The sequence below is a fragment of the Brachionichthys hirsutus genome, chromosome 10, assembly GCF_040956055.1.
Source record: "Brachionichthys hirsutus isolate HB-005 chromosome 10, CSIRO-AGI_Bhir_v1, whole genome shotgun sequence".
Taxonomy (NCBI): domain Eukaryota; kingdom Metazoa; phylum Chordata; class Actinopteri; order Lophiiformes; family Brachionichthyidae; genus Brachionichthys; species Brachionichthys hirsutus.
In genome coordinates this window covers 7,943,507-8,014,038 of record NC_090906.1, presented here as the reverse complement: position 1 = coordinate 8,014,038, position 70,532 = coordinate 7,943,507, and the positions used below count along the sequence as shown (strand labels likewise).

The window sequence follows — 70,532 nt, the reverse complement described above, 5'->3', positions numbered from 1 at the left end:
AGATGTGATAGGGTATTAAACACAGATTCTCTAGGTTAAATTTAATATTGCACTGAAATAAACTGAGTTCTTGCCCAGAAGGTAAAAAAAACAAAACAAAAAACTCGGCCAAAAAACGTATAATATTCTTTGGAAATTGTTCTCGGTTATGAAAGTCTCTGCTATGCATCATACTAAAGTTTTAGTAGCGGTACTTAGCCATAATAGGCCATGCTGTCTTCATCTCTTTATCACCCGAGACACCAACTTCCAAACATCTGATGAACATACAACCGCCTCTCCTTCAGGCTCATTTGATCAGATTTCCCTTCTATCTGCCACTCGTGTTCCCACCCATCATCTCCCTTTCTTCATTACCAGCGTCACCGCCCTCGCCACTGTGTTCCCTTTCTCGCCTGGCAGCTGCCGAACAAAGGAATTCTGTTTTCAGAGAAAAAACAGAGAGAAGTCACCAGAAATAATGGCAGATATTTAACAATACCATAAAGGAGGATGGCTAAATGGCCTTGGACGGCTGCTGGGGACAACATGCACCCGATCGCGGGTCGAATGTTGTAAATATACACATTAAGGGCATTGAGAATCTTCCCACTGTGTGAGAGGAGAGAGGATGGTGTTTGTGTTTGTCAGCGTGTATCACGTGTATACTAGCACACATTTATTGATCAGCAGCCCTGGGTTTCCTGACCCCTTTTAGTACTGTCAGTCAGGTGGCTTATCCTCACAACACCCCCCCAGTGCTGATTGAATTTCAGTGTTGAGGCCGTGCAGCACTTGGGTTCTACTCGACTTGCCAGGACAACATATCTTGGATGTATTTTATAGTTCTCATTTCCCGTGTCATGGACATAAAATCCTGCAACAACGCGTGCAAATGACTGCATAGCTGCAACTTTCAGGCTGACTGACATAGAACAGAGGAGAGTGAAAGCTGCTTGATGAAACAACACATTTCTCATCCGACCCACCTGGACATTTTGACAGGAGGGTCAGACAGGACCCGATATGTTCTATTATTATTTTCTGATGGTAAGGGTCTGCCTTTACTTGTCTGTTGAGGCTACCTGAGAAGGAGCACTTGCCTCTGTTCAATGTTGTGACCTAGTAATTTAGCTGGACTGAGGGATTTGCTCCTCCCTGCTAAGACAGGCTATACAAAAGATCTGACTTGAAAGCGGAGCGGGAACAGAGGGGTAAGGACAGTTTGACTAAGATGAAGGAGTTCAGTTTTCCCAAAATGCCCACTTTGATTAGTCTTTACACTTTCTCTAATTGAGCATGCATGTGTGTGAGTCTTCACTAGCGGGTAGGTTTTGCATCTATGCATGTGTGGGGACGTCCGTTTTCAGTGTTTTATATCAAGGTTTTTTTTTTTTTTTTAACATTATAAAGCTCTCCCGCCCCTCACACCCATTCCTCTCTCAAGACTGAATTTGCTTGTCTTCTCAGCATGAGTGTTTAATCTTTTCAGACCGTTGAATCAGCCCAATGAATGAGTCTCCAGCTCCTTCTCACTAGGAGCCCTGGAGATTATTCTAAAGCACTAATCGTTGAGCAAACACAGCAGTGCTCTCCCATTCCCATTCTACATAGGCCACAGTATAGCACAACTTCTTCTTTCACTTCCCCTCACGTTTTACGCCCTGTGTAGATTTTTTGCTTTTTGGCTTGTGTAGCCGAGATTACTGCTCCTGAGAAACAGACCTTTTGACTCCTCCCTCACAGCCGTGGTGAAAAATGCATTAAGCGGAGACCAGGAGAGTTTTTCTTATTTGTTCTTTTATAGCAAGAGAAGTGACATGTAATTTAAAGAGCATTATTTCCTACATTGTCCCCTGGAACCTTTTATGTTTGTGGGTGTGTTTGTTTTTTAATTAGATTGTCAGTATGGAGAATCTGCCAGGCTTATATGATGGTGTCAATATCTTTGGATTTGGAGCTTCGTCAATATTGTCTGGGCCTGCCGTGACTAACCTGAACAGGCTGCTGGCATTTGGTGTAAAATAAATAGAGTGATTTGTCTGTTTTGTTTTCGACATATCAGTGTCACCCAGAGAAGCTGGCTTCCTTTCATCTTTAGCCAATACACACACACACACACACACACTACACGCTCCTTCATGGAGGTCGCCTCCACCAAAATAAACGACCTCTGTTGTGAGTTCGATGCTGATGAATGTCCTGAGTTACTTATTAAGGGCCTTTTAACAGCCTCATTTCTCGCCGGAGGGTTGAATCCCAATTTCTTTTATTTTTGTTTTACATGCAGCTGTGACTAAAAACCCACAGAGACAACACAGCCCTTGCTAATCGCAGTCCCTGATGGAGGCGGCGGATTGAGGTTGTCAGTGGTTTGTACGTAAACGCTTCATCATGCAAGCAGTGAGTCGCCTCAATGAGGCAGCAGTGATTCAACGTGACTCGTTCTGAGAGAGAGAGAGACGTGTCCAGTACGGGTCCCTCCCCGCTGACCTGGTCGTAAACCTGGCCCTCCAACCGCAGCATAATATCTGAAACTCATCAGAGCCATCGTCTGCTTCGTCCTTCGCCGATGATGCCGAAACGAAAGAATAGTTCACAGAGTTATTACTGGGAACGTCCTCCTCCGCACGTTCTGCACCTCGCATCTCCGCTTCTTCCAGATGATGCTATTACATCAATAGCTGTTTTCGGAGGCAGGCTGTAACCTCGGGAGCGTCACTTGTGAGAGGAACAAAATAAGCTGATTAAAAAGATGTCGCGGTATCTCATCTTTGTCCGTGAAAGCCATTGGTTCTTTAACAACTTCAAATCAATAGAATTCCAAAATGTGATTTTGATTTCATTATGAACGTTCGACAAAACATCACATTTCAAAAAGAATACTTTATTTAAAAAAAAAAAAAAGAAAATCACATAATTATTGAAATTATTGACGCACGTAGAGCCAGACCTCGCTCCTGCGCCTCTTAAACCCGTTTTGCATGGGGGGGGTTGAAGTGCATCATATCATGGCCCATGTTTCTGCACTCTGCCCCCACTCTGGGCTCATCCCTGTCACGATTTCCCCTCCCAGTTTGATAGTGATACTCTTTTCATGTGTCGTCAGTTACATCTTCGGGCCAATTTCTGTCACCCAAATGAGCAAATCTGTCGTGCATCCCAAAATCGCAGATGAAAGATGACTTCCACAAAGCGCTGCATTGGTGGAGTGGGAAGGATTCCACCGGGGCGGCCACAGCAGAAAGGCAAATCACAACGTGGCTGCGAGACACGCAGATGGAGGTTGGAGCATGAGATAAGCTGGCAGGATTTAAATATTGAACTTTACGAAGAAGGAGCCTCTCACCAGCGCAGGCGTTGCATGACAGGAAGTCTCAGCTGGAACGAGACTGAATCCGTGTCCGCGGGGGAAGGATATAGTTATTGTATGACAGCTGGAGGAAACACATGTGCTCATCCACAGAAACGTACACCCATTCCTCTCTTAAATCTTCTCCCGCCATCTGTTCTCTCTGACTGAAACCTATTGTCTGGTTTTATTCCAGTAACGACACACAAGTCTCGCATGTTGAACTTGAAAACATGAACGCCTCACACGTCAGCAGTTTCATCTGATTCGTATCGGTCCGTCGTATGACCGATGATTGTATCCCCGTGTTGAATCATTTTATATCGACAACCTTTGGCAGTGATTGTTCCTTTATAGCTGACTAAACCCCGTAAATAAAGTCATTAGACTTTTTGTCAAAATACAAAGTAAAATCAAATCTTACATTTCTTGAAGCGTCACTGTTTTCCAGCAGACATGGATAATACTTTCTTAACAACCCCCCCCCCCCTAATGGTGCTTCCGAGATAAAACAAGAATTAGGTAATGAGCAGTACCGGTCAGGCATGTCAAACGGGGTGATGGACCTCGTTTCCTCCTCGGTTTCCTGAAGGCCTCCTAATTAACTGGAGACTCTCGCGGGACGGAGTCTTATCTCCCGGCGTGTCCGTCCGTGCTCTGTTTTTCGGCTCACGGCCTCTCTGCTGCGTTATGCATGGCGATGCTCTCTTGCCGCTTCCTTTGCCCCTTGCGCCTCCAGAGCAGGACGACCAGCGAGAGAAGCAGCAGGACGCCCAGCGCCCCCCCGATGAGTCCTGCCTTCAGAGGCAGACTGTTGTCCCTGGGCTGGTACGTCAGACAGGAGCCCTTGCTCTCCCCAAAGTCGTTTGCTGCGACCACGCAAACCTCTGAGGCGTGGCCCACGTGGCCCACGCCGCCGCTCCTTCGGTCCCGCCCAAACTTCTGCCTTTCTTTCCCGCCCGCTGTGGCAATGTAAGACGTGACATACGAATAAGGCGCGCACCATGAAATCACGACCTCTGACCCGTTCCAGGACGCTGATTTTAGTTTGGGAGCCTCTGGAGCCTCGTTATGCAACGTGAAGCCCGGACACAAGCAATTGGTGGCGGCCGCTAGCTTAGCACAAGGGGTCTGAGTCTCGAGGCAGGGATTGTAATCGCATTGCTGAAGGGTCCGCTCGCCTGGAGGCCGAGTCGTGGGTGAATCAGTGACGTCTTCGTATAGGGAGTAATCCTCTGTGCTATCGGGAAACTCCGGCGGCCTCGGAGGTCTGACGGTCCCTCCAACTCCCGAGACCGTCGGTGACAACGGGCAACCTCTGAGGAGAAGCAGGCCCAGGATCGCCAGTGGAAAAGGGAGGTGTCCGGTGGCAGGCATCATCTGGAGATCACATTCACAAACAAAAAAATGCATCAGTGGACTGGAGAATCTGGTTTTTTTTTTTTGTAACGGACTGGAAAGTATTAGCCTGTTTGGGTTTACGGCCATCTCTTTGCATTTGGGCTGAAAAGACTCTGGATGAGGACATGAAGCTATTTCCTTCGCTGATGCTTTGCCTGTCAAAGACAACTCGGGGACACAGGGCGGGGCGGTGTCAGGTTATAAAGCCTGAAATGTTTCAGAGCGCCTGTGTGAAACGATAACAGTGTGCTTGATTTAAGGAGATGAAACGTGTCGTTTCTGTGGCAGGCCCCTCGGCGGACTCATAGTCTGGTACACATCCTCCTCATCTGTTGAGGCGTGGAGCTACTTCACACTAACGCAGCATTCCAGGCGGGTATTACACAACCGGCCCGAGCGCTCACACACACACACCCGAGCGACGGCAGCAGCCTCCGCTGGGTCCAGTTCCCACCGAGCTGCCCGAGTGCCTTCCAGAAGGATCCGCACGGTCACACCTGAAATGTGCTCCGTGTCGGACGCTCATGCAGCGATGACGCTCGAATAAGCTCCTCAAATAGGCGTTTAGCTGCAGTGAAAGCAGCTCCCTTTGCTCTGAACTGCTGCGATGAGGGCGAAAGAATCAAATAACTGAGAAATATGAACTTACCTGTCGTTTGCAAAACTTCGAAAGGGTTACCAAGATGCGTGCGACCTCCTCGCTCCCTGTCTTCCCTCCACTTGCTGCCTCTCTTGCACTCGCTCCATTTGTACGCTCCCCTCCCTCCCTCCCTCCCTCCCTCCCCAACCAACAATCATCTCCTTCATTCTGCCCTCCCACAGCCTCCCTTCTTCTTCTCACTCCTTCCTGACTGGCTCCACCTCCCCCCTGAAGGGCTCGGCGATGTGCACGAGTGAGTAACGGTGCACGACCATCAGCCTGCTGGTCGTTACGTCACCGTTACCTAGCTAGCTCCTGCTGGAGCGACCCTCGTGGATTCTTGTTGCATTCTGTCACAGCAGGGCTTCCAGAGCGTGTCGGGCCTGCTGATGAGTTCTTGTTTTCCTTTTCGAGGTTGAGTGATATATAATAGGGATGGAGGATTGTCTGGGTCATGGTTTTGATTTATTTGGTATATGTGCCAATGGCTCCAGACAGCCTGTCCCATCTTCCCCTTCAAACTTGAAATGTTTAGGGGATGACTCCAGCCTCTGCCGCGGGACAGAACGGATGAAAATAAACCTGACTGGACGTGTTCTGGGAATGATTTGTCACGTAATGAAATTGCAAAAGCTGCTATTTGTGTTTTAAATTACTGGCATTAATAGTGAGAAGAAGTTAAAGAGCAAGGACGTGTATACATATATATATACATATATATATATACATGCTGGAGTAACGCTGTACAGGACGTTTTTGTTGGGCTAGGAAACGTATTCATATCTTAGCTGAGGCCTTCCATCCAGCAGCACATGTCAGCCCTGACAGAAACAAACAGTGTTTTCAGTAGATTGCGTTGTTCTGTCAAGCACTAATCTGATTACGCCTCAATTCAAGATGTCCTGATTTATGGAGATATGATACAAATCCTGTTTCTGTCCCATCATTAGTGATTCGTTCCTTACTTTTGCTTTATCGTCGCGGTTTCCTCACCCATCCTTTCTTTTTGTCTGGTTTGTCTGTCCGTGCTTGTGAACATACAGGAAGGAGCGTGGGTGAGTAACTGTGAATATACGGTGTCCCTATGTAGGAATGTGTGTGTGTGTGTGTGTTGTGTTATTGAGGATGCGTTTTTCTATTGTGTGAGTGTGCCAGTGACGTATGCGTGCTTCGGTTTATTTCACACTCTGTTAAATCGTCTGTTCAGCTCGTTAGAGTCTGCGGCTTATTTGTAAAGAGTTTATCTGTCAAAGGAAATAATAAGAACGTTTTAATAAGGTGGCTGGAATATTAATGATGTGACAAGCAATGTGAGCTAGTTAGAAATAGAACTGACACAGATTCAAACAGATGGCTAAAGTTCGTTTATGACGTGACGCCAAAGTTTACTCTTCTTTGCCGTGTGCCACGTCACTTTTTCCCCACAACTGCTGTTGTTTGGTTGGAATGGCTCTGATTGCTTCATCAGAAATGAGAACACAAGGAATGACTTATTTTTATATTTGAAATGGAATCAGCCCAAATGGAAATGGTGTGTTTGATAACAAGGGAAATAACATATCTGTTCTGTCTATCTGTCTGTCTGTCTGTCTGTCTGATAAACGACTTATTTTCCAAACAATACTCCCTCATTTTGTGATTTTTGACTCTTCAGTACTTGTAAAAGTTTCCTCCTCGCTGTTTAATAGCTCCTCGAGTGCAATCACACATTTTCAATAATGATGAAGGCTAATTAATTCTGCAGGGGAACGTTCAGCGGACAAATTATTTTCTTCATCCTAATGACAAAGTGTTTTGAAGAAATGAATTAATTTTAATTAAACGTTTCATTACATTCATGGTTGAGGGGGGAGCCTTCCCGGTGGGTTGCTGTTTATTATCTGACCCGTGTCATTCAGTCATAAAGTGGACTTCACTGCCCCCTCGAGCTCAAAAAAAGGAACACAACTAAACTGCAGCAAGCAATGGACCAAAGTCAACTAGAAGTGTCTGGAAATCATTCTGCTTCCTGATTGATTCATATCGATTCATTGGCCCGCATCAGAAAGTGTCAGAAAGTGTTTTTCGAAGCAAGGGTCCAGCTTTTAGCCTTCACCAGAGGGTTAATTTGGGACAACTCTTCTTATCTTTTCCCCGAATTTGATATCAGTCGCGTGACCTGTGGACTCTTAAATTTGGATGCTTAAAGTTTGATTTTAGATTAATTTATCGGCTACTACTACTGAACTTTGGGCTTGTCCCGTGAGGGGTCGGCCACAGCAAATTGAAAACAATTGAGAAGCACTGGATCAGATAGAATATCAGAAGACACAATTTTGTTTACTGAAACTATTTGTGCTTGCTGCAAAAAAAAAAAAAAATCACGTATCAATAAGTACAGTAGACAAGAATGTATCTTCTGATATGGTAAAAAATAGAAAAAAAGTTGTTTTTAGATTCAAGATTCAATTTTTTTTTAAATAAAATATCTATCGACACAAAACGCCTTTCCGTCCCGAAAATAGATCACAGGAAAGGAAGTGCAGCATTTGATCTGACCCGGAGATGTTAGACTTCCTTTAAGTCTCAAAGCGGAAGTAAACTACGCAGGTTTTTTTATTTATTTATTATGACGTCATTTCTGCGCGACAGGCCTCGGCGACGTTCATTCGGCAGGAATGGGTGAGTCGCTGTTGAGGCCACGGTAGCGTGTCGTTGAGCAACAATTGACGGAGCTCGTTGTAATGAAAGACGATCAACACATGCCCGCTTCATAAGTGCACCGTTTTTCAACAGTAGCTCCGTCTGCAGATCGACCGGGCGCCGGTAAAGGCTAACATGCTAATGTTAACGAGCGGCGCTCGGCCTAGTCGCGTCGCAGACTTGAGGACATTGTTTTTGTCGCTAGTGAACCCGGTAATGTAAATACTTAATTAAATGCTCTGAAATAGCGACATTATTTTTGTTTTTGTTTTTGAAGGTGTATTTTTCTATCTTTTATTGACCTTAGCACACGCAGCAGCTAGCTAACACAATTAAAGCTAGATAACAACATTAGAATGACTTCCAGGAGGGCTGGCTACGCTGCTAGCATGGATCCTTCGCCGTCAAATAGCGGCGGAAACCGCAAACAAAGTATCATCAACGTCCCCGACAGGACCGGGCTGGACTCTTGCTACGACCGGAAAGCGGCCAAGGCTGGATACGGAGCTCCGCAGGGCAGCGTGACGGTCACGTCGCTGAAATCCCGGCTGGCCCCGACCGTTCACTCTGCCGTGTCCGCCGCCGTGGACGCGCTCCTCGGGGAAGTGGTGCTTGTGCTCAACGAGACTCAACGAGAGCTGCTGCACAAGGAGCAGGAGAACGAGAGGCTCAAAGCTCGCCTCGAGGCGTCCGACAGGGAGCTGAAGACTCTGCAGGAGTGTCTGTGCAGCGCCCAGAAGCTCATCGACCAGCTCCAGATCTCCTACTCCGGACCGCAGTCCGTCTTTGCCCCCGCGCTGTCTTCCATGGCTTCGTTGGCTTCAGGTCTGGACCGGGATCACCAGAGTTCACGGGATGTGAATGGGGCCGGCGTTGATTTGGGGCTTGGAGGCTCTGTGGACGATTCGATTCATGGGTTTGAGCCCCGAGACGAGTACAAGATGTGCCAGCTTTCCATCCAGCCGGACGGATCCGTGACCAGCCACGCCCTGGACTTCGGATCCAGCCCGCCTCACATGTGCTCAGATTCCAGCAGAACAGGTAAACATGAAACGCTGGGATTATTTCATATCGTATCCGCTAGTTGATTTGACTTGTTGTGAAATATTACCCAATTTACAGACGGTCCTCACGTACCGGTACACGGTTATGTGTTTAGTGAGAAACAAAATGCACTGGCAGCGGAGTTGTGAGTGAGTACGTCCATATGTACAGTATATATAGATATATTATATATAGGATAGATTATCTTATTAAATATTTAGTAATCCATCCTATATTTAAATGTTCCTTAATTGTTTTGTTTGTTTTTTGCGATTATCAATATTCCAACAGATATTACATTTTAGTAGTATTATGGGGGTTGGATTTAATACATTTTCTTCCCACTCCTTTTCAAGCATAATATAATGTATTATTTGCTATTTTTGTGTGCATGACCTTTGGTGTTTATTTTGGACATATTTATTGGGTTTTTGGACGAAATACGGTTTCGTGTACACGAAAAGGTATTATTTATTTTAATTTTAACTCAATTTGAAATAAACTAAACTATGTATGCAAATATCACATTTTGTTCTTTTATTCATTCATTTCCACGTCCTCTGTTCGCCGTACGGGTGTTGCTAGCGCCTATCCCAGCTTTTCTATGGGCGGGGTATAAACCGGAAACGTTGCAAGCGCTTTGTGGGGGGGGGGGGGTCCTTTTGGTTTTGTTCAACGATGAAATCATTTGGCGACGGGGTCTTCGGATCCATCCACCGTTCAGTGAGGACCGACTGTACGCAGCTGGGACGAATCGCCTCGTGCGTTGATAGCTGCACGCCAACAATCTCTGTCTCTTTCCGTGTGTCTAGATGAGAGGCAGGCTCAGGGAGCGGGAGGATCCTCCAGGTTTGAGATCAAAGAGGAGCAGGGACAGGTGCCGGGCTCCGGCCAGGCCAACAGGAAGGAGTCTGAGATGTGCAACGACAACAGAGTCGGGGATGGGGAGCAACCGTCCCACGACGTCGGCGACCTCGGCTACGGGCGAGTCGCCGGGGAAGAAGGTTCCCATCGTTCTTTTACCCAGACTCTGCGTCACCAGAGGCTCGGGCGAGACTGCGGCGGCGGCCTGCAGCAGGGCGGGGTCGACGGACAGAAAGCAATGGCGAGGACTTCTTCGGCTGGGAGAGGAGCCGGCGTTTCGCCGGGCGGAGCGGAGGACTCTGCGGGACCTTCCGCTCCCGACGCGGCGGCGGATCCCGCTGCGGATCGTCCGCACCACTGCCTGGAGTGCGGCAAGACCTTCCGTCTGATCTCCAGCTTGAAGAAACACATCCGCATCCACACCGGAGAGAAGCCCTACCCGTGCGGCGTCTGCGGCCGCCGCTTCCGCGAGTCGGGCGCGCTCAAAACCCACCTGCGAATACACACCGGCGAGAAGCCGTACTCTTGCTCCGAGTGCGGAAACTGCTTCCGCCACTTGGACGGTTTGCGCAAACACAGGCGCACGCACACCGGGGAGAAGCCCTACGTGTGCGCCATCTGCGGGAAGCGCCTCAGCCGCCTGCAGCACCTCAAACACCACCAGCTCATCCACACCGGGGAGAGGCCGTGCTGCTGCCCGCTCTGCAACCGCAGCTTTAAGGAGCCGGCCGCGCTGCGGAAACACATCCGCACGCACCGGGAGGAAGGGGGTCACATGGGGCTCGGCGTGGCCGACGACCCGGACCCGGATGACGTTAATAGCCTCCACCCGGCGGCGCCGTCCCCTCAGATGAGGTTTGGGGAGTGGGTGGCAGAGGAGGACGACGGCGCGGCTGTGGACTGCGTGTAGCGGATGGTTGAAGGAATAACTCTGTTGATGAAGATGAAGGTTATCTCTGTTCTATAATTATGAAGTGTAAGAATCTGGCTACATATAACCAGATTTTTATTTGTAACATTTTCATTTTATACACTGGTAGTAAAGTATCTGCTGTACATTCTTAGACATTTCCCCCGAACATTCCTGACGCGGCTGCAGCAACAGGCCGGTTCTTCATGGCACAGGGATTGGCTGCTTCACCAGTTTGTCCGGCATTCATTTGCAGAAGCTGCTTCCCCACATTCACTGGAGCATCATCACCGTCTCTGCCGCTCTTCACGATGCTTTCCGTGTGGAATTTCTGTTTTTTTTCTTTCTCAACAAACTCAATTCTGGTCACGAATTTCCGATAGTTTCACATATTAGTTGTAGATTTAATGATGGTTTCACTAACGTACTGAACGAGGCTGGGCTGAATGAGTTTACAGCGTGTACTTTATACCGTTGGGTGTTCAGTACTTTTGACTGTTTTTAAACCTTTGACGGAGTGGTGGTGCTTTAATACATTTATTTTTTATTTTAATTTGATCTCAAATACATGTGATTCCAGTCCCAACAACAACATGAACAGTAATTTCCCTTTTTAAACATTCAGTTTATATTTGAATACATCCTTAAAACGCAGGAATAAAACATTGACTCGATGCTAAAATGTAAATTCCAGCTGTGCTCGGCTTTTCTTGATTTCTGAAAACCCGTTGAGGTGCTACCTAAAAGCTGATCCTGGTGTTTAATATTCTTGCTTTACAGTCTTAATTCTAAAGTTTGCACCCCAGTCATGCCGTGAAGCAGGAACTTATTGTCTTCTCTGGTCTGCAGAGCCCTCATCAGTTACACAACAAATGTCGTGTTTTCAGTCTCGGGACGGACTCCGCCCGGATACGTCCAGACTTTTCCTAAGCAGACAGTTGTTGCTGCTTGCATGTGCATGTCTGTTCGTTTTTAAAGACTCCTCCCGGCCGCTTCTGTACATACGAGGTAGTTTTAGCATCGCATCCGGTTAAAGAGCATTGGTGGAAGAGTCCGTGGGCAGCGATGACTTTTAAAAGGATATAATGTGCGTTGAAATGCCACGATTGTTACCTTTCAGTGTGAATATGAAGGCGTCTAATGAGGTTCTGCCCTGATTTGATGAGCATTAACCGCCTCAGCCATTGAAGCTCGACTGTCTGAGTCTGGTGTTATTTACCATGTATGAAACTGTAGTGACGGCCATGTATCTAATCTATCTACAGTTTAGAAGGCATTCAAATACTTAAATATCTGTTCCTGTATACTCAGAATACAAATAGGCGTGGTAATCTTCAGCCCAGGTGGTCCTGTTAGATTTGCTATTACGTACAGGGGGAGGCCTTCGCATGTAGGTTTTAGCTGAAATAGAATTCAGCTTTACAAAGTTGATATTAAATGTGACTTGAATTACTTTTTTATGATTCTGTGTTTTAAATATATTCCCCTACTTCACACTCCACCCTATTAACCTCTGTAAATGGTATTGTATTAAAGGGGCCTTGCTTACACTTCTAATTTTTGTACCTGTTTGTTCTATATGAGAAATTAAGATGAGTGATGTCAGTATTAAACATTTATTCAGGGTTTATCTCTGTTGCCCCGTTCAGACCAGTTTACATGTTCTCCTCGTGTTTCTCTGGGTTCCTCCCAAAACGACAAAATGCTGCTGCACACAATTCTGCAAAGCGGGAAAACGGCTTGAGCAGCGGTTTGGATTATGACCACTGAAAGGTTTTGAATGAGATGAGCAGTGCGGTGCAGCTGAAGCCACAAACATGTCCTAGTTTTAGGCGATGCCTTTTGTTGTTACTGAAGGTTCAGTCGGTTCATTTCGTTACGTCACGGCAGCGAACCCGCACTAACCCCCGGAGGCAGGTTTTCACACCGACGGAAACGTCCCTCCGATAACGCCCTTCTCTCCTCCTGATGATGACACAAACACACTCAACCCGTCGGTTTCAGGCGGCCTTTGGTGCGACCCTCGAAGCTTTTCATGATGTACGTATATTTAACAGGGAAACATGAGCATCTTTGCAGCATTTCATTCACCACACAGACGAGCTTTGAGTCCGGCTGGTATCACTCAAAAGGTCCTTAAGGAGCCTGAAGGCTCCTATTATGATCAGTTTAACTAGGAAAAAAGCGTTTGTGCTTTATTATACTGTATTTACTGAGACATTTGTGTTTCTGGTAGTTCAAGTTACTAAAATAGTATAAATCAATAAAAAAAACATTTATTTATGCAATATGATAATAGCTTGTAATATTTCAATGGATTCCCGAGCTGTTACAGAAATAGATCGAGATGAGCTGTCCCTGTTGACTGATGCGAAGACTGCGGACGTGTCCCAACAAAACAAAAACCCACAAGTGTGAGTTTGGACTCGAGGAAGAAACGAGCTCTGTGGAACGCGCAGCATGTCCCTGAACGCACCGGCAGCAGCAGCTGGTGAACGGACACAGGGAAGCTCTTCTTGCTGGTCGATCAGAGGGTGACGCAGATAAACAAGTGACGTCATCAAGAGAGGAGCGGAAACGTTGCTTTATTTGAAATGCCACAAACGATGTTGTCTGTTTGGGAGCATCACGGGGCTCGGAATGTAATATTAACGCAGGAATGGTTTTTATGTGACCCACATTTATTTTGTTTTCTGTGTGTGTGTGTGTGTGTGTGTGTGTGTGTGATGGGGAGTAGCAGAGAGAAACGTGAGAACAGCCTGTGAACTCTCTGCTGGCCTATGACGTCATTTCCTCAGCGACTGAAGGTAAACACTCACTTTTTTGGAGAGGAAGTGACTCAACTCTCCCTCCTTCTCTTCCTTTCTCTTCCTCTCCTTCCTTCTCTTCCTTTCTCCTTCTCATCTTCCTGCCCACGTAACCCCAGAATGCTGGCTGTTTTTTATTTTAATTTTAATTTTAATTAAGGCCTTACCATGTAAACTAGAGGGTTAACTATAATTACGGTTTATCCTCTGTATATAGAGCTCAAAGTGAGTCAAATTTGACATTTTACAGTATTTTTATTTGAACGTGAATTTTCAACCAACAAAGCAGGTTTAGACTGATTTACGTATTTTATTTTTTATTATTTACGTAGCAGCAATATTATTATTACCACCATTTATAATTGGATGATAATAACGATATAAAGAGGAGAAATAAGAAGAATTCTCATGATTAACCAGAATGAGCATACTGCCTGTTAAAACAGTCGAACCTGCTGCAGCGTCGAACTCACAGCCCTGAAGCCATCGTTTAAATGTATTGATTTATAACAGTCAAACTGATAGATCCAGATGTTTGTTTCAATTTTAGACGCTTATAGAAAGTAGGCAGGTGGATAAATATGGAGAGAAATTTGTGTCAAAAAGATTTGCAACCGCAGAAAAGATTTGCAAGCGAAACTAATATTTGCAACCAAAAATAAAGACGTTGATAGATAATAATAGCATTGTTTGCAAATATTTTCTTAAATTGCAAATCTTTTTGACACAGATTTCTCTCCGTAGATAAAGCAGCCTAAGAGGTCAGTATTTGATATTTCCAGAGCGACACACGCAGCGTGGGCTCTGCGTGGGGGGCAGGAGAGGAGATGGGGGGGGGGGGGGGGGGCTTTCAGCGTTGCTCCTGCGCCGCCTGGCTGGACAGCAGCCAGACTTCTCCAGGGAGAGGGTTGGCTCACCCCTTCTCCTCCTCTCCTCCTTCTCCTCCCTTCCTCCCTCCCTCCCTCCTCTCCATATCCCACATACGCACTCTCTCTCTCTCCAACCCTCCAAAGCAACAGGCGAAAAGAAGGAAGCGGACTAAATCGTGGGCAACTTTTTTGTTTTAAAGAATCAACGAGGGCAGCACAAAAAAAAAAAAAAAAGAAAACTTTTGAAAGATGTCTGAAGCGTCGGTTTGGTCCGATCTCGTGGGTAAACGCGGGGAGATCTTTTCCCCTTAAAGGAAAGGAAAGGAACCGAGTCCTCTTGGAGCGGTGTGAAAGCGCCTTAAAGGAGGAAAGAGGAGGACGCGCAGAGGCTTTTACATTGAAACGAGCCCTGGTCTCAGCGAGGGGATGCCAGGATGCCCCCTCTGATCTCCCGTCTGCTCGTCATCTGGCTGAGCGTGCACGGGCTGGTGAGGTGCGCGGAGCCGCGCGCCTCCACGCCGCGGGAGCGCTTCAAGGTGGTCATCGCGCCGCTCATCTGCAAGCGGATCTGCCTGAAGGGTCGGTGTCGGGATACCTGCGAGCAGGGCAACAACACCACGCTGATCGCGGAGAACGGGCAGGCGGCCGACACGCTGATCGGACAGGGCTTCAGGGTCGGTAGGTGCAGCACTTTATTGTGGGGGGGGGGGGGGTCTGTGTTACCCACAGAATCTCCCTCTGTGGGTAACACTGGGGTAATAAACTACAACAGAGGTGGTAATAAACTAAAACAGAGGTGGTAATAAACTACAACAGATGTGATAATAGACGACAACAGAGGTGGTAATAAACTACAACCGGGGTGGTAATAAACTAAAACAGAGGTGGTAATAAACAACAACCGAGGCGGTAATAAACTACAACCGGGGTGGTAATAAACTAAAACAGAGGTGGTAATAAACTACAACCGAGGTGGTAATAAACTACAACTGAGGTGGAAGGAGATAATATAAAATTTGAGTTTTAAATAATGAAAGCATTGATTTGTTTTTAGGCATTCCTCTGCAGAATGGACAGTGTACAATTATAAGGTTTTACATTAGGATATGTCAGGAATGTTTTAATGTCAGTTGGGAGATTAACGCTTCACTGTGTTCATTTGTTCCAGTGACAAACCTGCAGGACATTTTCTGGTGTCCTGCAACGTGCTTCGTCTTAGTAGCATAACCTTTTCAGCAGTATTGCAGACATCATTCTGGGACAATACCCCACCGAAAGTTCTGCAAGACAATAAATGATGAATAAATGAGTGAGTTATGGGTTAATAAACTCTGCTTTTAGTATTATAACAAAGCAGCAGTGGAAATTGTATTAAGACCCACTGACAAAGTGGAACCTTCTGCTTCATTTCCAAGAAATCCTAACTCCAATAAGAATATTGCTGTAATTAACGGAAAAATGTCTGACATGTAGAGGGGCGGTAATCTTCACAGAGTCTCAGACTTTGATATGGATACTTAAATGAACAATATAATGTTATTCCCTGTTACAGTTACAAAGCTGCCAGCTGGCGGATAAAAACAAGTTAAACTATTTTTAAATGAAAGGACACTAAATATCTTTTGTTTCTTTCCATTTAAAAAGGAAAAGCAGATAGAAATATGAATATGGACTTGTGATTGGCTAATATAAACCAAAGCAATCTGCACAAAACTAATAGAGTCAGAGTTTTATTCTTAAAAGATTCTATCTTTATAATTTAATGAATTATACACAAGATATTCACATCCTCCATGAACTCCTGTTTTTTAGATTTCTTCCAAACTGGAAAATGTTCCCGTGTTACTCTTTAATTCCAGAGACATGGCTCATTAAGCATCTTGTGAATGCACCTTTAAAGTCCACCCTCCCTGCCCTGACTCCCAGTGTCGGGTATGAGTGGAGTCTTTCTGGCCTCTATCGGGTCAGCGGTGGGGAGACGTGGAGCCTTGACGTCAGTCTCTGCTTTAGAACTAGATTTCACCTCCCCTTGTTTCTGTTACTTGGTCAGCGGTGCTAAAAAAAAAAAAAAAGAGAGATATGAGATATTCAGGTGGGAAAAACTGCGTTTCATAATGATAATAAGTTTTAAAAGGTAAGCAGGGTCATTTCTTTCTTTTATCGGCAACTCAAATAATCTTTTAAAAACAATTTCGAGCAACACAGATTATTGTTCATTGTCAATCAAGGTCATGAGAATCTTACATGCGGTGTTGTTACAGCTCTGCCCCCCCCCCCCAACTCCGTCCGGTGCTGTTGATTGAGAGTTGGCTTGTCCCCCCCCCCCCCTCCTGCTCTGATTTTTATTGTGGTGCGTCACTTTTTGGAACTTCTGTGTCAAAATAACTTGAGAGACACTTTTGGAATTCCTGGAATCCCCCCCCCGCCCACGCCCTTTCACATGTGGTCCGGTCAGCGAGGCTGCCCCTCCATCACCTGTCACGCCAGGATTTTAGTGTTCTGAACCTGAACGGATCCTCACAGAGAGGAGGCGTGTGTGGAAATGTCTCTCTCCCGTGTTAAAATGGCCGTGGCGATAGAAGCAGCGATATGAAGACTTCCCCATATTTGTAGCTGCTGTGACATCAGCGGAGCGAAGGCTGAGGCCCCGAACTGAGCAAACTTTTCCTTCAACGAAATGTTGCTCTCCAGAATTTGGACAGAACTCTGTGGACAGACGAGTCTGCCAGCTGAGAAGCATTAAGGTTTTAATGGTGATCTGGAGCCGGGACTTCTGCCAACAGCCTGATGTCATTCTCCCTCTCATGCCATTCTCCTTCTCCTCAGCCTTCATTCTGCCAGTTTGCAGGATAAACCGGGTCGATCGGTGCACATTGTCGTTCCACCTTAAAACTGACTGTTTACAGGATTAGAAAATGGTTCTAACCTCAACGTGAAGTTGGCGTCCTCGGGGGGGTTAAAGAGCTGGGGCAGCAAGCATTGGCGGAGGAGCTGTTTTGACATAGTTTACTTGTGAGCGGCTGCTCAGGACGCGGACTGCTTCCGACGCGATCCGTGCACCTTGATATGAAACGGCGCCGAGCGAGCAGAACCCACGCTCTGGACGTTCAGCTGTGCCAGCGGCGTGTCTTTGGAGCACATGTCTGACACTGAAACATGTCAGCAGCTGTTTTTATTCTCGCAGATGTTCATAGTTGCCTCTTAATGACTCCTTGGCCGTTTTGACTGAGATATGTCGGTCTCTGTTGGATGGATGGTCGCCACAGAGACAATCGTGTCACCTCACGATGAACTGCATCGCTGGAAATAGTCAGTCCAAGCCTACATGTGTTTCAGAGGTTTCCCACCCATCGGCCTCCCCGACAGCTGCTCGCCTCCCAGGGTCCCTCCTGCTTCTCAGCAGCATCTTGTCTTCATCGGGGCTCCAGACATCCAGGCTGTTTGAGATTCCCCATCTAATCCAGGAATACCTATAAGCCCCCCACGGGTCCTCGTGTTGCACAGGAAGCAGTCTTATCATATCCAAGCTGGGACTTGTCTCCCCTGAAATGGCCATCATTAAAAGTGGATATGGCTATTTTAGGTTCCCCCGTGTGTGTTTGTATTTATAGCAAAGCGAAACCAGTATCCCTGTGGTTTGTTTGGGTTTTCCCTTCACACGGGTCAGAGGTCCACGCGAGACAGAAAATGCTTTAGATGGAGCCGGTTTCTGTGAGTTTATTTTAACTTTTAAAGCCCTCTGCCCCCCCCCCCCCCTCCTCACTCACTCCTCTTTTTGCCATGCCAAACTTTGGTGAAGGCGGTTTAACACAGGTGACCAGAAACCTGCAACACTCCGGCTCTTCGCCGCAGGTGGGCCTGAACGCCGAGGCCGAGCTGTTGCACAGTAAATGCGCTCGGAAGCCTCGCACACATTCATCGTGCAGCTTATTAATCGTGAAAGCTTCTTACGGTTTGGCTCAACCTGCGTTTCTCCAATGCGCTTTGCAAGCTGACCGTTACCTCCTGTCAAGGTTGTGTGTTTGTATTTCTGGCTGCACATTCTGTCACCTCTCCCCGTCTATTTATGCACGTTGGTCAAATCAAACACGGGGGTTGATTCTGCTGTTCTCATTAACCTTTACCCGCCTATGCCATGTCACTGCGTAGAGCGTTGACAGATTTTCCACAAATGCATAGCGCACAATGGCCGTTGAATAATCGGACTGCCACTTGAGTGCTAAATCTAAATTTTAGCACAAAACGGTTGTTTTGGCCTTGCATTTATAGGAGCCCAAAAAACGAATGTGGGGCTTCCCTCCATTCAGGTATGATGAAGCATATGAATCAGAATTCGAATCAGGTTTAATCAGCCATTTCATTCGTATTTGTATTTTTTCTTGCGCAGTAGTCGCTGAGAGAGAGAGAAAGAAGAAAAACGTATGATCTGAGCAGTCCAGCACGAATCCGACTCCCACGTGTCATCGCGTTCTGAAAAAAGCAGATTCTGCAGGGCAGATGGAGAAAAAACATCACAGTAAAGTCAGTTTGAAAAACAAAGCTTTAATTAGGTGTTGTTTTGAAACCTCACAAGCGAACAGTGTGTGTGTGTGTGTGTGTGTTTTGCTCGAGCAGCTCAAACAAACAGCCTTCTTTTCCATCCTTAACACTCTCCTCCCATTTGCTTAGGGGGGTAGGGGGGGACGGTGCAGTTATTTAAAGCCGCTCAGAGGAATGCGACTGCTATGGGCTGCATCCACACGGCTGGAGGGACCCTCTGTGCCTGTAAGCGATTACTCAGGGTCAACAGAACAGCTCAGACGTTACCTTCCAGGTGCCCCAGAGTCCCACAGGGCAGGTATCTGACATCATCTCAACACGCCGCTGTCAGCAGTCTGCCCGGCCTTCCCTCCAGGTCTTTTAGGCAGTCATTATATGACATCATCCATATCTGTCTGACTCTCTTGGCCGTCTCTCCACAAACAACTCTGTCACAGGGGGGAGCGACAGAGTAACCCTGGACCCAAGCCCACCCTATAGTTTCTGTAGTTATGGATTTGGATGGCGTCTCATTCAGATCAGCTCATAGCTAACTGGCGACGGCTGCTCCGGCGTTCTCAGGAGGCGTCCGCTCATCGCCGCCGGCCGGTTTCTGTAACGCCAATAAGCTGTTGTTTTCGGCAGGAACGGGGGAAGGTAACGAATGTCTAGGGGTGACAGCGGTCGTCTCTGGTAAAAGGGCGGCGCCGTTGTTTGGACAACCGAAGCCGAGGCAGCTCAGAGGTCTTCAGGGGAGGAGGGACGCGTGTGTATGTGTGTGTGTGTGTGTGTGCAGGTTTCTGTTTTCAAAAGGCAGTGATTATGTCATTTACTCCCTGCGCCTGGCTCAGCTGCAGGAGTCTCACCCACTTCATACGTCTGTTCTCGCTCCGTGCGGCGTGCGGCCTCGCCGTGCCAGCTGATGGTGGAGGCGTATTTGGGGCATTGCGGCTTCTTGCTTTGGAGCTGATGGTAAAGAGACCCACGTCATAAGATGATAGCCGGTCCTCTCGTCTCTGTTATTTAAAGAGCGGCCAAAGTGGCAACTGTGTTTACTGTTGATGGGGCCCAGTGTCGTTTAGTCACGCTTCGCCCCTCTGGTCATAAAGATGCCGTCGGAGGAACACTCATGTTTGAGCAACGATTGAATCAGACTTTTCATGATAAGATTCAGTCAGCTGATAGCGTTCTGTAATACGAGCGCCAGTCATACAGCTGGGAGCCCAAAGAGAGGAAGCAGATGGTTTTCCTCGCTTGTCTGAGGTCAGTGAATAGCGACCGGGAGCAGCGGCATCCAGGAGACGTGCTAATAAAAAAAAAGCTGCAAGTCCGATTGTGAGTTCTGCTGGTAAAAAAGCCGTCAAGGGGCAGTCTTTTTTATTTTCTTCATTAATCGCTCAATGTAATAAACTCGCAACTCCAAGGTCTTGAGGTTCCTCCGTTCAAACACGGGGGCTTTTCCAGCGCCATCCCAGACGTCTCGGACGCTCTTCCCAGGAAGAGTCTTTGTCCAGCAGCACGCCGCAATCTGAAAGATAGCGCAAGCAGTGCTACACAAAACACCTGGAATAACATCTGTCTGTCCCTGACCCCAGTCCACAAACCATCCCTCTGCCATCATTTTGTTGCACCGTAAACTGCAGAGTGTGTCACTTTAGGATAGTTTGATTGTGCCGCTTCACCAGTGGAGACACGATTCGTGGTATTTAGGCTGGTCCTGAATCAGAGTGGACGTGATTCACATTTTGGTGTCTGATATTGGGTCGATTTCTATTTGTGATTCCACTAGAATATGAGCTCTCAAAGAAAGGGGCAGCTTTCTCCCCGGTGCGGTGCCTAGCTTTTGAACTGTGGCTTTGTAGAGCTGTAATTTGTTGGGTTTTTTTTGCGCCGGGAGGGCGCGGCTGCAGCCGAACGGGCGCTGCAGAGGGAGGGGGCCGATGATGCGTCAGCTCCAGACAGACAGGAGAGTGAGTGGGTGGGTGGTCACAGGGCACGAGGAGGGCAATCTTTCTTTCTTACAAAGATATACGATTCAATCAGCTTGTCAAAAAGACAGACGAGTTTAATTTCCCCCCAATTCCAGCTATCACCTGTAATTTGCTAAAATAAATATGAAAGACTGTCTTTATGTGTTTTTGTGGGCAGGAATTGTTTTTTTTAAAGTGTGCCCTGTCGATTACGCAAGACTTCAACAGTTAAGGAATGTACAGTATGTTTTTCCTTAAAGGAAAAAAAACAAAAGTTTGTGGGAATCCCAGTCAACCCTGAGAAATTACATTTTATTATTTGGATTTTACATTCCTCTTTTAGCATCTCTGCTTTTATTCTCTGAAACTCACAAAGATGTACAGTTTGTGTAATAACGACAATAGTGAGCGGCTCATCCTGGGAGCGAGGCGTGAACAAAATGATGAAGAGGTCTCACTCTTATGCCACATGAATGGGATGAAGACAAAGACCTTTCTCCCCACTGTCTTCTCGCTGCCTTCTGTTCTGTTAGCCTTTGTAGCCGTAATAGGCGCTGAATGTTCACAATGATACTTGCTGTGCAGTCTGACGTTCACCATTAAATTATGTCTCAAGGCCGTTGCAGCGGAGGATGCAATGAAACGCCCCCCCCCCCCCCCCCTTCTCATTCCTCATATTCATTCAAACCACCAAACAACTCCTATGTGCGTTTGATTTTTAAATGACATACCACCTCTCGTCTCAGGAATGTGTTAGATCTATAAAAGGCGACTGTGTGGCGCAGAACTCGAGGAGAGCCCACGCGTGAGTTTGGATCAGGGGTTTAAGGCGATGGTTTAAATGGAGAGAGTCCACTGGAAAGTAAAACGCTTGTTATGATCTCGGCTTTAAGGCTCTGGCGTCTTCTCCTTGTGTAACGTGGTGGAGCCACCTAAACCACACTGGCGCTCCAGGACGCGTTGCACCCTCAATTTATTAACTCTCGCCAACACACCCATTCACAGGAGATCTGCAGAACACATTATGCATTGCCATGTGTGCCTCCAGCAGTAAATGAGCGAGACAGATGTGGACGATATGAGGCTCTTTATGTATGTTTTATAACCTACAAATGATTCATACCTCCTAAAGCGCCGAAGACAAGCTGGCTAAAGCATTCAAAAACATTTAAAGAGTTTACGTGCTTTATTTTCCCTCTGTATTATGTAGTACGCTGTATTATTATATTTCTCTGCGTACAATTTATGTATGCAGGGCACGGTAAAACCAGTTATAAAAACTAGAGAAGCACTCAGAGAGCGCAGACCTCCGCCAAGCAGCTCATTCCCCTCCTAACTGGATCTACACCGTCCACATGGTGATCTGGATCATCACCAAAAGGTTCTAAAGTGTTCTTGGTATCTTTATACACCAACCATGAAAAGTAAAAGGGAATCAGAGTTGATGTTTATTTTTACCTCAGTTTTGAATCCTTAATGGGGTTTTCAATGTTAAAATTTAATATTTTATTCTGGATCTGATCCAGATGAAATTCGTTGGTGAGATAGAGGCCCCCACCCTACATGACTGTGTCAAATTCCATAAATTTCGGCCAATAATCAACCGAGATGAGAAGAAAAGCTTCACAAGGCCAGCACAACTAAAAATCAGCAAACGTCAAAGTAATACGTTTCTTTTTGCAACCAGTGAAAGGAAATGAAAGAGCTTAAATAAAGTCTGGGAAGGGTTAGGGTACGTTTTAAAAAGGCGATTTCAAAGAAATCACAGATTCAGCCGAGCTGATTTCTGTTCCAGAGCCTGGAGGCGCTGACTGCAAACACTCTGTCCTCTTTCCTCTTCAGCTGGGACAGATAACAGGCGTCCTAACGTAACAGCGGCGTGTGCACGGCACTAAAAGGGTGGGAATACAGCTGAGAGAGAGAGAGGCCTTGAATCTCCATCAGGCTGCTGGGTTCTGCTGCATCACGGCTTGCACTCATGCCCGGGATGACGAGGACTGCGTGTCTTCACCGCCAGCCAGTAGAGGACACCGGTGTCCTTTAGTCCCACAGTCTCTCACAGCTGCGATGTTTCGGGGATCCTGATATCGTGTTGCATGTGAGGGATCCAGCCCACGTTGTTTTAGCAGTATTCATGTTGTACTTTACACCGAACATTGTACAGCATCACACTGGGTTCATTTCACTACTGATCTCATTCAACTACCCCCCCCTGAGTAATCTGAATCCGGATCCCCCCCCCCCCTTGTCCTTTGTGTTCGTTTACCCTGACTGGGCCGGTCTCATACAGACACCTTCCCTGCCAGACGCTGCCTCAGCCCAGACTTTCCCCTTCAGTACGTCGTCTCTGTGGGTTTCGATTGTGTAATCACATTTGGAAAGTGGTTCTTTTCCTAACGTTCTGTGTCTGCAGTTCTAATTTTCAAGACCCGTATCTTTTCCAGTTTCCTGTCATTCTAAATCCAGTCCTGGGATAAAATCTTAACCATGGAAACTGGATCTCTTAGGTCAGACTGTGTCCAATAAAGTTTAATATTCTCTCTTCTACAGTCTGGGCTGCGTTTCTTCTCCTCCTCCTCCTTTGTCTTTGCGGTTTAAGGCGGCTGTGATATTGTGTTATGTGACGGAGGCTGCGTTTGAAGTATCCGTCACGCCTCGTGTTTGTGCATTCTACCTCACTTGCGTGGGGGTTTCGTTTTTCTGTCTTTCACACAGTGAGGATGTCCCTGCTGTGTTTAATGTGATCTCGTCCCCTAATGACGCTGCAGCCCAGACTCCCTAAATCCACTCGAAATGACTTCCATGTGTGGACGCTTTGGCTCGGCGGCAGTAGGAGGCCTGGCATCTCGGCTTAAATCCCATTTTTTGTTATTGAAGAAAAAATATGTTAATATATTCTATTATTTATTATTTATTTAAGGTGGAACAAATAATGGAAAATAATATTATAATACCTCCTTAAGCATCCATTCTTCCATTCACATCCCAACATGTTAGTAGTGAAACTGAAGCTCTCGCTATTACTTTAATAGCTTACACATTACTACTACCAGTAGTGCTGCTAGTACCGTTACTGTGTACTAGTATTGACTGGTGCCCTTATGTTTTTGTTGTTGTTGCTCTTTCCCCTCCTCAGCCCTGCTCGCTCTCCTTTTCTTTCCTTTGATTGTTCTATTTTGGGAATTTCTAAAGCAACTGGGCTTAAAATAAAACACAATGGGAAGCCCAGTCAAGCTGCTGTGAATGCCATGCGGCCGTGAAAAGCAGCCTTCCCACGGATCAGGAGCTCTGTAGCCCACATGTAACGGATCCGTGGGTCTACCTGCTCACACCCGGCTGCCGGCGGGCTGGAGGGGCCCGCTCCGTCAGGCTGATGTGAGAGCTTGTCAGCCTGTTATATTTATGTGATATTACACTTCATCATAAGCCTGTCTCTGAGGTGAATGGATGAAACGCCATCGTGAATATCTATTATTAATGGATTCGACATTTTCCTGAGCAGCTCCTCTCTTTTTGAGGTTGAACTTATTCCCTCACCTTTTTTTGTCTCACGTGTGTAAGCACGTCCTCTCCACCCCTCTCAATGTCGCCCCCCCCCGTGTCTCCCTGCAGTTGTGTGTCCGCTGACGTGTATGAATGGAGGAGTATGCAGCTCGAGGAAGCACTGCCTGTGCCCGCCTGGCTTCACCGGGCGGCTCTGCCAGTTTCCGCTCCAGCAGATGCAGCAAGCGCAGGCGGCGCGGGGCAACAAGCAGCCCATCTACCCCATGTCTTTGAAGCCACACGGGCTGAAGCTCGGGGAGCAGTCGGGCATAGGGCGAGCCCAAATGACCCAGACGCACTCCGTTTTCACCCTGCCCTTAACACAAGTAGGGCATCACTCATCTGAAGGTATCTATCATTCGCTCCAGATAAAAAAAAAACAGAGCATCTCTCACTTGGTTTTGAGTGACAGATAAAATGTTTTTATTTGTTCTTTGGTCTCTTTTCAGTGCAGATTAATTTACGCGTTCACCACACCCCAGACACCTCTGTAGTCATCCAGCCTCTCGACCAATCAGATATGAAGCTTCCTCACAAGGCAGGGCCCCGCCTGATCCCCTCGATATACAAGCCAAAGGGGCGCTGCTTTCAGGAGACCACACCGAAACAGGCTGTGAGTTCACACACACACCCCCCCCCCCCCCCCCATCGGTGGACGCTGCTGAAAATCTTTCTTCTTCTTCTTCTTCTTCATTATCCACTGATGACGTCGCTCTCTGTTTTCCGGATTCAGTGCAACAGCACCCCGCTGCCTGTCCTGACCAATCAGGAGGATTGCTGTGGCAGCGTGGGGAATTCATGGGGACAAAACAAGTGTTATCAGTGCCCCAAACTACCAAGTGAGTTTACACATACATCAGGGACTCTACTGGTGTAAAGGTTCATCAGAGCTCTACCCCCCCTCCCTGATTCAGATTTGCAGATTCCCTCCACCAGTAAATGAATTCAGATGTAAAAGTGCATAGAACTAAACTAATAAATGATTTCTTACTTACTTACTTTACTTTCCTGAATTTTAGACCCCGGTAAGAACAGAGTATGAACAGTTGAGAGAATCAAATAAATGTTGGGAGTCGCACTCAGACGGTGACACAGAGAAAGAGAATGTATAAAATAACCCTTTCCTGAAAGCGTGTTCCTATGGGCCTGCCCAGTGCACCACTCGCATCACATAGCTGAAGATTGAGTTTCAAGGAAATCTTGGCTACCCATATTTTTTCCACTCTGCTATTATTCCATTTCAAAGTTCTGAGTCAGACAATGCAGTCTTTGACAAAACCCGATCCTGTATGTCTGGTTAGTCTTTAGATAGCTGGATTCCTGCCCAGGCTTCTGTCTGTTCTGTTGCATTCATTTCAATTTTTAACCCCCCCCTCCCATTTTTTTAGAATTAGAAATGGTGAACATCTTCTCACGGGTCCCTAATAAAACTACCCGACATGTTTTTACTCTCTCGTGGAAAACAGAACTTTGGTGCTGAAGGCTTACTAATAGCAAAGCTAATGCGCTGCCATAAACCACAGAGGTCTTCAGTCAAGCGGCTATGCTTCATTTAAGGCTATCGTCAGAAAAGAAAAATAAAAGCAACACATGCAGACGGAAAAGAAATATCAGAATAAGCAAGGTAAAATGTTAAAAGTTTAAATTTTGCAAGTCATCTTTTTTTCTTTTTTTCACATTTCAATTTGTAGCAGAAAGTAAATTCTAAACAAGAAAATCCTAATTCTGCTTAGTACAAATACTGGAAACAAGGAAACAGTTTGTCATGCTCGGGTGAAATTAATAAAGGCTTTTACTTCATACTTGAAAAAAGGCTTTTTTTTTTTTTTATAGCTAAATATAAACAAGATAGGACGTATTATTTACAACAGAGCCAAGCTTCCCTGTTGCTAAACTTCGTGCTAAGCTAAGCTAAGCTAATTGGCAGCCAGGTCATAGACTATCTTTACCTCAGCATGGAAGGAGGGATTTTCTTATTGTACCACATTGTACACATGTAAAGCGACTTTGAGTTTTTAGAAAAGCGCTATATAAATAAAATGTATTATTATTATTATTATTATTACAACAGGGCACCCTTTTTTTAGGGCTTTTACAGTTATTATTATTTTATTTTTGCATCATCCACCACTCATGTCCGTTATTTGAACATGTGTTTTCCCTCAGATGCATCAGTCAAGCAAACCATTGTGGAAGACTACGGCTCTACCTGTCCACAAGGCTATAAACGATTTAACAGCACACACTGTCAAGGTGACGTCAGATCTAGAGAACGTCATTTTTGTGCACTCGCTGATATTGTGCTCTGAGTAGATGCCACCTTCCCAATATCAGAGTAAGCTCATTTACACCGCGCTCCACGACGTTGCAGATATCAACGAGTGCTCCATGCAGGGCGTCTGTCAGAACGGGGACTGTCTGAACACACTGGGCAGCTTCAAATGCTCCTGCAAGGCTGGTTTGGTGTTGGACAGAAACCGATGTGTCGGTGAGGCTTTTCTTTTCTTTTTTTTGTTTTGCCTCTTCTATTCTCTTCTCCATTGAAAATGGGATTCTCCAACCTGCTCCTTTTTGTCCTGTCAGTGTCACGGTCTCCAGCTGAGCAGGCTCAGTGCTTCCTGATTGCTTCTGAGTCCAGGGGCTGCGAGCATGCGCTGCCCACCCACCTCACCCAGGAGATGTGCTGCTGCACCGTGGGCAAAGCCTGGGGGCGCAGCTGTGAAAGATGTCCTGAGATGGGCACCGGTGAGAGGAGACCAAAGATGATATCTTCTCATAAATGAAATGCACTTTGGATTTAAAATGTATATTTTACACAATTTGCATCGTGTGTGGTCGGCACTTGCAAATATCAAAAGCTGAATTGCTTTATTTGAACTGGCTGCATGGATTTAGCAAAATATGACAAAAAAAAAAAAAAACGTAGTTCAAAGTAATATCAGCATCCTCTCCTCTCCTGGATCAGTGGCCTTCAGTAAGATCTGCCCTGCTGGGAAAGGCTACTATCTCCAAAACAGAAGAGAGACCGTGACCGTGGCCTTCCCCCCCATCATATTCCCCCGCAAGCCTGAAAAGGAGGGTGAGTCCCAGGATGCCGTCATCAAAGGTTTCTGTGTGTGTCATGTGGATCACTTGAATTCTAATTCTTTTTTCGCCCCTTGCTTTCAGAACCAAAGCGACCGGTGAGGCATTCCCTCTGTTTCTCATGCAGTAATGACAGCTGGTTGTTTTTACTGATGTGAAATCTGATTATTTTGTATTAGGAGAAGCCTCCAGGGGTGACTGCTGCCCAGCGGCCCCCCGCCACCAGCATCGGTCCCCGTGTGCCAGGTAAACTCCCGCCTCACCTCACCTCAGAGGCTAATTATCTTACCTCTCTGTAGGTCTGTCATACTCCCTGTCAAAGTCTCTCCTCTGTCGGACCCACAGTTGTTAAACCCACGCCTCCACCAATCATCAGATTGACCCCAGGCAATGACCCCCTCGAAACACAGACAATTGTCTCTCGTGAGTTCCCTGCAAACCTCAAACATAACTTATTTTATACTTTATATTTATTATTTTGCTTTCTCTGATGCTCTATTCCTCTCAAAACAAATGTGTTGACGTGACTATTTTATTTTCAACCCAAACTCTTTTTCTATGTATACACAGATACATATAGTACTTAATTATGTGTCTCTTTATGTATTTATATATATATATATATATATATATTTAAGGTGACTGTCCTGTCTGTATTCCCTCCTTGAAGCAGAGCCAGATAAATGCGAGTTCAGCAGAAGCATTTGTGGTCATGGAGAGTGTCAGAACAACCTGAACGGTCACATCTGTCACTGTCACCCAGGATACCGCCTCAGCACTCAGAAGAACATCTGTGTGGGTAAGAGGCAGGAAGGGCAGGAAGCAGGCAAATGTGGAGGGACATTTAGCAATGGGGCAACAGGAAAGGTCTGTCATTAGGGATAAGTAAAATGCCCTGAAAGACATTTATGCTCAAACTGCAGAGCGTTTCCTCTGCCAGCTTTACTTTGACTGGTCAGCATCTAAAAATCCAGAAGAGAAAAATGAAATGAGAGTGTTTTATGTCTAAGGCTTGTGTTTTAATGTGTTTCTGGATTTTTAAATTTGACTACAGTCTGTAGACCTGGGAGCAGATATAAAAATATCACACGCATTAACCAACAAAGAAAAAACAAACCCAAAACACTCGTGTCCTCCGAGCTTTACGGCCCCCCGTTTTCTCTCTGTGGCATTAACCACTGTTTTCAACACGCGCTGTCTCTCTTCACGCTTTCCTCCCGCTGTCCAGATAATAACGAGTGCGACTCAGAACCCTGCGGCCACGGCAAAGGACATTGCATCAACGTAGAAGGAGGCTACAAATGCCGCTGTCATCACGGTTACAAGCACATGGTGCAGCATGGGAGACTCAAGTGCATAGGTCATTCATTTTAAGGGAGCCCTTATGCTAAAGTGACCCGATCCTGCATTGACGCCTTCGTTTCTGCTTTGCAGATGTCAACGAGTGTTCCAAGCAGGACATCTGTGGCGTCGGAGGATTGTGTGTCAACCTGCCCGGCTCTTACAAGTGTGACTGTCACAGCGGCTTCAGGAGCAAGTCCCTCCGTCATCTGGCCTGTGAAGGTACAGAGCCGCCGATTGTTAGAGCTTTCAGGACGTTCGCAGGCAAACGGGTATTGTGCGTGCATCGCCCTCGTCGGCGTGAGTGCAATAATCGGTGCGTGAAACTGCTTGCAGACATTAACGAGTGCTGGAACCCCGACACTTGTCCCAATGAGCAGTGTGAGAACACGCCCGGATCCTACGAGTGCGTTCCTTGCCTGCCGGGTCACGAGGCCCGGGCCGGTACCTGCTATGGTGAGTGCAAAATCATTCTCTCGTCAATCTACTTTTATTCTCCCTATCTGTCTTTTCTTAATAATAAGCACCAGCATTTACGCTGAAGTTTTTTCGTTCCAGTTGCGTTTGAGGAATCATATTGAGAATTCTTTGCTCGCTATCCCTTAGAGGGGAAAAAAAAATACAAAAAAGTATATGATAAATATTACTCGTAATTTGTTTCCACACATTTGAAATTGTTGGACTAAAAACATGCATTTCGTGCACTAAATCATTTATTAAAACTGTTTGTACACACATCAATTATACAGCAATGTGATTCTCTTAGTATTTAGTATATATCTGCTTCAGTTTCAACCACTCTTTGAAAATAACGCAGAAAACGATAGAAGAATTTCAATATTTGGAACCTTTTTTTGTAATGATAGGCAATATCATCAGGCCTTGTTTCAAGCCTTCAAAATAAGATGCTGCATTTCAGGTGAACATTGAGCTATCAAACACGTGATTGCATCATTTTGATCTGTTTCACGGTTCGCCAGACATTAATGAGTGTCAGAAGCCTGGCATTTGTCCTCACGGGCGCTGCGAGAACCTCCCCGGCACCTACCGCTGCTTGTGCAACGAAGGCTTCCTCCCGTCATCAGACAGCAAAAGCTGCAGTGGTGAGAAGCGGAGACTCGGTTCTCAAGATGCAACCAGAGTCCCAAAAGCCATTGAAGCGGTTTTCACAAAACCAAATGCTTTTGCGTTTCTCAATCAGACATCAATGAGTGTGAAGACGTCAGGCTGTGTGCTTACGGCCGCTGCATCAACACCGAAGGCTCCTTCCAGTGCCAGTGTTACCCGGGATACCAGCGCACACGGGAAGGCAGCCACTGCGAAGGCAAAGCATTCATTTGATGGCAGAGATGTGGAACGGCACGGCGACACATTTCTAAACTTTCTTTCTGCGCGCATTTTTGCTTCTCCTCAGACATCAACGAGTGCGAGAGGCCGTCAAACTGTCAGCGGGGCCGCTGCATCAACAGTATGGGCTCGTACCAGTGCGAGTGTCAGAAGGGCTACATGCTGGTCGGAGGCCGGCGATGCCAAGGTTAGTGTGTCAGGAAGCGTTTATCTGGTAACTGAACGTCTTCCTGCTCAGGAGCTGTGAGGCTGAATCGCTGTGTGAAGCTAACGCTATTTCACTCCTCACAGTTTCAATCAATATCCGCCATCTTTAATTATTCATCTGTTAACAGTTAGTCGAGACGCTGTACCCTTATCGATCATTACTTAGCGTGCTTTCTGTTATTTTAAAGGAACGGAAACATCGCTGGCTGAACTTTTTGACCATCTAATAATGAAAGCTTCTCAAAACAAAACTCTTAACTCTTTGTCAACTCAGACGGCGTTTGGATTCAAACAAATACTTAGAGCGTCATGTGTGCTCTCCCTTTCCAGATATAGATGAATGCGCCGCAGACAGAAGTCTCTGCAAGCCCTTCGGCTCTTGTGAGAACAGACCGGGCTCATATTTGTGCGTCTGCAATCACGGTTATGTCCTTTCAGAGGATAAACACAGCTGTGAGGGTAAGCCTGCTCTGAATCCTTCTGTTACAGCGCTTTAGCCTGGCGTAAACATCCGAGCCCCGCCTATCCTGACCTCCAAAGACGTCGGTGCAAATGGGAACTGCTCCTGATTTGAATAGTCATGATGAATCCATATTAATCTATATATTCTATAGGCCAGACATTAAAACGTCTTTTTTTTTTCTTCCTGTAATTGTCATGTTTGCTCCTGCAGCAGTCCGAGTGCTGGCGGACGAGAAGAAGGAGTGCTACCTGAACCTCGACGACACCGTGTTCTGTGACAGCGTCCTGGCCACCAACGTCAGCAAGCAGGAGTGCTGCTGCTCCATCGGGGTGGGATGGGGCGATCACTGTGAGATCTACCCCTGTCCCATCTCCCAGTCGGGTACAATGCAGGCCGTCGTTCAGGTGGAGGCGCATTTAACCAAGCCAAGCGCATATCTTGATTAAACTCTTACCTGGTCTTCTCCACCCAGCTGAGTTCCACTACCTGTGTCCAAATGGGCAGGGCCTCTACTATGATGAAGGTCTCCTGTACAGCCTGCCTGCCTACCATGGTAGATATCATCAACAGCCATATTCACATACACGGAGGGCTGCACGGTTTCTGCTGGGCTCCGTTTCGATTTAAAAAAAACAATTGTAATGGTATCACTGGGATGAGGTTTCTCCTTCCTCGCCCGCAGACATTGACGAGTGTTCGCTGTTTGCCGATGAAATCTGCAAGAAGGGCCGCTGTGAGAACACGCTGCCAGGCTACGAGTGCTACTGCCAGCAGGGCTCCTACTATGACAGCAACCTGCTGGAGTGCATCGGTGAGGGCTTCCCTACACACGCCGTAAAAATCCCACAAAATCCTGCCAGAGCTGCGTTTGTGACGGCGTGTTCCTCGTCAGACGTGAACGAATGCCACGACGAGTCGCTGTGCACCAACGGTAAGTGCGTCAACACCGAAGGCTCCTTCTACTGCAACTGCAACCGGCCCTGGACTCCCGACTCCAGCAAGAAGAAGTGTGTGATGGCGACAGTAGCAGGTAAAGTAGAGGTGTCTTCTGGCATTCCTGATGTCGTGCAGGGCTGATCGAGCGACTGGTGGAACTAAGCCCTTTGTTTAACAGATGTAAATGAGTGTGAGGACCCATCCAACTGTAAGAATGGCCACTGTGTGGACACGCCGGGGTCCTACTACTGCATCTGCTCGCCCCCCTGGACGCTGGCCACCGATCGCAACGGTTGTGTGACTCTCGAGGAGCAGGCTGGTGAGTGCAGCGATATGGGACCAAATACGTAGCGGTTGTTGTAAGGGGGGGGGGTTAGCCGCCTGGGCTTTTTCACCACGTGTGAAAAAGGATTTATGTGTCAAGTCGGAGAAAGAAGGTGCAGGAAATGTTGTTGTCACACTTTTTAGAGGGTTCTTTGTTCTCACTTTGAATTTGTAACAGAAATATTTAAGGGCGCACATTGTCAAGAAGCTTCCTAGAAAGGTACACAGTGTGTATTTTTTTCATACAGCAAAGCCCGGATGAAAATGTTCATGAAGCCGTCCTGAGCTGAAATACAGACACCACACAAAGTAAAAATGCAGCGTAAGCGTTTGGATGGAGGAGTGTTGCACATTTTTATGATAAACACTGAAGAGAGGCTGAAAAGAGATAAGAAGTGGAGGTCTGCTCTAGAAAAGAGAGGAATGAAGGTGAGCAGCAGTAAAACAGAGTACGTGTGTGTAAATGAGAAGATCTCAGGGGGAACAGTGAGGTTAAAAGGAATAGACGTGAAGAAGGTAGAGGACTTCAGGTACCTCGGGTCAATGGTGCAGAGTGATGGAGAGAATGTGGAAAGGAAGTGAAGAATCGTGTGCAGGCAGGCTGGAACCGGTGGAGGAAAGTATCAGGTGTGCTCTGTGATAGGAGAGAGTCAGCGAGGATGAAGGGAAAGGTCTACAAGACAGTGGAGGACAGCCATGATGGACGGCTTAGAGACAGTGGCTCTGAGGAAAGGACAGGAGGCGGAGCTAGAAGTGGAGGAGATGAAGATGCTGAGGTTCTCCTTGGGAGCGACCAGGTTGGACAGGATTAGAAATGAGATGTTTTGGAGACAAGGTCAGAGAGACCAGACTTTGATGGTTTGGACATGTCCAGAGGAGAGACAGGGACTATATCGGTAGAAGGATGCTGAGGATGGAGCTGCCAGGGAACAGGGCTAGAGGTCGACCCAGGAGAAGATACATGGACGTAGTGAGGGAGGACATGAGAGTGGCTGGTGTTGAGGAGGAGGACGATGCAAAGGACAGGGTGGAGTGGAGAAGGTTGATTTGCTGTGGCGACCCCTCAGGGGACAAGCCGAAAGAGAAAAAAGGTGCTGAAATGAGATACTGGTGCCAGAACGTTCCAGTTTAGCCTAATGTAACACAAGTGAGTATTTGCTGTCAGAATAGCCGATGCGTCAATCACAAATAACTGAACATAATATTGTGAAGTTTGGAGACCCACTACAGCCATAGTTGTGGAAACGACTGTGCTTTGACTATGTCCATCGTGTGTGTGTGTGGCGGGCTCCAACTGGTGTGTTCTTAAACTCTTAAGTCATATTTCTGGACATGTCTGAGGCAAAGTCAGTGAAGTGTGATCTCTGCTATCCTTAAGAATCATGCCATGAATGCTTTGTGGTGCTGCCGGTGACGAGAGACTGTGGTTAGCTCCCACAAAAGAGTATTACCGAGGCCTGACAACAGAGAAGGAAAGTCGATCAGGAAACTGAGCTCATTCATTTTTTTCTTATCTCTGATATCTGGAGAGGGAAGTCTGAAGTAACAATGCAGACGTCATAGTTGGATTTATTTATAAAGACAGAAATAAACCGCCAACTGCTGATATCCTTCGGGATAGATGAAGTATTTATCTATCTATCCATCAATCGTGCAAACTGACAAAACCAGGATTTCCCTACAGCGTGGCTGGAATTCAGAAAGACCTCGATGCTGAAAGGAGCCACTTACTGGCTCTGTTTAACCGCAAGGCCTCAAATAGAAAAATAAACACAAAAGATCTGTCACACAACTTCTCATCTGGGAACAAACTTTTTTGTCATTACAATTTGACTTCAAATTTTGATTGTTGAAAAGAAATTGCTTGTTGAAAAAGTGTTTTTCAAAAAGAATTGTTGTAACTGAAAAACTAAACTAAACTGAACTAAACTGGACTGAACAAAAAGTTTTCTTTAATCTAATCAATGAGTTTTTTTCATTTGGTTTTAATAGTATGGCTGCGTGTTTACTAGGAATCTCACTGCAGTATTAAAGGTAGGATCACATGAGCAGAACTTTGCATGGAAAATGTATGGCAGAAGCATGAAGGGAAAGGAAGCGGAACACGCAGGTGTGGGGGGGGGGGGGGGGGGGGGGCGCAATAACGGTATCCGCTGTTCATTGTTATCCAAACCTCTATAAGACCTCAGTTGACGCTGCATCGGCGGCTCAAGATTACACTTCGGTTGAGATTCAACTGTCTTGGCCGACTGAATAACGCAGCAAAAATCAGAAAGATTGAACCAAAACAAAAAAAAAATACACTCTTTGTTTCAGATTCAGGAAAATCTGAACGGCGCACATTTGTCCTGAGTTTCATGATGTAGCACACGTTTGTATATTATTGTGTCCACCACCTACAGACCAAGCGCTGGCCCCTAGCAGATGTTCAGACTGTAACCAGTGTCTGTGGTGCCCTTTGCAGATGTGAATGAGTGCCAGGACCCCTCGTACTGTAAGAATGGGAGGTGTGAGAACACGCCCGGCTCCTTTCACTGTTTTTGCGACCCGCCCCTCACCTTCAGTGCAGCGCTGAAACAGTGCGTCTATGACGGTGGGTAAATTCAGCGTCAGTTCACCTGAGCATGACGATCAAAATGAGTTTTGGCGTACGTCCACCATCTTGCCATTCATGTATGTCCCTGTTATTCCTCCAAATTTGTCCCATCTCGCCCTGCGCTGGCTTCATGCAATACCAGTTTCCCTTTTACCCACGTTCTAAATACAGATCTCATACAATAGCACTCAGCGTGGCTGTAGTGACACATATTATATACATACCAGTCAAAAGCCCCCCCCCCCCCCCCCCATACACAACTGTGTCCAAACATTTGACTGGTTATATGCATGTATCCACACGAAAGCAGTATCACAAAGAGTATTCAGAGTGAGAAAAAGTTACTTTTTTTCCTGCGTGTCAATTTGGTTTTCTTTTCTCAATATTATTAAAGCTGATTATTTGTTTTCTGGGAGTCATGGCTGAGTGTAAATACCGTAATGCTAGGTCCGGGTTTGTACTGGATGTGCTGCTCTATAAATATCTGACCTGTGACAGTAAACGTATTGTAAATGTGTAGTAAAATTGCTGTTTGGTCCTCGGGTTTATGAATGAATAAATGACGCAACGACCTTTCTTCAGAGTTGAATCCCAACCTGTCAGGTAGTTTATGTGTTTCTGATTTGGAGTACTCCACTTTGGATCAGGCGTCTCACCTCATCACCATCCTCCTATTCCTTTAATCAACCTGCCGCTCCTCGTGCACTCCGTGTTCCTATAAAATACAATCTGAAGGATGCAGCTGTGGCTTCAGGTGTGATGACACTGATGAATAGGTTTTCATGGCGAACAGTTATTCTTGGTGGCACGTAATCTATTAAAGTCCATTATCCTCCACGCTGCACACACATTATTTCGGATTGAGTTGGGTTTTTATCTTTTGTTTGATCGATTTCTTAAAGAAAGAAAATCCACGGGTACCGTTTAAAGTACAGACACATGCTTGAGTCGACCCCTGACCTATGTGACCTTTTAGGCAGATGCTTTGAGGCTTTTCTAACCTTTGACTATAAGATGTAATGAGATATTTAATATGTGACCTGCATCCTTCATCTCTCAGAGTTACACGTTAGCATCGTATCATTTTTTTTTTAAATGGATGCAGAACTGGCTGAATGTGGCTTTGTGCTCATACATTTGGATCAGGATGGAAATAACGCTGCACATCTGGTAGTGCCAGAATTCTCAACGTCTGCTCGTTTGTTATCGTCCCTCCTTACCCAGATCGCACTGCGGCCCACAAGGACGTCTGCTTCCTGCAGGTCGACGAGGGCTTGATCTGCAGCGAGCCCAGAAACGGGATGGTGGTGACCTACTCAGAGTGCTGCTGTCACTACGGTCGCGGGTGGGGGCCCGAGTGCAACACCTGTCCATCCAGAAACTCAGGTGCGTGAACAGGAGACCTGAAGGCCCCCCCCCCCCCCCCCATCTGCCACGGCTTCTGTTTAGAGCTAAAAGTACATTTATTGCTGTGTTCAGAGATGTTCAGCCGTCTGTGTGAGATGCACCTGGAAACGGAGTCTGACGGAGAGCAGGATTTCCTAGCAGCTTTTGCCAACTACAACCCAGGTAAAAACACACGCTGTCCATGCGCACTCATACACCAGAACATATCCGCAGCCTTAACCAACCCATTTGTATCCCCCCCCCCCCACCTGTTTTTCTGTAAAAGGTGACAGTTCAGAGGAGGATTCAGACGAATGCAGCTGTGCAAACGGTCGCTGTGTCCGCTCCTACCTGGGCACCATGTGTGAATGTAACACGGGCTTCAGGCCGGACCACTCCCACACCCGCTGTATAGGTTGGTACCTTCTTCTTTTTCACAAATGCATCATTATATGAATTATTTACACTGCATATAAAAAAAATAAAACACACACACACACATCTTTTCCACACGTGATAAGTTGCTTGTGTTTGTTTTCGTCAGACATTGACGAGTGTGCGGCGCCAGGAGTTCGTGTCAGTCCGTGCAAGAACGCTCGCTGCGTGAACACCGTCGGCTCGTACAAGTGCTTCTGCAAACACGGCTTCATGCCCACACGCAGGCCGAACATATGTGTCCGTCGCAGGAGCCGATAACCTCATTGTGGTGCAGCGCACATGCTGTGCACGTACACCATGTGTATATAGAGCCCGCAGTACCAACAGGGGACGCAAGAGTTCTCACTGGGAGCCAGGTCATAGCTCAGTGGCTCATAATGTACAAAAACATGTTGTTGTCAGCTCCCCTGTCACTTCCAACCGTTAAAGAAGCAGTCAGCAAAGACAAGGGATGCGTTCGTTTGTTTGTTGAAATGTTTGTAATTAATGTGTTAAATTGTCCATTTTAGTGTTTTTTTTTTTTTTGCATTGATCTTTTATTGATAATACCAATCGGCGGTTCTCAAGCAAACATGTGCTTCATTGAAGAAATTATTTTTCCTCTTATTTAATTCAGCCCATCCAATATTTGACATATTTTGGTATTTCTCTTCACATTCCCATTGACGTTCACATTCTTCTAATGTTTATTTCTAAATTGACAACATCTGGATTTTCTTTTTTTAACATATATTGTTGATTTTGTGTTATTGTACAGTTTCAGTCCCTGTCGTTTCGTCATTGATGTAGAAACCTTACGTTTTGTATGATTTGAAATCTGCACCTGAGTGAATTGTAAGCCAGAAAAACTGCCTTGCACTCACCAGTGGATTTGCTGGGAATATTTAGTGATAATAATAATAATAAATATTGTCTATTCTGGAAAACCATTATTTTTTTTTACCTCTGTTATCATGTCTGTCGGAAACATTTACAAAACCAAAGATGCTATTGCATTAAGATTAAGATCAGAAAAACGACGTCAAACAGTAATAAATGTTTTTTTTCCTGTATGTGGGATTGTTGTTGTTTTTTTAAAAATATATACTGATGACAACACAGTTCACACGCAGTCAGTCAGAAGTATCGAGGATGTACTGTGGGTGGGTCAGGGCTGACATTCAAGCGCACGGCGACGTCTTTAGAAACCAATAGGTTTACCTCTGCACTGTTTTACTTGTTGCTTGTATTTTGACATGTTTATTGCCGTGTTTTTGTTTTTGTTGTTGCTCCTTTGCGTTCATCCTACAGTGAATAACATATTGTTGTAAATCAAATATTCTGGAGGATAAAAGTTTCTCTTTTTTTTTTCTCATTATCACCATAAACAGAGATGTCCATTTGTTAAAGTCCCATGCAGTTGTCATTAACTCTTTAACTCACAGTACAGTGGGTCTACATATACTGTGTTGCATAACATTTTCTTGTCTTTATTTTTTTTTTCTTTGTTTGGTTTGTTTTTTATATGAATTTTTCCTGGATGGAAAGGACAGCCGAAAATATGTGACATACAAAATGAACTATTAATGGTTTACTTGACTACGTTTTCATTTTCTTACTTTCATAGAAGTTCCCTGACATTGAGGAATTTAAGAGTAACTTTGAAGTGTATGATTTACATGTCTTTTACTATACCGGTAGTCTGATTCTGAGACATGACATCGGAAAACAAGATGTCATAAATAGGAATGAAATTAATACCAGTGTCCACAGACATCAGGTAACTGAAGAACAGCGCCTTCTTCTGGCTTCTTGGTGTTTCTGTAAATCCCAACAGAAACGCCACTGAACACTTGGTGATGAAAGGCATAGGAAGGTCATAGGGAAGGTCATAGGGAGCACTGCATTCACTTTCAAATTGTCACTCCAACTTCCTACCTCAGTCCAAAAGCAGGCAATGCAGAATCTGACCATGATTATGAATGTGAGTGTATTTTTATGTGGCTCAGTGTTAGTTGAGATCTGCTCCAGCTGCCAGCAGTCCGGCGCAGGATAAGTGATTCCAGAAAATGGAAGGTCTGGATGGGTCAACTCTATGATTGGTATCAAAAGCGATGACTCAGCAGAGATGGGCATATCAGTTAGACATTCAGACGTCTAACCAAGATGGGGAAAGTATAAGCCCTTCCTTTCGCGGGGGGCTGCTGGTGCAGACGTAGAGGCATGGATATGTTTTCATCAGTCTCTCTGCATGGGTCTTCTCTATCCTCTCATCGAGACTGTGATTTCAGCTCTGGTGGAAACATGGGAGGAGTGTTATTTATGAGGTGTGGGAGATAACTTTCAGGGGAAAAGGTGAATTCCTCTACTCCTGGAATTTAGCAAATGCATCATTTTGACAGAAGACTCGTTTTTGTTTACCTAATTATTATACAGGCTTCATAGATGGCGTATTCATTGCAGGAAAAACAAGAATCCTACATATCTGATAGCTTTCCAACAATGTTTGTCACACTGCTTCTCACACCTGTGGCGTGTCTTCCTCATTATTTTGCACCTGGGAATGTAAAGCAACATAAGAATGACTCCGTTGGGGTTATAATGTGATCCAGAACTGATGCGAAACAGCCTTGTCTGCTGAGCTGCATGCCAAGATATGAGGGCAGTAACTCACGGGCCTCCTGCCTCCCTGTACAGATGTACCTCATCCTGTGAGCATTGTCCTGGTTTCATTTTGTCAAATGATTATATCATTTTAAAGTGGAGCAGCAGGGTGACCTCCAGTAACTAGTTTGGGGAGAAAGACGGGTAAGAAGAGGGATGGGAGAGATAGAAGATGAGCAAGAGCCACCGCAGAAATAGAATAGTTGCCCCTGGGAGAAGACTCGAAAAGTGTTGGGGGGGGGGGGGGGGGGGGGGGTATAAATATCTTTTAGTGGGTCACATTGACCAGACTAACCCAATGCTACTAGTGCCTACTGAAGACATCAAACTGCTGTTGGATACGTTTGGAAGTCAGCCACCATAACATTTCAAATCTGTAAAACAGATTTCTTCTTCTAATTTGCTGCTTTATGACGAGCAATAAGGAATATTCTATTGGTCCCTGAAGGGAAATTGTAGAATTGGAGTCATTCACATGAAAGAATAAGAGGCAGAGAGAAAAGTAAAAAAATAAAATAAAATAAAATAAAAAGCAGAGCAGTGAAAGCGGTCTATGCTTTAGTATGTGCATTGGTGAAGTGGCAGAAATAGAATGATTGCACTACAATAAAGGCAGTATAATCCATTATTGCACATTTATCCTCTAATGTTGCAGCAACGGGCAAATTATTGCACATAGTATTCATGACATATTCTAGAAAGCGTCAGTGTTCTCACAAGAATGAGGGTGTTTCCTTCTTCAAATTCAGATGCAGATTATTTTGACTTTTAAAAACAGTGTTCTTTTAAGAACGCCTGAACTTTGCCGGAGTCTCTCTGGTAGTTGGTGCCTGCGGTTTGCATGGTGAAGATGAAGGGAGAAAGGCCTATCAGCCCCTGTGGGGCCCCGATGCTGCTAACAACCCGCTCCGACGGTGAAGCAGACGCACACATTGAGGACTTCCAGCCGGCTCGCTGACAGTTTAAGACACGAGGAGGACATCAACATGCATCACTGTCAGAATCTCACTCACTGGAGCCTCGTCGATTGTGTCCAAACCCCAAATGTGACGCTCAAACGTTTGGGCAGTCACAAATCGATCAATCAGGCAGTTGATTGGGTCCTCAACTGCAAGTTCTCCTTCATCTTTAGGTCAACAAGCCTGTTCTTTCAGGTTAGTTTAGTCTCTGTAATTGGAATGATTGATTTAAACTCAAAGAAAGTCATAAGGGGGAGTTGCATTCTCAAAGATTGATAGAATTGTCTTGTTTATTTTTCTCCGTCTAACTTTGTGTGTTCTTTGTTGCTGTCGACAGCCTCCTCGGCGGATTCCTCAATGAGCAATGGTAGATTTCTGAAATGTATTTAACTATGACCTGCTGAATACATCAGTAGTAGATCAGGTGCTGAGAGAAATCCTGCCAAGGCTTCGAGCCACGTGACCCAGCTTCAAGGTCAAATATCAGCTGCACATTGTCCTGGGAAGAAGAAAAGACTGATGACCGCGCCTACCCAGTTAGGACACTTCACATTCACACCGACGTTACCAAATACAAGACTCCCAATCCCGCCCTGGTCACTGTATGCACTGACGGCGACCCCACCCACCCGGGTCCCATCTATAGTGAGCAGACAGAGATGGGGGGGGGGGGTTAGCTCAAACTGCTGTAATGTGCAGAAAGTACTGTGTTAGATACACTCTGGCGGCCGTATGTCCTGGCTCAGCTCTTTCCTTTTATCACAGTGGATTGTGGATGAGCTCCATGCTGGGGTGTGGGTCTGTGTGCAGAGGTGCGGAGAGGGGCTGTGGCTGTAAACAGGTTGAATGTGTATGAAGCTGTGTGTGTGTGTGTGTGTGTGTTATCAATATCGAAACCCTTTAGCTATACACATTGTACAGCTTTACTCTTGTGATTTTTCAACAGCATCCCACATAACAGTACATACATGCAGTATTTGCAAATCAAAAGTCTGTACCGACTTACTTTAGTGGTTATTTGCCAAAGTCATTTTCTGTTAAGGCTTAAATCTACACGAAGGCTCAATGTCTACTGCCTGAACGGCAAGCTTTAATGCCTGCTGACCCAAAAGCACAAAAAAAAAAAGTTGTGTCCAGTTCATTCTAAACCAGATAAGCCAAAGGAGACGTCGGATGCTGTTCTGTGGAACGACGAAACAAAACTGTGGCTTCGCAGGCCGATGCATCAGCAGCGTGTCTGGGGGAGGACAAGATGAAGCGTTGCTGAAAATACCACCTACAGTGAAACATGGCGGTGACTCAGTGATGCTCTGTGGCTGCGCTGCTTATACTTTGGCACTGGAAACATGCAGCATGTGGAGTCTAACATGGATTCCATCAGGCGGCAGGCAATCTAAGAAGATTCATGCCTCGAGCAGCTGAAGTGCGGTCATAAATAGATGTTCCAAAAAGGACAATGATCCCAGAGCAGACCCCAAAGACTTGATTTCGGGAGGAGTTCTGGATCGTTTTAAGGTGGCCGTCTGATTTCTATCCCTTAAAAAGTATCTCTGGGGGGGGGTTTTGAAAACAGTGATTTGCAACATGTAAATTCAAGACTTCTACAGAACTGGAAGCCTTTGCCCATGAAGAATGGGCTAAGTGTATTTATTTTGCTTATATTTGTTGGATATTTGTTGCAGTGAACTCTTTATGGCTATACCAGTTGATAAACGGTATACTTTTACCATTTACTATTATTATTTTGCTTCCATTTGTACGTGAACGTGAAGGATTTCAGGTTTAGCACCAGGGACAGCACCAGATCGTGTGTGATCGTTGTGAATTCTGTTTCACGTGTTGACTGTGGGTCAGCAGCAGCCCACCCACGCACGCACACACACACACGCACACACGCACGCACGCACCACCCAGACACCCACGCACGCACGCGTTGACTTTTCCATTCTTTTCCCTGTTGAACGGGAACAGGCGGCGGTAGTGAGAGAAGCTCGGACGGACCTCTTTGATGCCCGGTCGTGCGGGAGGGGGGAGGAGAAGAAGCCGCTGCGGATATCCGTCTCATACCTGCCTCTGAACGGGTTCTCCTTCTCACCGACTATTTTTCCTCCCTGATCGGAAACCTATATTTATATATATATATATATAAAAAGCATAAATTCTTTCGTACGCCGCCGCCGCCGTTGCAGCGCGGAGGGATACATCTTCCTCGAGGATGCGGACGGAACAGAAAGACATTTATTTGTGTGAATAAATAAATCTGGCGTTCATGTTGGTGAAATACCCCACCGAGTGACGCGGGCGGTCCGAATATCGACAGAAGGCAGAACAAAGGGTAAGCGTGGTATTTATATGTATATATATATATATTTGTGTGTGTTTTTTTAGGCTAACCGCTAATAACCAAGCTAATGAAAGAGGGGGCGTCTTGTATCCAGGTGACTGCTGCTAGCTTACCTCTGCTATTAGCACACACACACACACACACACACACAGCAGGAATGTATCCATTTGTAAACTGTATTCTGCTTTATATTCACCGACAGCTCGCCTGTTATCAGCCCGCTTTGAGACGCGGTGTGTACCGCCGTAACCGGGATCTATCTCCGTGTCTTGCCTTTTGTTGGTAAACCACATTTTCTTTTTATCTGCGTGGGTCCGCCACGCAAACCAGCCCGTGGATCTGCCCTGTGCGACTCAACATCTGCTCTAGTGTGAACGCCGTCTGTGTGTGTGTGCTAATGCTATGATCGAACTGAGATTTAATACTGCGTGCGTGCGTGCGTGCGTGCGTGCGTGCCCTGGCCTGGCCTGGGATTGTGAATCATAGCAGGGAGGGATGAAAGTGTGAAATGCAACAAAGCAAAACATATCAGCGAGTGAAAGGGCCAGTGAGGAAACAGGCGGTTGTGTACATTGTGTGTTTGCTTCGAACCTCGTGCACGTCTAAAGCCACGACCTTTTATTATGTTGTTGATGGAGAGCTGGCCACCACGTGGAGAACCGCGTTTCGTGGCCTATGGAGGCAACTGCCCATTGAAAAATATGGAGAGAAAAAAAAATACTTCATCTTGTACGATAATGAAGTAAAACTTCATCCTAGATGAGCTGCTCTAACTGAAGGTAGTTGAAGTTCTATTATAGGGTGGATAGTTTGCATTCAAAGATTTCATGGTAGCTATTTGTCACGATTAGTTTTTAAAATCTATCTTCTGTCATTTTAGATAATGGAACAACGTCACGGGAGACGATGTGCAAAATAAGAATTTGTAGCCGCTTCATCTGATATGTATTGAATCACAACATTCTAGCAAATGCACATTGCAAATAACACTCATTAGCTATAGCATCAAACCACCATAATATATATGGCTAGGTGTTTTTAAAGGGGAATTTACAGGATGGCCGTTTGTGGACATGGAACCTTCCTGTGTAAAGTTAGCATGTTCTTCCTAAGTCTGCGTGCGTGTTCTTTGTTGTTCCTCCCACAGACACAAAACATGCAATACTCTATATTAGAATTGGTGACTCTAATTTGTTCCCAAGTGTAAATGGTTGCTAGTGTTTCTATGCTATGACTTTAGTCGTCTTTAATTTTAAAGTAGATTAAAAAGGCAACGTGATGAATGATTCGTTCATGAAATGATGGAATACATTTACGCCGCGTACCCAGGCTTTGTTTGTTTCACGTTCGACGTCCACCAGCAGAGGGCGACAGGATGGGTTTGCATTTCTGTGGGGATGGCGTTCATGGACCTTTGTCTCCAGGCGGCTTTATGTGTGAGGATGACTCGGGCTGCAAACGGTATTTAATAATTAACAACATCTCTTTGGAGCTGAGGCTGAAATCTAACCGCAGTGCAATGATGTCACTAAATACCATCGTCATCATCACACACACACACACAGAGAGCTGCCATTCAGATACAATTTCATTAACATGAAACATTATCATATCTACATCAGATAAATGTACATTTTTTATTGTATCATACAAGATAAGCACCTATTTAAAGGATGTGGAATCATTTCCCTCTTTTGCTGTCTGTTTGTATAAAATAGTTTGCGATCCATTTAATATTGTAGCAGTGCCTTTGAAGTTAATTCACATTTTCCAAGCTAACTGGATAAAATATGCTGACGTTGTCGTATGTTGTGTGATTGTTCTTAACTAAAAGGCCCTGGTGTGTACTTGTTGAAGTGTTTGGTGGTCACAGGCAGACTGTAAAGCCCTACTGATGAGGCACAGCCTGGATGTGATGACAGATAGACGAATGAGATATTGCTGTTAGCTGTCCCGCTGGATGGCTGGCCCGATGAACAGTTCAACAATGGGATTGGTCTGTGAATGTCCCCCCCCCCCCCCCCCCCTATAGTGCTGATGCTCAAAATCCCTCTGGAACAAGCCTCTTTTCTTTCTTCTTTTTTTGTTCCTGCCTTTCACGCTGTCATTGTGCTGCAGTGAACCGTAGTACCGGTACTAACACACTGCTCACAGATTTACTGTCTTCATTTAACATCTCATTCTCCGTGTACTTCACCACCACAGTACAATGGAAAGTAGCGTCCGTGTTTATTTGCAGTGATGCCAGATTCAACCCATCTGGAAGCACTTCTGGCACGCGCCCCCTTTGTTGTGAGGCCAGACATTGCGTACAGAGACACTCAGCAGCAGTGATGACTCTCATTTCCTGATTGATGAGAAAGATGCAAATGTTAACAGGTTTTGAATTGGATGTCCAAAAAAGTGGCAACATTTGTCACAAAGGTAATATTCTGTATTTTATTTCAACATTGTATTTTTTACTTGATTAAAAAAACTGGTCTAAAAATAAGAGAAGTCGGCCCTTTTATAAATGAAACTTGTATTAAATTAAGTACCGTGTGTCGTGTATAGAAGACTGACAAAGTAAATTCTCTGTCCATGTGTGGAGATTATGCTGACGGATTTAGTGTTTGATGAATGTGATGCTACAGGTCAACAAAGGCCCTTTGCTCTCCCATTCAGCAGGGCATTCAGGCCGGGATCAGCCGCCGGGCCTCTGGCTGCTCGTCCCTGCACACAGGAAAGGCTTGAACGGCTGTCCTCGGCTCTCTGCTGACTCCTACATTGTGTGGGGCCACGCTTTGTGCGATGCATTGTGGGATCTGCCTCCCCACCCTGCAGGCTCGTTTGGATATCCCAAAACTGATTTGGGTCCCATCCACCTCAACCAGCAGCTCCTGGCTGCTTTGAAGCCACAAATATATTTATATTTATCAGTAAAGTACCGGTATTTAAAACGTTCTATATTTTGCATGCCACTGGCATACTGAGGATTTTGATAAGCGCTTTATGGCAGGCCTGCTGCCTTTGTGTGGTGTGATCGCAGCATGGATGGCTAATGTTCACTGGCCTAGAACCCCACACATGCACCTGATTGTGGCTCTATTAATGGGTTCACTGAGAACAAAACCAGCTGCAGAGGGAAGCAGCTCTGGGAGGGATGAATGGATGACAGAGAGCGATGGGGGGTGCTGTCTGTCATGCAGCTGGCTCCGCCCTGCTTTCCTAACCATTGTCAGTCTGATGGGCGTGACAGTCTGGTTTGAGTCTGTCGGGTCAGAAGCTGGCTTTAGCCCTGAGGCCTTCATCTGTGCCCCACTTTCAGGCTCCTCTTTTGAAGCGCTGTTCTTATTCAGGCACACTTCAGTACGTATTCAGCTTTCTCGCTTTGAGTTTAGAGAAACAATGGTGGTGTTATATATGAAAAAACTGGCTTTTGTTTGCCTTGATTGCACTCTCAAGGATACATGACAGACTCTAAATCGTTCATTACATTGATGTGTGTTAGAGGATTAGGCGTTTTGGGCATTTCCTTTCATTGAATCCCTTTGATGTAGCACATCTGTCTGCCCGTCTGCGATGAGCGGTGTTGTCGAGCAGTGCATTACAGACATTTGATCTTCCCAGAAGTTTCTTATGAAAGAAGTTCGTAGGACTCCATTATATTATAATTTTTATCTTTACAGAACGAAGTTACAGTTCATCTCTGGACTCGGCGCGAGGCAGTCACAAATCTGTCTAACATGATTGTGGGTGTTGAGCCGACCCATTTTGTGTCCTGATACACGAGATACACCACCTACTAGCTGCTAGTGGCTAGCAGGTGGATTTGTGTGTGCCGTTTAGACGTTCAGCGGTTCGGTCTTGGTGGGGGTGTAAAAGCTCCATCTGCATGTGTGGGTTTTGTGCTGCACTCGTGTGGTAGGACGAGTGCAGAGTGTTGCATCATAGTGGGTCGGGGGATTGTGTGTCTGATCCACTGAGGAGCGATTAGCTCAGACATTGAGCCTCTCCTTAACCACAACAACACAAGGATTGCCCTCCATTTGCCACAGCCGCACTCCCGTGACCTCACTGCCCCCGCCCCTCTCCAGCCCCACCCTGGTCCACTCCCACAGACGGATTGACTCCATTGCCACCCAGCCAGTCCTGGATAATGTGTGGCTCTTGCTTCCGTACTGTGACGTTTCGGTTATTTTAAGCCGTGAATAAATCTCGCCCTGCAGCTCTTCTTTATCTCGAACGGCACAACCCACACAACAATGAAATGATGATATTTAGGAAGTCATGGAGATGTGAACATTCTTGACTGTTTAATTAATACATTTTAGAGAATGTTCAACCTTCAAATGACAGTGAACACACACGAACACGGTGGGTTTTATAGTGTGGATGTTACACTGCCTTCTTCTCTAATCCCTGCCTTTAAATTGTATTCCCAGCCTCCTTTTAATCTGACACTAATGGGATTTGCCTTTTTTTATTTACAATTTATTTGACTTCTATTACTTAACAATAAGAAGGTATACTTCAGTAGAGGGTCGACTGACAATGCCAAAATCTGAAGCTCTCAATCTCATCCGATGCAGTATTAAGTACACTTCTTATTATAGTAAAAGACAGTTCTTAATGTATATTTTCTGAGTTTTACTTGTGTAACTGTTTTACTGCATAACAGAACACTCGATGGATGAAAAAAATCTTAGCTTCTCTATTTTTTTGGGGTGATTTGTTTTTTAGAGCCACACAGCTGCCAGACATGACAGAAGATAAACTCTATGCATGATTAGGAAACTGACTGCTCAACATTGTCTATTAAGCTGTTCAATGCTCTTAAACAAATGGCCCCAGGCTCAGTTCAGTTGGGGGGGGGGGGGTTTAATCTACATGCGCACCCCCTTTAGACATCAGTGCGTAATGGTAAGGATATGGTGTGTGTGTGTGTGTGTGTGTGTGTGTGTGTCTGAACGCATGTAAGCACACGTGATTCTCTGTCTGCCTGCTGAAAGCTGAACTCGTGGGTTAACCCTCCATGTTAATTAGATATTGATTGTTGCTCTTGCTGAGTGTTTTGCTCTTATAACCTAGTTAGAATTAGCATAAGCAACTAGAATGAGAAATGTGGAAGCTACAAGCATCTGATAAGTGAGAATAACAATGTTATCTGACAAGTTGTGATTTTAATTTCTAGTATGAAATGTACATTAAGAATTGCAGACATAAAATAGACATAATATTACGAGCCATATGCTGGTAAAGATTTCCTGTTATTGTCTGGGAGCTTTGTTGCCTCCGCCGAGGAGGTAACAAAGGATTCTGGATCACTTTGATTCATTGCAGTCAATGGAGCTTCAAAATTTGTTCCTCAATATCTTTGTTGATTATTGACCTATGTTTATGGAATTTGACTGAATTTCATCTGGATCGGATCGAAAATGAGGTCAGGAAAAATACATTTTAAATTGAAAACCATTTATGGATTCAAAAATAAACTCTAGATTAAGTTTTACTTTTCATGGTTGCTCTATAAAGATACCAAGAACAATTTAGATTAGAATCTCATGATGATGATCCAGATCGCCATGTGGACGGTGTAAATCCAATTACGAGGGGAATGAGCTGCATGGCGGAGGTCTGTGCCCTCAGAGTGCTCTCCATTCCAGTTTATAGACAACATTAATTCAGTATTGGTCTTGAGCTTTATGTTCGATTCTCCAGCACCGCCCTGGTCTAATCCAATATGTGGTTTAGTGGTTGCTTGTGTGTATTTATAGATTTTCCCCCTATGCATATTCATCTGCTATCAGTTCCATAAATACTCTGCCTTGTTTTGCAGCAGCAGTTATCCTGAAAGTTACTAACCCAACTACTTCATGACAGTTGCTCCACTTATCTCAAATAGAAGAGGTTGTGTGTGATAAAGGCTACAGTCTACCATCACACAGCGTAACCCAATTTCGCACAAAATATTGGTCACAAACATTTCAAGCATCAGACTCATGGAAATGATGTATTCTACATCGTCTCCGTTCTCTAATGTGTCCGCTGACTTCTTATGCTTTTGTGTGTCCGTGTCTGAACTGTAGGTTGAATGTGTTTTCCTCCAGGCTGGACACCATGAGCACCATCTCCCCTACGGACTTTGACAGCTTGGAGATCCAGCAGCAGTACAATGACATCAACAACCGCTGGGACCTCGCAGCAGAGACGGACTGGGATAATGAGAACAGCTCTGCGCGCCTTTTTGAGCGGTCACGCATCAAGGCTCTCGCAGGTACGCAGCGCGGGCCCCGTAAATGTATGAGCATGCGGGGTGTCGCCGTGTACCTACATACCCGCCCATAGAAAAGCTGGGATGGGCTCCAGGAACAGCCGTGACCCGGAAGGGGGATAAAGCGGACGTGAAAATTATTTGATTAATGAATTCTTTTTTTATATTTGCATACGTATAGGCCATTTATACGGTACATACGTACATACTCACCCAGTTGTCAGCTCATGTTACATTAGGGTTAGTCAATCAGTTAGAAGCTGTGAACTGTAGGTTCATTTTTGAAGTCTATGGTGGTTTTTATCCCTAAAACTTTTGTTATGGTGGATCAGGTTATCTTAACGGCAGGTTTGTAATTGTAATTTGTTACTACCCTAACATGAAATTATATTAAAAAGGGATTTGCCTATAAAATGGTGAAGCTAAGATAATTTTTCACCAATCTTTTTCCCTTGTAAACTGACCAATTTGCTAATGCTATAATTTTTTTTAATGCAACCCAAGGTGTCAAATTGACAGTCATTTGAACAAAGTTAATGGTGGAGACTTGGGAACATACTTTATTCTTCTCTGTCCCAAAAGGCACAATTCTATCTTTATAGGGCAGGACAGAAATACTTTGAAAAGGAGGACAAAGTCAGGTGGCAATTCACCGAAGAGCAATGAGCAGTGATGGAATGAGGTAGTGAGGCTAGACTTTAGGCCGAGAAAAGCTGAAAATACTCTATGAATAAAATTACACTATCCAAAATGTAAAAAAAATAGTTGGTTTCCTCAGCTGGAACAACATGACTGTGCAAAGTCTGTCCAGCTTTAAGCTGTTTCCTGATGACAGTTTTTGTGCTGGAACCATTTAGGTCGGAAATCGTTAAATGGCAAAATCAATCTGATCGTGGCTTTAGTCCCTCCCCATTTCAAATGCAAATCTACGTAACCTACCTGATGTATCCCACTAAACTTACCGTGTCCTGATATCTGAATTTTACCGTTGGCCCCAGAGTGTTCCCAGAGCATTCAAATCTTTGCTCTGAACATTCTTCTTATCGTTGAGGGAACTTGCTCATTTATGCACTGCTGACCTCAGGAATGGCGGCATTGTGATGCCAGCTTGAAGGTTACGTCACTGCTTTCTCATTCTAAAGATTAAAACTCGATCGTTAATCATCAAAACAAGTTGCAGTGTCTCGTAAAACCCAGCAGAGGGGAGCAACAGGCAGCTGGGCACACGTACGCGCACTCACACACACACACACACACACAAACACCCCAAACTGGATGATCTTTGAGCACTGCTGTAGTCAGTCAGATGGCATTTAACTTGGAAATGGAGGCCAGTCCGTGTCCTCCCACCTACAGAAACACATTTCGAGTGTTCCCTGTGTGCGGGTTTGTAATACTTGTATTACAAGATATTTTGCTCTCATGTAATTATGGCGATGCGTGCGGATGTGCTCCCAGTGACGCCGTCATTATTTAACAAGTCATGGCTTGACGTGCGCATTCCTTGACATGCTGCATGCAGCACCTTTATCTTCCCCAGGGGCAGTTCATGGCCACTCGGATTTGACTTTTTACCTCCATTCATTCATTCATTAAGCTGCTGCTCTCCTTTGCTGCTCTCTAACAGAGTTTCTCATTGACTTGTCCTTTGGTTTTCCTGTAATACGATCGCTGCATTTCCTGGTTCAAACTAGGTACACTCCTCTGGTCTGTTGGACTTGTCTCACTCCAGGTGTGAGGCAGCAGAAACACAGACTTCTATTCGACATGTTAAGATCACTGTAATTTGCATAAATAACCACTCGCATATATACTGTGTGTCTCGCGAGGCAAGCTTGGTAAATTACTGCCTTGCTTCTTACTCAAACGGTTACACGTGGTATGTTCGTGGAAGCTGCCACAGTGGGAAAGGCCAACGCTTTTGCACGTTGACATACGGCTTCAAATTATCATTATATTATTCGCCATATCATTGGATATCCTAGATACAAATCGAAACTGGAAAGCACTGATATTCAAGAGAGAGAGGAAAAAGGAGGATGGGGGGGGGGGGAGCAATACCGCCTGAAGGCAAAGAGACTGGAAGCAGTATTTAAAAGTGCCCTTTCCTATCAGAAAAGGTGTTTACACATGAGAGACTGTTTTCCTTTTAATGAGTACCTGGAAAATCAATAATCAAGTATAGGGAGCCAAAGTTTGTATAGATGATATAAAACAGGACGTTGGCATGTCATAAAACATTCTTCATTGTGTTTTGGAAACAAAACAAAAAAACTGGTTCTGACTTCTTGCTGCAAAAGCAAAATGCACTTACAGCCTCCTTCTATACTGCTTGTTCTTGGCAGGGGTTGTGCTTTAGGGTGGATAAGATGCATATGTGCAGCAATACATCGGCCCTTTCTCCCTCTGGCAGTGTGCACCCCCCCCCCCTCGCATGTTCCTCCTTTTCTGAGTTCATTCATCCCACTAGACCGCCATTAATTATCATAACTGCCTCATTGCTCAATGCAGATTTTCCACCCACAGCTCCGCTTCCCTCTGTTTGTGATTTCAACAAATGAAATGGTCATTGCTGAGGTTTACCAGTTCCCCTTAATTTTTCTCTGCATGTGTCCATCACTTTCTCTCTGTTCCGCAAACAGAAGTGTGTTTCCATTTGGATCTCATTAGTTCACAAATACCCAGTCACAGAACACCTGGGGCTTTAGCTCCTCTAATGAGACTTGTCCAGATGCTGCCTGCTTATCATGACACATAGACCGAAACCCCCCCCACAACTACTGATTTGTACCACTGCCCTCTTACAGACCAAAAAGCAAAGGTCCCCTTGAAAATCTCAATAATGTGTGCTTGAAGGCTTTAATGTTCAGTAATGTTCACCTCCCAGCACCCCATTGTCCTCAAATATCTGCAGACACTTAATTTGACATTTAAAAAAATTGACCCAAATTAACAAGGAGTACCAGACATCTCTGTATTTGTCCTTAATGTGTTGCCACCCAGACATCCGCCTGAAGAACAGATGCACAAGTGTGCAAATGTAAGACGTTATTCGTGCCGGAAAGAGTTTTTTTTTTTTTTGCAGAGACTGACACAGTAACTTCCTTCCTGTCTTATCATACAGACCTGTAAACAGAGCGTTGAATGATGTCAGAAATAGGGGCCCACACACCCTGCCAGTGGGATAAGAAGACTTTTGTGCTATACCTTTATGGCTGGCCACGCCTCAGGACTCCATGGAATTAAAGTGGAGTTGAATACAGTAATCCCCCTGAAGCTACAGTGTGTGAGGCACCGTAATGGTTTAGTCCGCTTTGACACCTCCTCCCTCCGTTCATCTTACCACCATATTCTCCCTTTGTGCTCCTCCCTCAAACACACCTTATGCAAATGGTTACATTTTCAGACGGAGCAGCAGGCTTTGTTTACACAGCTTTCTGACTGCAGCCAGTCACCCTGCTCTGTCCTGCTCTGTTCAGCAAAAGCCTTTCTAGAGTTTGGAGGGAAGGAATCACCAGTGTTTCTTTTTTCTTTTCTTTTTTTCTGGACCAACGAGGGAGTGCTACTAATTCTTTTTTTTTTTTTTGACTTTGCTCAGATTCCATATGTGTGGTGAACTCTTCACTAGAGGAGGTGGAATAAGAGAACATGTTGTTCCTCAGTTTAGTTTGAAATGACTCCTTGAAGAAGAAAAAAAGGCCTCCACCCATGCACTCACTACTGTGTTTTCATTGGATAAGGTGGATACAGTAGATGAAGAAAGGAGCACTGCCACATTTTCAAGCTAGTGTTTTACATGACTGGGCACAGCATTGAAGGAGAGAGACGGATAATCCAAGACATTTTGGAGACCTGAAATTATCGTCTTGGGGGAACCCTGCAAAGGATTTCATAGATTTTTAGTGGGAATCTTTGTCTCCCACTGTGCTATGCAGGAGAACTCCCACTCAGTCACAATCTGAGGAATATTTACCAGAAAGATTCAGAAAAATAGCTATGGAGTGGGACCACAGGGACAGAGAGCCTTGCTTGTCCCCAGCAGCGTTTGTTAATCAGGTACAGTACTCCAACATCCTGGAAGGACGGTTTAAACAACTGCAAGGTAAGAGTCGTACTGATACGTTGATTTGATGGAATGGTAATTTTCATTTGGTTTGGGGATGCATTTCTCCAATGGATGCAGAAGAGGTGCACATTTTCACATGAGACATTTTATTTTAATATATAGTTGTCTCGTTGATGTTGAAGACGGAGCGTCAGGTTATTTGAGGTATGTTTGATCATGGATGTAGTTGTTTCTGTAAAATTATCCATTAGACTGTACAAGAGTTTGTTGAAACAGGAAATAATAAGTGGAATTAATCTATTTAGCTCTCCGGCGGTAGCCGTGTAGCAGGTGCCTTCGGTTGTTAAGCATTCCCCAAATAGCTCTGCATTTTATGGTGCAAATGATTACCTGTGAGAGGTTTGAGAGACCCCTTCCATACTTCACCTTTTCTGGGCTTCGGGAGGAGAGAATTGACGGTAGCAATAGTAGATGCATTGTGGGCATTTGCTCAGCAGTCTGGCACCTGATCAGTGGGCCACCTGGCCTTTCTTATCGCATTACAATGCATGACTGTCTCGGGCTAAGGCCTGTGAGATCTGCAAGGTCTTGAAAACAGAAATCAAAGAGGCCAAGGGTTTTGTCATAAGGAAACATTATGTGATAACTCCAGAAACAAAGATGTTTATAACTCCCCAAAGTAGTCCTTTTCTTAACTAGCATCTGTAAATTATATATAAACCTACCAAGCACCGGCGCATTTGTGAGAAATTACTGTTATTTTTTTTTTTTTATGTGTGAAAGTGTTCAATCACCACATTTACCTGTTTGACTTCATGTATCGTGTATGAAACTGGCACATCCCGCAGGGGTGTGTGTAAAGATCAGTTTTTCTAGCTTCCGGTCCCACCCTGGTTCCGTCTGGAAGGAAGAGCTGTCTTAACAGTTACTTCAGGGACTCTACTTACTCTGCATGTTTGGCATTCTTGTAGTTGTCCAGCAATTTTTCACTTCCTATTTAAGCAATATGCTTATTGTTATTGAAGAAGAGGTTGGCTTGCTGAAAAACATGGGCGTCTGTGTGATGCCCGAATGGAAAACATTTCTTTGCCTCCACAGTGACAGCACCGATACTCTTGGCACCGATAAGTACCACAACATAGCGAGTATCTTGTACTTCAAGGAATGTACAAAATGTATTATGTTGTCAGATTCAGCCCTGTAACCTCTCTCACGCACACAGAGGCTGAGGGTGCTTGGCTATATTTATTTTTCAACTTGTCTGACAAGAAAACATTTAACTGGATGAGCAATTTCAGGGTTCAGAGTTCAATCACCAACATTGTGCAGTCAGTTTTTTTCCACCACTTCCCAACAAGAAGAACATTGCAATATAAATTCAACTGAAACTGGTTCTGAATGTTTATTGATGGGTGAAGTAAGATGATTAAACAATGATGTGTCATTTTCAACTCCTCCTATGTTCTTTGTTGCTCAGCTTCGTGCATGGATGAGTTCTCAATGAAAACGTTTTCCGTAAATACACATGGGCATATACCCAGCCGCACAAATACTGCTCTTTAATACCCACCTGTATTTCCAGTTTGACTGCCCTTGAGGCTCATTCCTGGAGTCGCTCCCTCCCTCCTTTGCTTCATCCATTCTTGTTTTGGACCGTGATGTCTGGTGGAAGTAGAAGATGTGCAAGCATTCCTATAATCTTTTTTTGTACATGTACACAAAACACATACCGGTACTATATACAGATATATACGTTTGCATCAGGTTAAAATTTTCTATCGTCTTTGAGTGCTGATTGGGATTACCAACTTTCCTTCTTTAAAAAAAACTAAGCAAACCTTAATTTAACTATAGATTTGGTTTCCATTTGAAAATTCAACTTGAACGCAGATATTCCTGGAGAAATACTTTTTAGGTCTCATACATTTGACCAAGTGGTGAATGATGTCCAACATGTCAAAAATAAACTGAGCAACTATATAACTGCACCCAAAGAAGACAAGTTTAATGAAACACTGGGCCACCTGGATTTAGCACAAAAACCTCCATCTTTGTGGCACTGCATATAAAAATATATATATTTTAGCCCATCTGTGCATCATATTTTCACAAACTCTTCACAGAATATTCATCTTACTTCAAATTATGGCGTTTCCTCCCTGACCTGATGAAGAGCATAGCTGCTTAAACCTATTTATTAAAACCTTTTATGTAAGACACTATGCTTCGGTCATTTTTGACTTGTTAATCATGAAGTCTCTCTTCTTCTTGGCAATCAATCACAGTAGTTTGTGCTTAAACTCTGCCGTCTCATTTGAACTTTTCTGTTATCTGCTGGTGTGAAAGTTCATATTGCATTATATGTCCAGTTACTGATCTTGATAAAAACATTCTAAGTTTGGTTTGATATTCCAGAACATAGCTAATCGGGGTCAAAGTCCAAAGGGTGGCTTTGTTGGCTCCCCACACAGTCAACTACTGTGGACTAGAATTTACATTGTGACTCATCAGGCATGAGCAATACGTGTTAATTCAAGTAGCCGGTATTCTCTTTTCTCTTGCCCTTAAACGGAAACACAAAATGTGAAAGGATGTTGTAATGGAGTCTTCAAATTAGATATTTTAGGAGTAAATTGACTGATTTCACACTGTAGTGTTATGTTTCACCCATCTACCTTCTTTTTTCCTCACATGATTTAGATCTGACATTCTGGTCTTTTAAATCACTTCATGCACGAAGAAGTTGCCAAAGCAAGTTTTTTCTCTGTTCATTCTAAAGACGTCTCTGTTGGGAGCATTTTCCTTCAACTTTATTAAAGCATTTTAAATAATGTTGGAAGAGAGCGATGTCTGCTCAAGTTTCAAGTCTACTGACACACAACGTTGTAACTTAATATTTCTAATACTCTTAGTGAAAGCTCTGACTCCAGTGGCCTCCAGCTGTGACTGAGAGTCACATTACCTTAGTGCGGGTTCACCGAATGAAGAAACACACACACGCAAAATGCCTCTTTGTTTGTACAGTTTTACCAATATTGACACTCTGCTGCATGGAAGGGTAATGGCGAATTGCAGTATTGGGGGCCTTTAGGACTCGTTTAGACAACCCTGTTTTCGGGGGGGGGGGGGCGACTTTATTTTTAAAAACATAAATTCCAAAACTATTCCCATTCAAATGTAATTGGGTATGCTATTGTATGTATGTCAAGGAAAGTCAGCCACCCAAACCCCTAAGTAGCTATAGAAAACTGATGTAGGCCGAGGTGATAGTTGGTGGTCTAACTTTCAACCCAACATTATAGAATAAGATCAGTGGTGATCAGCAAATCTGCGTTGGAAGAGAGTTAATGAATTCAATAGAGTCTTGCAGCACAAACAAACCAAACAGTCCAAAATATTTGTTGCTTTTCTCGCCATAGTAGGCTCTTTGCTGTCCGTGTATGTGAAAAAGACTACAACAGTTGTTTCACCATTGTTTTTAGCAAAAAGTCTCCACTTTGGAGACCGTTTTGAAAAGTCGGTACAGATAAATCTGCCATGGTTGGAGCCTGAAGTTTTTGTCTTGTTGACATTTCAAACCCATTTTATATCAGATGCTGTGTCTAAAAGGCTCCCGTCTTTTTCTTATTTCCCATGGGACTGACCTTGGCCAATTCCCACTTCCCTATCTTCCGCTTAATTTGTCCCAGGTGCAGATGGCACAAAGGTGCATGACCTGAGGGGGTTACAAAATGATTTACTGCTTTAGACAGGCAATGAGGATGATGTTCATGAGAGGTCCTCAAACTATTCACTCTGTTGGTTTTCGTCGCTGTATAAACAAACTTGGTAGGGTTGAAGAAAATAATAATAATTTCCTTTCGTTATTTGTGAGCTCAAACCGTTAAAAGTGTAAAAATAACTGCCACATGTGGCAAGGCAGTGGGTTATACCACAGTCACAAGAAAAGAAGGGGCAGTTCTGCTTTTTCAGGAGTATACATCTCAAAGCACGAGTGTCCATCATGACAGATTTTCACAGTTTTGTACTCGAGTTACGTCAAATTATGGTGATTTTTGTAATTTATACAAAAAATAAAGCTAGAGAGAAATATTATGTAATTCGGGCTTTAGCAATACAAAAGAAAATACATTCACCATGAACTTCTACTGTTTCTTATTATTCTCATTGTTTTCATTGGTTACATGATCTAAAAGTGTTGCGCACTACAGTGTCGGTTGACCTCCATCTTAAACCAGTTCTTGGTATTGAAAGGATGCTGATTATTGATATCACCTCAAGATAAAATTCTCAATTTCACAGCATTCCAGAGTTTACAAACCAGTATTCTGTGGCGCCTTCCTCACATGCCGTACTGCCATACTGGTAAAGACGTATTTACCTAAATTGAGTTGTGGATTAACAGGTTATTATTCTTAAGCAAATAACAGGATGGTGACTCCTGCTTCACCAAACACATGTTGACTGTGTTGGTTTTAATTTATTCTCCCTGCTCGTTGGAGAGACGGGTTATCTGCATTTTAAGTTTACTTTATTGAGTACTTTTGGTGTACTTTGTAATCTCAGAGTACATAGTCAAATGTGGATGGTTGAGAAATAGTTTCTAGTGCTTTTGTTACGGATTCTGAAGAATTCATGCAATTTGTAGAACAACCTTTGATCTGATTGCAGCATTGCAAACAAATGCACATGTGCTTTATATCGGTTCATCTTTAAATTCAAATATATTCTTGATCCGTAATGCTAGATGATACCTGCTTTTTTATTATCCAGTTTTATTTATTGTTTTTTTTTTTTTCAAACAATGTCGATTAAAAAGACGACGATGGTTTCGACATGTCCAGAGGAGAGACAGGAACTACGGTATATCGGTAGAAGGATGCTAAGGATGGAACTGCCAGGGAACAGGGCTAGTGCAAATGTTTCAAAACATATGTCAAACATGGCAGATATCAAGTGATAAAAAGAGCAAACAAGGGCAGAGCTGACTCCCACTGACGAGCTTTCTCTTTACCCTTTGGCACAAAACTATAATCTTGTCTCTATAGGAATGTCCATGAGAGGAGGTCTTTAAGGCAGATTATAGCAGACAGATTGATAGGAGTAGTTTACCCATTCTTTGTGAGGACAGAATGACCAGAGACGCTCCTTGTGCGAGCTCAGACTGCGTGAGGGATATGATGTAGAGACTTCATCTAGTCAAGAGTATTTCAGCCCACCACAAAGGAAACCAGATGGGTAGAAAGGCATGGACTGGGCGGGATATAAAAAGGATTAAATTGTGTGGTAATTTCTAAAGAAAATCCTAACGTATCCTGAACAATTTGTTAAAAATCTTTTTATCTGTATTTTGAGAGTTTCTAATGATACATTTCTTGACTTATCTCACTAAAATGGCAACCCACGTTTTAGAATATCACAATGGGATATGTACACCATGGCAACAAAGATCCATAGTTACTGATAGTGGGTTTATGCCTGCATATTTCATTGCATCATTCATCTCATCAATCCATGACAGTTTTGTGTTTCTCTCTACACGGCCCGAGCCACTATGAGCCACACAGACACGATTAAGTCTGGCGGCATATTTGCTCAGATTGCCCGTAGATAATCATTGTTATCAACAGAGAACGAGTTTGTGTGGGGTGTTACAGGAAAACAGCAGCAAGCTAAATCCCTGTGCCTTCAACATTAGTAAAATAATACTAATAGTAGAGTCACTCTGTTCCCTTGTGACACTTAAAACTTGCAAACGTTTTTAAAGTGATTGCTCAGATCCAAACATGCATTGCAGCCGTCTAATAAAGGCCATATCCAATAATTCTGATCTACCATTAGTAAAAGGTAGCGTGGAAGATTCTAAGATCTGATGCTCACTTCTATGAAGATTAGATTTAGATATCCCAAGGGAATTTTAAGGCATGTTTTTAGAATGTTTGCAGTTTTGGAAAGAATCTCCCAGAACAAGGAAGCAGATTGAATTCACCTTAGACATACTGTCGTCTACAACTGACACAACCATTATCTGTTTTAAGTTGCAGGTATGTCAGCATGCTGTAAAACAGTTTCATCAGATGTTGCAGCCCCTGACTTTGTAAGTCAAGTGATTGTTAGCTATCTTTGGGCTAGCTATCCCAAAGCTTTTATTTGCCCACTCTTTTATCTTGTCCCGGATCGTGTAACAATGTTGACAAGCTCTGCAGGTATTTAGTATGACGTGTGACTTAAAACATCTGCCACCATAGAAGGTTCCTTGTTTCCCGTATGTTTTTTTTTTTTAAACCTTCATTCGGTATTAACTGTTTCAACACTTCAACTTTCTAAGCAAAAAATGAAATATTTACTAAAAGTAAAAAAAAATTAAAACCATTTAAATGGTTAATGGATTCATACATATTGGATCATGCCAAGCGCTAACCTAACTGTCGACAAATGTCACATTCTTAGAAAAAAAACAATGACTAGACTGGTTTTTATCTGCTGCAGCAAACTGATGACAGGTTTGTGTACGCTTGCCGTAATTACCCAACACGTCAGACCGGTATGTGTGTGTGTGTTTTGTGTTCTTGTACTGTAGCCCTGTTATTAGCATCAGCATCATAGCGACATTTCTTCTTTAGGACCACTGCCCCCCTGCCTCCCCCCTCAGTGCTGGGTGCTGTCACAACATGACCAAGTGTGAGAAGGAATGCAGGCTCCTCCGCTGCACCCGACCTGACATACCTCCACTGCCTCGCTTAACGGCTTCAAATCGAACGGTTTCCTTTCTTAATAACAGAATGATCTGTTAATACGGTGGGTGAAAGGGAGTCAGTTCTTGAAAGTGAAAAATGGAATAAAATGACAAAACTCACAAACAACCAGTATGCCCAATTGCAGCAATTGGAGGTGGTAAAGAAAAGGTAAAGAAAAGCAGGGTTATTTCCTGCTACTAGTAATCCGAGTGTGATGCCATGACACTTTTTTGTAATGTCCTTGAGTTTTGGTAAACCAGGGGAAAAGCACACATATCTGGGAAGCAAAAGCAAATAGGGGAGAGAGGGGGAAAATGTCTGCCTCCAGCCCTGGTTGGTAGCTTGTGTCTGGTTCAGCCCCGTCACCAGCTTCGTATTAACACCTTTCTTTGTTCTTACTGAATCAAGCCCTCAAACGGAAACGCATTCATTGCACATCGTGAAAACACTTATCTCGGTTATGCTTTTTTGCATGAGATATTATTGCACACGGAAAATTAGTCTTGTGGGGAAAATCTTAGGCCTTCGTTGGTGCGATGAATATGATGAATATATTTATTCGATAGAATGTTAGAGTACAAGTACAGTCAAACATCCTGTCTAAGAGGAGCATTTCAAAAAAGCCCTTGCGGTCTTGTTTCCGTTGAAAGTCCTTGGTACATAAATCATCGACATTTAACAACACCAATAAAATAAAAATAAATTACTCCACAGATGCAAAATAACAATAAATTAAAAAGACACATATTAATATGTACAACGTAGGTTGACAGTGTCATTTGTTTCAAAAGAAGCTCCCTTTGGTACATTGTAGAAACAGGAAACCCCCTCAGCTCATAGCAGGTCATTCGTTATGTTCTGTGGTTTGTGTAACATGTCAAAATCCGTTTGTTTTTTTTTAGCTGCGAGTTGGTGGTGTAGTTGATTGCGCACCTAAGACATGCCCACAAAAAGATCTATGAAAACATTTAAGTGCTTGTTGGTAAGCCAATGTTAGTACTATCTTTAGTTAGTACTAAAACTTTCTTTTAAATCTGTGAATCTCATGCTGAATCCTGAAATCTGCTTTTCCCTCCATTTTATTTTTTTGAATTTTCATTTTAGATTTTCATGCAGCATCCATAGCACATAAGGTCTAATTTGTATATTTAATAAATGAAAACTATTTTTGTTTTACAACTAATAGATATAAAATCTTCCACACCATTTCACCATAAATAGGCCTCGTTTTGTTTTGTGTTTGTTTTTTACCTTTTTTACCAGTTTTTTGTCTGACCTGTTTTGTGTTTGCTTCGGTGCTTTTCTATTGTGGCTTGTCTTCAGAGCTTTGCGTTACAGTACAACACTAGAATAGGGTTTCCATGGAAGAACTTGTCTCCAGGAAATGAGGTCACCTTGTTAGGTGACAGAGCAGGATTAGCTTCTTATTCCCGTGGTCCATATGTCTAAACTGCTGTTGCAGCTTAATTTATTGTGATTCTTTATTTAGTCCTGCTTCAACACGGAAATGGCAGGCGTCCACAGCAAATGTCATTACCATCACATGCAATTTTGCATTGGGTTTAGCTCTGTTGAACATGAACAGGAGCATATCCAACATCAAACGTTGTGTTGGGTCTGAGTAGTGAAAACCTGACTAAGCTGTCGGGACAGTGGATCGCTCTTAATGGCAGAGCTTATCTGTAAAATTAACTGCTAAGGAGAAGTGCTTAAGTCTCTATCATTTATGTTTACCTGTTTACCTTTGCAGGTGAAAGTTGTTGACCACATTAGTTTATTAGGGAAAATCAGTTAATTAATTTAAAGGTTTATTTCCCTGACATCAAGCCATCGATATTTCAGTGGGCAGATGAATGTGACACGACTCTCCTTGTTGTGTATTTTACAGATGAGCGTGAGGCAGTACAAAAGAAGACCTTCACCAAATGGGTAAACTCTCACTTGGCCCGAGTGACCTGTCGCATTGGTGACCTGTACACCGATCTGCGGGACGGCCATATGCTCATCCGCCTACTGGAAGTGCTTTCAGGAGAACAGCTGGTCAGTATCTTCCACCATCCTTCTCTGTCCCAACTCTGGCCCAGACCCTCAGTATGACCCTTATCATCACAAGTTTGCATCACAAGTTTTCTTCTCCCTTCCTGTGTGGTTTGCTTCCCCTCCTACGACTTCTTGTTTTTCTCTTCTAAAATTCCTGCTCCTGTGTGTTGTAATCACTTTATTAATTTATATTTTTGGTCATGTACTCTTGTTCTGCTGTTGCAGCCAAGGCCCACCAAAGGACGCATGCGTATTCACTGCTTGGAGAATGCTGACAAAGCCCTGCAGTTTCTCAAGGAGCAAAAAGTCCATTTAGAAAACATGGGCTCACATGACATTGTAGACGGGAATCATCGTCTCACCCTGGGTCTCATCTGGACCATAATCCTTCGCTTCCAGGTAACATTTACTGTGGCTTTGTGTATTACCAACAGATACTGGATTACAGTAGTAATATTTCCATTATATCAATTTGGGAAAAGTTATTAAATTTCATCATAACCGAATACAACACAGATCCAGGACATCAGTGTGGAGACGGAGGACAACAAGGAGAAAAAATCAGCGAAAGACGCCCTCTTGCTTTGGTGCCAAATGAAAACTGCTGGGTGAGAAAAACGGGAGGAGATGAGAGCTGATTTAATCACACTGGTTTTACAGAGGCAGTTAGTGATGACTGTTTCTGTTTAAGTTAATGATTCACATCTTGTGATCTGGCCTCTACAGATACCCCAATGTCAACATCCACAACTTCACTACCAGCTGGAGAGATGGTCTAGCGTTCAATGCCATTGTGCACAAACACAGGTCATTGACTTCTTCCTGTACTTGATGATCCCTTCTACACCAGACCTACATATACTTAGTTTGAAGGTTTTTCTGTTGTGAGGACTTGGTTGCTTGCAATGTAAATAGTATATATTTTCACACTGTAATGCTATGTCGTAGTACCATCAACACTTGTCAGTTTTTTTCCTTTTCATATAAGGTGTCTTATTACTCCCGTCTAACAGTCTGCTGCATGGCTGAAAGAATGAAAATAAAAAAGGGGAATAAAATGGCCTCGATCGCAGAAATAATAACCCATTTATTTTCAGTCAAGAGCCACTAAACGACTCACTTACACACCCTGTTGGTAACAGTGCCATCAAAACTTAAACTTAACTGAAGGACAAAGCTGTATAAAACTAATTTTGATTTGATGAACCCTGTTATGTGAAGCCATAAACTGTGTACAAGATCAGGTCCGATACAGAACGAGGAGGAGCCTACACAGCAGATATTTTCAATATGCAAATCATCTGTTTTTTTCTTTTTCACCATAACAATTTCTCCTAAATGCACCCTCCCCCCCAAAATCCAAATATTATTTATTACTTGTTTATACAGGCCTTCCAAAGTGATGCCTAAATAAGCCTTAAATGAAAAAAAATTCAGGCGTAAATAAGCAATAACTGGCAACACAGGCTTGCCTCAAAAACAGATGGAAAGCTTATTAGTGTGCAGATGACAGCACTTGCATCCAATGTGATCCATTATGTGATACACCATGGTCATAAAACAGAAGTTAATTTTAGTGGGTTGTGTTTAAATTTCTTATAAGAAGGTGATGTTGTATGTCAGCATGCATTCCATCATCGTTGTCATTTTAATCCAGAATTCCCCCCTTGTCTCTGCAGACCCGACCTCATTGAGTTTGAAAACCTGAAGAGATCCAATGCTCACTACAATCTCCAGAATGCTTTCAATGTTGCTGAGAAGGAACTGGGCCTCACCAAATTGCTGGACCCAGAAGGTTAGTGGATGAAGTCGAAGACAACCATACATCACATTTAGGCTGCACTGACATAGAAAGATGGCAACGGTTTATCTTTCAGCTCAACCAGGAACATTTGTGCATGCTGAAATTTTTGATCATTAGATTAAAATAAAAGGCAGGTGGTTTCAGTTACAGATCGATAGTGATGCTTGTTTGTTTTTCCAGATGTTAATGTTGACCAGCCTGATGAAAAATCTATTATTACGTATGTGGCAACCTACTACCATTACTTCTCCAAGATGAAGGCGCTGGCAGTAGAGGGCAAACGAATTGGCAAGGTAAGGGAGCTCCGAGGGTGTGGATGGTGTTCATTCAAGTAAGTGAGCTCTATTACAAAGGATTGCCCATCAATTACTTTGATCATCTGTTTTGGATGCAGGTCTTGGACTATGCTATAGAGGCTGACCAGCTGATAGAGAAGTATGAGACCCTGGCCTCAGAGCTTCTTCAGTGGATTGAGCAGACCATAGTGACCCTCAATGATCGGCAGCTAGCTAATTCGCTGAGCGGTGTACAGAACCAGCTTCAGGCTTTCAACTCTTACAGGACTGTGGAGAAACCCCCCAAGTGAGTAACAGAACGATGCCTTCCTGCACCCCAATGAATGAGCCAAAGCCTTTTATCCAATAGCCAAGGTGTGGCGGGTTTAACAGAGCTGATGGCTGTCTCCACAGGTTTACAGAAAAAGGAAACCTAGAGGTTCTGCTCTTTACTATCCAAAGCAAGATGAGGGCAAACAATCAGAAAGTCTACATGCCAAGAGAGGGTAAACTCATCTCTGACATCAACAAGGTATGGGTTGCTCTGGACCAGGATAGAAATGGTTTTCCTAATGAAAGCCTCAAAGTATTATCACCAACTTTATAAAATAAAAAAGAATCGTCTATCTAGTGTTAAGGATATTACCAACTTCCTCTTTTTATTTATTGGTGTGTCAGGCCTGGGAGCGACTGGAAAAGGCTGAGCATGAACGTGAGCTGGCACTGAGGAATGAGTTGATTCGCCAAGAAAAACTAGAGATGCTTGCTGCTCGTTTTGACCGCAAAGCAGCGATGAGAGAGACGTGGCTTAGCGAGAATCAGAGGCTGGTGTCTCAGGTAGTTAAAAAAAATCGAATTCACCAATTTGTTGCTCATAGATATATTCTTATCCCTGCTTTGAGTGAATGGAAGATTCACAGCTATAGCTAATTCCCCTCCGTTAGGACAACTTTGGAACTGACTTGGGGGCAGTGGAAGCTGCCACCCGTAAGCATGAGGCCATTGAGACAGACATCGGGGCATATTGGGAGCGCGTGGCTGCTGTGGAGGCTGTTGCCAAGGAGCTGGAAGCGGAGAGATACCACGATGTGCGACGTATCGTCGCGCGGAGGGATAACGTGCTTCGACTCTGGGAATACCTGAAAGAGCTTCTGGCTGCACGCAGAGAGCGTCTGAACGCCCACCGGGACCTGCAGAGACTGTTTCAGGAGATGCGTTACATCATGGACTGGATGGCAGAAATGAAGGTGCTGATCCACACAATGAATGCCTACTAACTTGTAATCGATTGTACTTGTGTGTAATCAACAAACAATCTGCAATAGTAATTTACAGAAGAACAAGAAAGATGGAAAAACGAATTGTTTCCATTTTTGAAAATCATGTTATTAAATCATATCGCATGCATACAGAGAAATCTTTTACTGCATTTTAGGACTACAATACACTTGGGTTTTAAGGAATCATTTTCTCTATTGTAAAATGAGAACGTAAAAGATCATTTTGAATTCAAACCCAAGAGATATGCATCAATTGTAAATTGTAAATGGCAAGCTGTGCATGCCTGTGTGCAAGTAAATCTTTTCAGACTTCAAAGGAGCCTGTAGTTGAGGTGATGAACGTGTAACGTCGCGCTCAGAACTGAAGCTTTATTTATTGACTAGGCCAGCAGGGTTGGCGAGTCAATGAAGAAGTTCATTCTGTATTATTAACTGTCTATTTGCCGGTCCGTTTCAGGGTCGTCTGCAGTCTCAGGACAGTGGCAAACATCTGCATGACGTGTTGGACCTGCTGCAGAAACACACTCTGGTTGAGGCTGACATTTCAGCTCAGGCAGAGCGAATCAAGGCAGAGCAGGATGCCGCGCAGCGCTTCACTTCCAATGAACAGGGTGAGTCTTCAAAAATGCTTTTGCACATTCTTTATACAAACTATTTTACCATTTTTTTTAAAATATCTAATTGCCATATATCCTTGTCCCTTTTAAATACCAGCATATAAACCTTGTGAACCGGCGCTGGTTAATGACAAGGTTGAGCTACTGGGACAAGCGTATGAGGAGCTTGGGCAACTTGCTGGAGAACGCAGAGAATGCCTGGAAGATTCACGCCGCCTGTGGCAGTTCCTGTGGGATGTTGGCGAGGAGGCAGCCTGGATCAGAGAGCAGGAGCAGATCCTGGCCAGTGGGGACTGTGGCCGCGACCTCACCTCTGCCCTTCACCTGCTAAGCAAACACGAGGCCTTCAGTGATGAAATGGCAGCCCGCTACGGCCCCCTAAGTAACAGCATTGCTGCTGGAGAGACTTTGATTAAGGAGGGACACTTTGGAGCCCCACAAGTCACAGAGAGGATTGACGACATTCGCACCCAGTGGGCACATCTGGAGGAGGTGATCACAGTTCTCTGTGCTTGTGTGCAACATGAACAAAAAATGAATGGCATGAAACAATTTATTTATTCTCGTTTTCCTCCCCCAGACCACTAAGCTCAGAGAGCGGAGTCTTAAAGAAGCAGTGGCCCTGCACCAGTTTCAAACAGATGCCAATGACATGGAGGCATGGTTGACTGACACACTTAGACAGGTGTCCAGTCAGGAGGTTGGACATGACGAGTTCTCCACCCAGACTCTAGCTCGTAAACAGAGGGAGATAGAGGAGGAGATCCAGAGCCACCACCCCCTCATCGACTCCCTGCATGAGCAGGTGCAGGCACTGCCGCAAGATTATTTGCAGTACCCTGAGGTATGTTTGCTATTTTCCACCCTCATACTTTGTCAGCATAACATGTTTGTTGTTGTGCTAAATTGCTGTTTATCACTGACTGAAGGTGGACGGCCGCGTGCCTGCGATTGAGCAGCGCTATGACGAACTGGAGTCTCTGTCGGCAGCTCGACGCCAGGCTCTGGAAGGCGCCCTGGCCCGCTACCGCATGTTTAGTGAAGCTGGTGCCTGCCTGCTCTGGGTGGAGGAAAAGGAGCAGTGGTTGCATGGCATGGAGATCCCTACCAAGCTGGAGGACTTGGAGGTCGTGCAGCAGAGGTTAGTCTGAATGTGAAGGAAAGGAAGGCATTACAGAAAATGGAACATGGAACAAACCTGATGATGGCTGAATTCTCATCCCTCAATCTGCTCACGTTGGAGCCATAAAAAAAAATTAGACATTTATTATTCACATCTGTGAAGTTAAACATTTGTTTATATTATTCCACAAAACTGTAAGATTGTGACAAAATCAAGTCAGCAACATCTGATTGTGGATTGAATCTCTAAATTTCACCACTTTCTTTCGCATAGACTGTCATTGTCTGTGTAAGTATCTTGAATAGGTTAGTGTTAGAATAATTTTGATGGAACTTTTCATAATGAGATAATTGATATTTGTCTGATATTTGTGGCTGCAGATTTGAGACACTTGAACCTGAGATGAACAATGTCGGCGCTCGTGCCGCTGATGTGAAGCAGGTGGCTGAGCAGCTGCTTAGCTCTGACAACTGTAATGAAGACCAAATCAACCAGACAAGAGACCAACTGAACAACAGGTAAAAACCAAAACGTGGCGCCTTGTAAAACCAGAAATCCATTACAACTCAGTGGAGAGCATTGCAGGCATCTTTAGTATAACATGCCATTTGGTCTGGTTCTTAGATGGAAGGAGTTTGACCAACTGGTTGGTCAAAAGAAACAAGATCTCGAGTCAGCCCTAAATATCCAGAACTACCACTTGGAGTGTAATGAGATCCGGACTTGGATGAAGGAAAAGACCAAGGTGATCGAGTCCACACAGAGCCTGGGCAACGACCTGGCTGGCGTCATGGCACTGCAACGCAAACTCACTGGCATGGAGAGAGACTTGGAGGCCATTCAGGTAAGAAGAACTGACGTGCAGTGAAATACGACAGCCGATTATTATTAAAGTCACCCTAAATTTATTTAGGGATAATTTCAAAATCATGTCCTTGTGCTTTTAGGGCAAATTGGATGACTTGAGGAACGAGGCAGAAAAATTGGCAGAAGAACACCCAGATCAGGCCGGAGAGATCCAAGGTCGCCTCGCAGAGATGCAGGAAGTGTGGGAGGAGTTGAACGACACCATGAAGCGACGCGAGGAGTCTCTGGGCGAAGCCAGCAAGCTGCAGGGCTTCCTTCGGGATCTGGATGACTTCCAATCCTGGCTATCCCGCACCCAGACAGCTGTAGCCTCAGAGGACAGCCCCATGTCTTTAGCTGAGGCGGAGAGCTTGCTAGCTCAGCATGAGAGCATTAAGAATGAGGTGGATAACTATAAGGAGGATTATGAGAAGATGCGTGCAGTTGGTGAGGAGGTGACCCAAGGTCAAACAGATGCCCAGTACATGTTCTTGGGCCAGAGGCTCCAGGCACTGGACACTGGCTGGCAGGAGTTGCGTCGCATGTGGGAGAACCGCCACAGTCTTTTGGCCCAAGCCTTTGACTTCCAGACGTTTTTGAGAGACGCGAACCAGGCAGAGTCTTTCCTCAACAGTCAGGTTAGCAACCATGGAATTACTGTCTGCGCCAGAATTATGGCATCTCGAAAACAAGTATTATGGTATTATTATTATAATCCAGTCTGCGGTCCAGCATTCACTGTCAAAATGAATAACTGTAAACCTTAAACACTGTTTATTTTAACTAGCTGTACTGAGAAAACTGAATTAAATCAAATTTCTCATTAGGTAATTTTCCCTTTTACTCTTCCCTTTGCTTTTCTCACATAACTAATATTATGACATTATGCAAGTATGACGACATTTAGACTAATATTAAAACCATTAATAATAGGAATAATAAAAATAACAACCATTCTAATGTAAATCATTTAACATGTAAGAAGATTTATGGAACTTCAGCTTGCTGAACTAAAACTCTGCTCCCACAAAAACGCTCTTGTTTCTGTAATCAGAAATATTTTTTATGATGGTCACGATGGTCATGTTTATGGTTTGTTAACAGAAGATAAGCAATGAGATCATCTTTATTTCTCTCACAGTGGGGGGAATATAAAGGGTTGCAACGGTATGAAAGGGTTATAAATGTATTGAACACTAATCATAGTTTGCAAAACAATATTGCAAAGGTTTTTTCAAATCCGGTAAAAATAAGGTGTGTTAAAAGTGGACCACGGACTTCTATCTTTACGGTGCACACCATAAAGTCTGTTAGTCAACTATCATAAAATCTGCTAATGAAGGGTTCTAAAAGTAAATGAAAAGAAAATTTCATTCACATTTAAGGACTGAAACTACCTGAGGAGTGATTCAAAGGCACATGCAGAAAAGGGACACATGTTTAATGTTGAATATAACAATAACTTGTATCAATTGTTTAAATGAAAGAAAAATGATTGGAATTAGATAATTGCACATAAGAAATGTAAATGGAATCTACAATTCCTTTGCTCTGTGTAGGAGTATGTGCTTTCCCACACTGAGATGCCTACAACTCTTCAAGGAGCAGAGGAGGCCATTAAGAAGCACGAGGATTTCCTCACGACCACAGAAGCCAGTGAGGAGAAGATAACCGGCGTGGTGGAGGCTGGACGGCGCCTCATTAGTGACTGTAATGCAAACTCTGATAAGATCCAAGAAAAAGTTGATTCCATCCAGGAGAGGTTAGAACACAGCTGGGAATAGCTTCCTGTTATGGGAGCTTTTCTATAGATTGACAGTTTCAGAAATGCCTCGTTCATCTCTCTGTTTAATTTTCTCCAGGCATCTTAAGAATAAGAAAGCTGCAAATGAATTGCTGGCTAAGCTTAAGGATAACCGTGAACTTCAACATTTCCTACAAGATGGACAAGAGGTAACATCTTGAATGGAATAAAAGCATAATCAATAAATGTGAATGTGGCTAATTGTTGTTATAAATGTCTTTTTTAACTATATATTTTTAACCGAGGCGATGGATATTTACACCGTGCTTTCATTAGGTTGCGTCCATAAGAGACAGCTAAATGAATGTTCTTCTTTCTAACAATAGAAACAATATGCGTTGGCTAATGATTCTTTTGTCGATAGCTCACACTGTGGATCAATGAGAAGATGTTGACGGCACAGGACATGTCTTACGATGAGGCCAGGAATCTTCACAGCAAGTGGCAGAAACATCAAGCCTTCATGGCGGAGCTGGCCTCCAACAAAGACTGGCTGGACAAAATTGACAAGGTGTGTTTTCATATTGATTGTTGCTGATACGTGTTAAACAAATGTGGCCCTGTCCAACCTAACTGCATTCATATTAATCAAGCTTGTCTTGTTTTTGTGTCCTTGACAGGAGGGTCAGGCTCTGGTGGCGGAGAAGCCTGAGCTGAAAGCCGTCGTTCAGCAGACTTTGGAGGACCTGCAGCGTCAGTGGGAGGAGCTGGAGGGAACCACTCGCACCAAGGCCCAATGCCTGTTTGATGCCAACCGGGCAGAACTCTTCACACAGAGCTGCTCTTCTCTGGATGTCTGGCTGAAAAACCTTGAGGGTCAGCTGCAAAGTGATGACTATGGCAAAGATTTAACCAGCGTCAACATCTTGCTTAAGAAGCACCAGGTAGACCACAATGGGCAAGAAAATCAAGAACTTTGCCATCGAAATGTGTTTAAAAATAAGAATTCTAGTTCAAAAATTAGGATTTAATGTGTGCTTTTAATTGTAAGAAAAGTTTGCTGAACTGGGTTTGTGCTATTGATTTTAGATTAGCAAAAG

The 70,532-nt window shown here is 44.4% G+C and overlaps 3 protein-coding genes across 5 annotated transcripts in view; 2 read left to right on the top strand and 1 right to left on the bottom strand.

The window, feature by feature from the left end:
- Window positions 1–3,043: 3,043 nt before the first annotated feature.
- LOC137900272 (leucine-rich repeat neuronal protein 4) lies at window positions 3,044–4,519 on the bottom strand (the record flags this gene model as incomplete). Its single annotated transcript, XM_068744335.1, has 1 exon — window positions 3,044–4,519. A coding segment is annotated over one exon (519 nt), but the record flags the coding sequence as incomplete, so codon positions are not given.
- A 10,463-nt stretch (window positions 4,520–14,982) lies between these two features.
- Window positions 14,983–37,753, top strand: ltbp3 (latent transforming growth factor beta binding protein 3). Its single transcript, XM_068745065.1, has 29 exons — window positions 14,983–15,226; window positions 24,649–24,927; window positions 25,029–25,192; window positions 25,313–25,418; window positions 26,746–26,832; window positions 26,951–27,067; window positions 27,163–27,324; window positions 27,545–27,658; window positions 27,748–27,761; window positions 27,843–27,909; window positions 28,009–28,086; window positions 28,334–28,462; window positions 28,892–29,023; window positions 29,098–29,226; window positions 29,341–29,460; window positions 29,985–30,107; window positions 30,206–30,328; window positions 30,419–30,538; window positions 30,889–31,017; window positions 31,232–31,402; window positions 31,494–31,574; window positions 31,704–31,832; window positions 31,914–32,051; window positions 32,136–32,276; window positions 34,746–34,874; window positions 36,102–36,263; window positions 36,357–36,446; window positions 36,550–36,678; window positions 36,808–37,753. Exons 1-29 carry the CDS (start codon window positions 14,983–14,985, stop codon window positions 36,957–36,959), a joined length of 3,759 nt encoding a protein of 1,252 aa, XP_068601166.1. The 3' UTR covers window positions 36,960–37,753.
- Window positions 37,754–48,746: 10,993 nt separating this feature from the next.
- Window positions 48,747–70,532, top strand: part of sptbn2 (spectrin, beta, non-erythrocytic 2) — a 28,640-nt gene continuing 6,854 nt past the window's right edge. For 2 of the 3 annotated variants that reach the window (XM_068744875.1, XM_068744874.1), the window contains exons 1-22: window positions 48,747–48,903; window positions 61,592–61,743; window positions 61,969–62,142; window positions 62,260–62,351; window positions 62,470–62,550; window positions 63,423–63,538; window positions 63,728–63,840; window positions 63,942–64,129; window positions 64,237–64,354; window positions 64,501–64,659; window positions 64,767–65,069; window positions 65,560–65,713; window positions 65,817–66,211; window positions 66,300–66,563; window positions 66,649–66,860; window positions 67,223–67,360; window positions 67,467–67,686; window positions 67,790–68,326; window positions 69,248–69,450; window positions 69,551–69,641; window positions 69,857–70,003; window positions 70,113–70,376. In XM_068744875.1, the coding sequence (XP_068600976.1) occupies window positions 48,747–48,903; window positions 61,592–61,743; window positions 61,969–62,142; window positions 62,260–62,351; window positions 62,470–62,550; window positions 63,423–63,538; window positions 63,728–63,840; window positions 63,942–64,129; window positions 64,237–64,354; window positions 64,501–64,659; window positions 64,767–65,069; window positions 65,560–65,713; window positions 65,817–66,211; window positions 66,300–66,563; window positions 66,649–66,860; window positions 67,223–67,360; window positions 67,467–67,686; window positions 67,790–68,326; window positions 69,248–69,450; window positions 69,551–69,641; window positions 69,857–70,003; window positions 70,113–70,376 (4,278 nt within the window). Of the gene's footprint in view, window positions 48,904–52,894; window positions 53,003–61,591; window positions 61,744–61,968; window positions 62,143–62,259; window positions 62,352–62,469; window positions 62,551–63,422; window positions 63,539–63,727; window positions 63,841–63,941; window positions 64,130–64,236; window positions 64,355–64,500; window positions 64,660–64,766; window positions 65,070–65,559; window positions 65,714–65,816; window positions 66,212–66,299; window positions 66,564–66,648; window positions 66,861–67,222; window positions 67,361–67,466; window positions 67,687–67,789; window positions 68,327–69,247; window positions 69,451–69,550; window positions 69,642–69,856; window positions 70,004–70,112; window positions 70,377–70,532 lie in introns of all 3 variants that reach the window. The other variant, XM_068744873.1, reaches the window with a different exon arrangement.

Coding starts and splice junctions, on each gene's coding strand:
- ltbp3 (XM_068745065.1), top strand. CDS start 14,983: ATGCCCCCTCTGATCTCCCGTCTGCTCGTCATCTGGCTGAGCGTGCAC. Junction 15,227..24,648: donor CGGACAGGGCTTCAGGGTCG/GTAGGTGCAGCA, acceptor GTCTCCCTGCAG/TTGTGTGTCCGCTGACGTGT. Junction 31,575..31,703: donor CAGCCTGCCTGCCTACCATG/GTAGATATCATC, acceptor CCTCGCCCGCAG/ACATTGACGAGTGTTCGCTG.